Consider the following 72089-nt stretch of genomic DNA (forward strand, 5'->3'; position numbering starts at 1 on the left):
TTCTAACTTTCCCAATTTGGAATGGCTGTCAAATGCAAACAGCCCACGTACACAGGACCTGGGGGTGCAAGGTGACAGTGCTAACCACTAAGACACTGTGCCACCCCTACTCACACAACCATCCCTAAAAACCTTTTTTAGCCAACCTGGCTGTCCCACAGACAGGACAACTTGTTTTTTTTTTTCTTCTGATAACTGTGAAAAGAACTTAAAATACTTCGCAATTTTCAATCATACACATAAGTGTAGTATGTCATTTGAATCTGTAAAGGATATTGTTTTATTTATGTACAGTCACAATATCAAGAAAACATTGTGCTTTTGTAAAATAAAGAAAATAAACAGAGGCGTTTTTTAATCATCTCAGTCCCTGCAAATATCTTTTAAAAACATTACTAAAATAAACTAAAACTCAGCAAATAAAATATATCTATAAAAAAAAACATAAAGTTTACTTTTTAATGAAGCAACTTTTAAAAAATACAAATATTCTCAGGTTTATGTATACAATAAGAGCCACGGGCTTTCTGTTACACTTTATTATCTAATAATGACCTGAGACAGGACACACCCATACGCTATTTACAGCGGAAATAGGCTGGGTATGCCCCCAACGCACACTCTCTCTCTCTCAAATAAACACAAATTCATTGACTCTGATTTATAATGACACTGAGAGCTGCAAAGAAAGTTGCACAATATAGTAGGTGTTGCAGTTTTGACAGTTTGACAATAATTAAAAAAAATGGTGAAATCATTGGCAGTTGTGTTAAATCTTTATGCATACAGACAAAACTTATAGATGTGTGACTTGGCTGCATGACATTAGCCTAATCAGACTGCTCCAATCCCAACTGTTTCAAGCTCCAAATGTATAAATCTGTGCATGATCTGCATTACTGTAAGAGCAAAGTTTGATTTATTATTTCTGACATTGTCGGCTGTAGAACTGTTTCAAAGCTGCATCTTTGCAGCGTATGGTAGCAGCCACATGCGGAGACAGCATACATGTTCATTAATAAACCAGTTACTGTGTATATAAACAGTGCTGTGCTGTCTATATAGCCTCATTTATATATTTTATTTTCATCATAACTAGATATTCTGTGACATTTATCATCTTTGTCTTTATAATCTCAGATTCACATGTTGAGAAACAAACTCTTGTTACTATTGAGACTCTTTGACATTTTTTACACACTTTTTGCCACATTGGGAAAAAAAAGTTTTCAAAAGTCGAATATTTACTAATTTTTTAAAAACGGTTATAATATTGTAATAAAATTGATTCAGTAAAAAAATGATAAGCATTTTTTGTTATCTAGGTATTTTTCTAACTTTTGAGCAAAATAGATTCTGTATTCCACTGTTTTATGCAAATCACTGTTTTAACATTGACTTCTTTTTAAAGAATAATGTTTTTAGTAATGTTTGTGTGTTTTTATTGTTGGGGTATTTTTAGGCCAACTTGTTTTTATAGAAAAACAATCACTTGATCCAACTACATCAGTGGGCTACAATAAGAGAAAGCTTAACTTTTTTGAGTAGATGAAGTCAACCCTAGAGAAATATAATTGATTGAGCCCACAACCAATACTAGCTGAGCTGACAATATTTTAATTACAAGTTCAGTCCACCTACAATTTTTAACTGGGTACATGTTGTGTTAAGTAAACAGCAATGTGAAAGTCAGCAATGTAACTATTTTATTTTTTAGCCATTCTGATGTAGATTTACTGGTATACTACAGATTATTGGCCTACTGTGTTATGAATTTCGACCAAGCTTTAGCTGTTGGACAGGTGGCCTCACTTACAGAGAAGTGCAAGGTCAATTTATTGACTGCAAGGTGCCCAGGTCCTGTGGTTACAAAACAAGCCCAAATCCCCTCCACTGCCAACTTGCCAGTGGGTGTAAGGTGTTTCTGGTAAAATGTTCTTTGGTTTCCCAAAACATTGCGCTGGTTACTAAGGTCAAATAAATTCACTTTTTGGTCTCATCTGTCCGTGGGACATTGTTTCAGAAGTCTTGTGCTTTGTTCAGAGGCAGTTTTGCGGACCTCAGTCACGCTCCCATGTTCTTTTTAGAGTGTAGACCCCTTGTCCTGGCAACCCTTTCAAACAAATCATAATTGTTCAGTCTTTTTTTAATTGTGCTGTCATGGACTTTAACATTTACCATGCTCAGTGAGGCCTGTAGGTTCTAAGATGTAATTCTTGTTGTTGTTTTTTTTTTATTTCTCTGAGCATTGCATGGTCTGACTTTGGGTAAATGTGCTGGGACTTAGCAAGAAAGATTAGCAACTGCCTTGAATGCCTTCCACTTAATCCACTTAATAATTCTTCTCATTGTAGAACATTGAACTGCAAATCATTTGGAAGTGTCTCTCCTCCATGTGAATCTCTGCCTGAAGACCATTTTCTTGCTACTCCTAAACAATTAGGACACCTCCTGAGGTCTTTGAGTGATTTTCTATTTTAAGAATGTTGATTAATTGCTCTTACTCCTAATCCTAAAAGTAAGATCAACATTGTGTCACTTAAAGAATTTTTGACCACTTAGGACCAATTACCTACTCTGAGACACTGGGTCCAGGAAATTAACTACACTGTAAAAACTCCAACTAGATAAATGTTCAATGAATTAATATTGTATTATTGGCCCAATATTGTATTGTTGGCCAACTTCTTACAGTGGTATTTGCTAAGACAACAGGTAACATTGTGTTTGTGAAAAATTCAGAATCAAGCTGTGACAGCAGTTTACCTTCACTGAGATGCAATCATGTGACTGACATATATAACTGCACTAAAGAGGTGAAGATGGATGTTTTGTGGACTATTTATTCTAAGTAGGTTTACACACACACACACACACATATATATATATATATATATATATATATATATATATATATATATATATATGTGTGTATATATATGTATATATGTATATATACATATATATATATATATATATATATATATATATATATATGTGTGTATATATATGTATATATACATATATATATATATATATATATATATATAGAGAGAGAGAGAGAGAGAGATAGATAGATAGATAGATAGATAGATAGATAGATAGATAGATAGAGGTCAGCATCCCAATAAAGCTTGTCTGTGGAACAAGGCATAAAGTGCTTCAAAATCTCCTGGTAGACGGCTGAATTGACCCTGGACTTAATGAAGCACAGTGGGTCAACACGAGCAGGTGACATGGCTCCCCAAATCAACACATACTGTGGAAACTTCACACTGGATTTCAAGCATCTTGCAATGTGTGCCTCTCTATTCTTCCTCCAAATTCTGGGTCCTTTTTTGCCAAATGAGATGTAAAAGTTGCTCTCAACCAGAAAATGGACTTTTGACTCCTGAGCAACAGACCAGTTATTTTTTTCTTTAGTCTTTAGAATATTTGTTGTGCAGTAGAGAGCATCCTAACCAGCTGTATTACAGTCTGGTACGATAACTGCTCTGTTTCGGACCGTAAATTTGCTCAAAGGGTGGTGAAAACCGCCCAGCGCATCATTGGTACCCCTCTTTATGTCATTGAGGAGGTGTACAAGAAAAGGTGTCTGTGTAGGGCCCGTAGCATCGTGAAGGACACCTCTCACCCTGCACATAAACTGTTTTCTCTCCTTCCCTCTGGAAAAAGGTTCAGATGCCTAAAAGCCAAGAGCAGCAGGATGAGAAACAGTTTTTACCCCACAGTGGTTACCTTATTGAACACTTCACCAACCACCTAAGCCCTTTACAATGCACGGCATCATCATCACTGATAACCCAACATCCCTGTATAAAATCTCTGTAAATATTCCCTGTACATTCACTTGTATAACCTGCACACAGACAGTACACTAATATATGTATATAATATAGTTTTATAGATCTGTATATATGTTTATACCCCACTGCTAACTTACATTTCTGGTTAGATGCTAACTGCATTTCATTGCCTTGTAACTATGTGCAATGACAATAAAGTTGAATCTAATCTAATCTAATTTGAAGCCCATGTCTAGGATCCGTCTGTGTGTGGTGGCTCTTGATGCACTGACTCCAGCCTCAGTCCACTCCTTGTGAAAGTCCCCAACACTTTTGAATGGCCTTTTCCTAACAATCCTCTCCAGGCTGCGGTCATCCCTGCTGCTTGTGCACCTTTTTCTTCCACACTTTAAACTTCCACATAACTTTCTGTTAACGCGCTTTGATACAGCACTTTGGGAACATCCAACTTCTTTTGCAATTACCTTTAAAGGCTTTCCCTTTTTATGGATGGTCAATTATGGTTTTCTATAAAACTGTCAGGTCACCAGTCTTTCCCATGATTGTGCTTCCTACTGAACCAAACTGAAAGACCATTTAAAGACCCATGACCCGCTGCATGGTGGAGGGAAGTAAAAGACTGACAGATCAAGGGTTGGTGATCGTGGTGATACTAAACGCCCCTAGGGAATCAAGGAGGGAGTTTGTGTGAAGGGGTTCTCAGAGCGATGTCTCAGGCCATAATAATGCTATCTTATATCCCACCCTATAAGATCACCTATAATCGCCTAAGATCACCTATAATCTGCCTGTTTCTTATATGCATTGACAGATTGCAGCAAAATCTGTCTGGGTTGTGACCAATTCCTCTTGCAGACTACTGCACAAATAGTGTGTGTATCTATGTGTGTGCGAAGCCGGGAGGAGGAGGGGGTGGGAGGGGGATCAGTAAAGGCAAGAGAGAGTGTGTAAGAGTTCCTGCTTCGCACACACATAGACACACACTCTCTGCCTTACACAGAAACTCTGCTCTGTCGCAATTCTTTTCAAAGGTAAAGTTTTTTTTCTTAATTTACAGCAGTGATTCCGTTAGTAAGCACACACGCAGTATGTACAGTAAGTACAAACATGCGTATAAACACTAAATAAATATCTAAACTAAAATATCTTTCACACACACACATGGTCAAAGTGTTATAGTGAACAGTACACGTGTGCACGGATGTTGATTATACCAGTAAGAGACGAGCACTAAGACCCAGCAGGGGAGACAAATTATTCACAATTCAATTCAAGAAAGAGAAAAACTGTTGTCTCAGTTGACCGCTCAGCGTCAAAACAAGAAGCACATGTGTGACACATGACACTCGGTCCATGTCAATGCTCGTTTTTCAAGTCAAAGTTTTTTTTTTAATCTTTGCTCGTCTTGCAGAACACTTATAAACCGCATTACCCATAATCCGAGGTTCCCCTGTATAGTGTATGAGGTACAGAGAAGAGTTGTAAAATTTTATGGCCATTGGGGGAAAGGATCTCCTGTGGTGCTCTGTGGAAAACTTCATGTTAATCAGTCTCTGGTTAAAATTGCTCCTCTGGTCACTGAAAAAACACTGTATAGCGGGTGAGAAGGATTGTTCAAAATGGATTATACTTTAGACAGAAATATTCCTTTTCAGTACTATATCCACAGAGTCAAGCTCTATGCCTAGCACAGATCAGGCCTTTTTAATTGCCTTGTCCAGTCTGTTCCTATCAGACACCTTCATGTTACAGCCCCAACAGACCACAGCATAAAAAATTACACTCGCCACAACGGTTTCATAAAACATCCATAGAATGATGTTACAGACATTAAAAGATGTGAAACAACGGTTTCATTAAACATCCGTAGAATTGTGTTACAGATGTTAAAAGACGAGATTCTGAGTACAACCAGCTCTGTCCTTTCTTGTTCTGTGCCGTTGTGTTAAGTGACCAGACGAGAAGAAACCCTACACCCCCCTCCCCCAAGCACATGCAATTCACAGACACATGTCATAATTAATACTTTATGAACCTCCCTTTAAAAACTGTTCTTAAAAATATATTAAAACAAGTATAAACACTCAACCAGACAGGTCTTGATGGAAAAAAAAAACAATATTCAAACAAAAGTCCCACACATTCTCATTCTCACAGCCTTTATCTTGGGCAAGTTCACATGTCAACAAAAAGCAGGTTATATTAAAGCTCTTTTAACACTGAGTGTCAGGTTCTGCTATCAGCAAGAGTTTGCAGACTCAAAGAAGAAAATGAGGGATTGTATATCATTACTGTAAGAAGCATCTTACCTGTCATCTCTCTGCTTAATTTTATACAATTCAAGTGAAACTTTTTGTCCTGATAAGAGTCTTACATGCTAATTCCAAATTGGCGCATCAAGACTTAAGATCTGCGAGGAACAATTTGTTTCAGACACTGCTTAGGAAATGGAAAAATAGCAATCACAATCTTACAATCTTTAAAAACTTTTAAAAATTTAACTGCTGTTAAATTGTGATTTACACCGAATGCTGTTTCAATTCCAGTATTAGCCTACAGCTAAAATAGAAACCAGAAAGCTTATTTCCATTTCTGCTGCCCCAAGTAGATCCACTGGGAGATGTTTTAACATGTATAACTTAAAAAAAGAGCGAAGACTTTGAAACAATTCTTATGCTAAAATCCCTCCTAAATTTAACTTACAATAAAGTCTGCCTCTAATAAATGACCTAAAATCTAAATTTTAAATTTAAAGTAGAACAGTGTACAGTATATTAATAATAACTCATTAAATAAGGGGTTTAAGTGCAATACAAAATAAAATGCCAGTCATGCCAGCCTTTTATATTGGTGATATATCTGAATTTGTAAAGGTAAGAGTAAAAGAACCCTTTACACTTAAAACCTGTAAATTTACACTGATTTATTCATACATGTGATTCTTGTTTATGTGTGTATAAGGTTCAAATAAACTCAAGATTGGAAAGAAGTGGAATTAATATGTTAATAAAAATTTCATGACTAAAAAAATTCATGGAATGTTATGTGTTAATACATTTATGCATTTCAATAGAATTTTATTTAATTGCAAATATAATTTAAAATATGAATTAATAGATTTAGCAATTCACCCCTTAATAAGAAAGCCAAAGGGGATTGTGGCAAGGAAAAAATACCTGAGGTGACATGGAGAGTTAAGGCAACCAGATTCAAAAGGGACCCATTTTAATTTCTGTGATAGGCTGACCATAAATAAATCCTTTATAAAAATTTGTCCTATAGGGTCAAAAACGCATGTCATGATTCACGCCCTGTCTGCTGTCTTTTTTTTCCCCACGCTGTCACTTTCCCCACGTGCCCATGTCATTCATCCTTCCCACGCCCCCGGTTTTGACCTCATGCTTCCTCTTCTGGTTTTCGCATCCTCGTCTATGTTTTTTGGATTAAATGCCTCGCTCTTTGATTTCCCGGTGCTCGAATCTCTGCTCCCTCTTTTGACTACGCCTCCCACCTTACATTTTTGTTCCGACGTTTCGCCGCCTGACTTTTGGTTCTGACTCCGCTTCCACTCCTTGAGCACGCCCCTCTCTGTCTGCCGTCATCTTCCCGCGTTTGGATCCATTATGTTCCGCACCACCCGTGACAGAATAATCCACCGATGACATGGATTCAGCAGATTTTGACCACATGAGAGCAGCACTGGAGAGCCAGGGCGCTCTGCTCGGAGCACATCAGCAGGAGCTGCTCACTACTAAGCAGTCTCTCGCAAATGTCACAAGCCAGCTCCAAAGGCTCCGACTTTCTACAGCGCAAGGCGGAGTCTCTAGTGAGCAATAAACCCCCCCCCCCCCCCCCACCTACGAAGGACATCCAGGTACCTGTTGCTCTTTTCTCTCCCAGTGCTCACTGATCTTTGAGCTCCAGTCCTCCACTTTCACCACTGAATGCTCCAAAGTGGCATACGTCATCACACTTCTCACAGGACGAGCCCGGGAATGGAGTACTGCACTCTGGGATGCCCATGACCCTTGCTGCTCTAATTACGAAACCTTCGCCCAGGAGATAAACTACGCCATCGAATTCCAGACCCTGACGCTCTCCAGTGGGTGGAATGACCGAGCCCTGTGTGATGTGTTTTTGAAAGGCCTAGCAGAGGCTTTCAAAAATGAGCTGGTCTTCCAAGAGCTACCTTCATCTCTCCAGAGGCTTATAGACCTGGCCGGTCGAGTGGATTCACGTCTCCGCCTTCGTAGATCTACCCGGGGTTCTCCACCCAGATTTTTCCCTTGACCCTCTTTTCCACGAGCTGAACCCCAGGAGGAACCCATGCAACTGGGTAGAATCTGCATCATCCCAGAAGAGCGCCACCGCCTCGGGGGTGGAAGGAGCCTGCTTTTACTGTGGGAAACCAGGACACCTACTCAAGAACTGTCCAACAAAAGGGGGCACCCTCTAGTTCAGCTGGGAGCACTAGGGGGCGAGACTCCAAGAAGGCTTCCAGACCAACGTCACCTGCTTCCCATCCTTCTCATCTATGAGCAACAGACCCACCTAGTGCAGGCACTGGTTGACTCGGGTTCGGACCGCAAAGTGCTGAATGCGGCTTCAGCCAAAACCCTGGTAATCCCCGCGCTGCCCTTGGAGAACCACCTCAAGGTCCAGGCCCTCAACGGTAGTCCGCTTCCATCTATTACCCACAGAACCCCCTCCTTGGTCTAAAGGTCTCAGGCAACCACTTGGAACAGACATTGCTGTTCATCATGGATGGGTCACATGCCATGGTCGTCCTAGGCCTCCCCTGGCTAACCCAACACAACCCGCATATTGATTGGGTCAGGAACTCAATCATAGCCTGGAGCCCATCATGTTCCACGTCATGTCTACACGCCGCCACCACACCATGCCTCAACCCCGCCCCCACAGTGGAGCCTCTGGACCTCAACCATGTTCCTCCGGAGTACCACGACCTCAGGACTGTTTTTAGCAAATCATGTGCGGTCCCTCTTCCCCCCACAGACCATACGACTGTGCCATTGATCTGCTCCCAAGCAAAAAAGATGGTTCCCTTCGCCCATGCATTGATTCTAGGGGCCTTAACGACATCACAATAAAGAACCGGTACCCTTTTCCTCTAATGTCAACTGCCTTCGAACTTCTGCAGGGGGCCAGGATATTCACCAAGCTCGATCTGCGCAACGCCTATCACCTCGTCCGCATTCGGGAAGGGGACAAATAGAAAACAGCCTTCAATACGCCAACTGGACATTATGAATACCTCGTGGTCCCCTTTGGACTTGCCAATGCCCCCAGAGTCTTTCAGGCCTTGATTAATGATGTTCTCAGGGACTTCCTTAACTTCTCCGTATTCGTATATCTGGATGATATCCTGATCTTCTCTCAGAACCTAGAAGAACACCAACATCACGTCCGGCAGGTACTGCAGAGGCTGCTGGATAACAACTTGTTCATCAAGGCTGAAAAATGCGAGTTCCACACCACGTCTATCACGTTTCTTGGGTTCACTATCAGCCCCAAAAGCATCGAAATAGAACTTGCTAAGCTCCAAGCTGTCACTAGGGGGCCTACTCCTACCTCACTGCTCACTGCAAAAACTTCAGAGGTTCTTAGGTTCTCCAACTTCTATCGTTGGTTTATCCAAGGCTTCAGCTCTATCGCCGCCCCTCTAACAGCCCTCACCTCTACCAAGACCGACTTCCGCTGGAACCTGGAATCTGAGGAGACTTTCAGTGAGCTTAAGAAGCGGTTCACCTTTGCCCCTATCCTCACCATCCCAGTCAGTTCATTGTGGAGGTCGACGCCTCCAGCACTGGAGTAGGATGCATTCTGTCACAAAGATCCAACCTGGATAATAAGCTGCACCCTGCTCCTTTTTCTCCCACCACCTGACTCCTGCTGAGAGTAATTATGGCATCAGAGACCGTGAACTCTTAGCCATCAAGTTAGCCTTGGAAGCATGGAGACATTGGCTAAAGGAAACGGAGGTCCCATTCCTAGTATGAACCGGCCACAAGTACCTCGAGTATCTACGGAATGCCAAAAGGTTCAATTCTCGCCAGGCGCGGTGGTCCCTCTTCTTCGCGAACCTCACTACCGACCAGGTTTTAAGAACACCAAGCCGGACGCCCTTTTGGGACTATTCATGACTGCCAAAGACCCTGCCGCATGTGAAACTATCTTGCTGCCCCACTGCTTGCTCGCCGCGCCGAGCACAACATCAAAACCAGCGTCAAGCAAGCCCTCTCTCATGAACCAAGCCCACGCAATGTGCCCCCTATCCGCCTCTTCGTTCCTCTTGCTCTCAAGTCCTGGAATAGGCCCACAGCTCAAAACTCTGCTCACATCGCTGGTTTATTGTGTGTTTTCGTACCTTGATTTTCTCGCGTTTATTTTCTCTTCGGATTTCATGTTGCCAAGCTCGCTTTGTTTCTTGTTTTCGCTTTCGGTTTTTCGTCTCGGATTTGTTTGCCTCGTTTTTTGATCTCCTGGTTTTGACCTCACGCTTCCTTTTCTGGTTTTCGCCTCCTCGTCTAAGTTTTTTGGATTAAACGCCTTGCTCTTTGATCTCCCAGTTCTTGAATATCCGCTCCCTCTTTTGACTACGCCTTATGTTTTTGTTTCGATGCTTCACCTCCAGATTTTTGGTTCCGACTCCGCTTCAGCTCCTTAACCACGCCCCCCTCTGTCTGCTGTCATCTTCCAGCGTTTGGATCCATCACGTTCCGCTCCACCCCGTGACAGTGCCCTTGTATGAAATTCTTTTAAATAGACTTTTTTTTTTTACATCTTTCATTCGTTTGTTGACACTGTGTACACACAGAAAGTTAAGATACATTTTTAAAGAGTGCAAAAAAAAAACTAAGTTTCAAATTTTATTTTATGACTGCAACAACCTAGGTTGATCCATACTTGATGTAAAAGTCAATGAGAGAATTTCTTTGCAAAAAAAAACCTACCAAATTCTTGTGGATACCATACCAAATTATGAATATGTGTGTGTGTAGGTGTGAGTGTGTGTGTGTGTGTGTGTGTGTGTGTGTGTGTATATGTATATATATATATATATATATATATATACATACGTGTGTGTGTGTGTGTGAAGTTTAGTGCCTTTGAGTGCTTTCTAAGCTGCAGTTAGTGCTATCGTCCTTTCCCAGTGTGGCAGTTGCTAGGCAGCTTGTGTACACAGGGACCTGCTGCTGTTGGTGTCCTTAAATTGTGTTGAGAAAGAATGACTAGGAATAGGGGAGCTCCTTGAAGTTTAGGTCCTTTTCATACATATATATCATTTTCTTCATCCTTCATCAGCATTATATATATATATATATATATATATATATATATATATATATATGGTTGCTTGTCTCTTTTTGGTTTCTTTTTACTCCACTTTGGAAGATGAGCAAAAATTTTTGTAAATTTTGACTTGAAAAACAAGTCTTGGTTTAGGAGTACTGAGTATCATGTAGCATGCTTGTGCTTTTTCTCTCTCGCGTGCTGCAGAACTGTGAGGAATCATCTCCCCTGCTTGCTCTTAATCCATGTTTCTCACTGGTATAATCAACATCCGTGCACGTGTGTACTGTTTACTATTACACTGTGACCATGTGTGCATGTAAAGCATCTTTTATTTTATGTTTTTATGTGTGTGTACATGAAAGTCGTCCTTTTACGCAGGTGTGTACTGTTCATTATAACACACATGTGCGCGCAGGTAAAGCAAAATTAAGTAACAATAGAGAGGTTAATCTTCCATTTTTTCCTCTCTGTGTCAACCTGTACGGCACTTAGTGTGTGTGTGCGCAGGTGTCATTGAACAGCTTGCCCCTACCCTTCTCCTGTCGCCTTCTTAAACACACACACACACACACACACACAGAAACACTGCTCTATCGCGATTCTTTTTAAAGTAAAAGTTCAGGTTAATTTGTTTTACTTTTTACTTTACAGTAATGATTCCGTTAGTGTGCGAGTGTCATTAGATACAGTGGAACCTTGGATTACAAGCATAATTTGTTCTGGAAAAAGGCTAGTATTCCAAAAAATTTTCCATAAGAAATAATGGAAACTCAAATTATTCATTCTCCAGCCCCCCAAAAATAAAAACATAAAAATAATTAATACAAAATATAAAGTAAAAAAAAAAATCAAATTAACCTGCACTTTACCTTTTAAAAAAAGTTCAAATAAATCCAGACAGATGCGTGCAGGCATAAATGGAAACATATGTGTGTGTGTGTTTGTGTATGTGTGTGAAGCTAAAGTAATAGGAGACCATCTTACATCTTACACAGTAAACCTTTCTTCCCTCTTATTTGAATTTCACACATACACACACATTAACGGTAAGACTGTTTTGTTGCGAAATTAGCAAGGAACATCGCTAATCACACTCGTGTGAGCGCCATTACTGACATACTAACGGAATCACTGCTGTGAAGTAAAAATAAACAAACAAACAAACAAATGAACCTGCACTTTATCTTTGAAAAGAATTGCGACAGAGCAGTGTTTCTGTGTAGAGCAGAGAGTGTGTTTGTGTGTGTGAAGCAGAGGGGGGTGTGGGGAGTGTAAAGGCGAGAGAGAGAGAGAGAAAAAGAGATATATGTGTACATGTGTGAAGAAGCACAGTGTCAAATTACGTGCACGCACACACACATAACGACAGGCTAAACAAAGAGGGAGAAAATAGATTTTTAACCTCTCTAATGAGATTTTCCTTTGAAAAATTAGAGAAAAATCATTGGCTTCGTTGTGATCACATGACACTCTGCGTCAAAACAAGAAGCGCATGCATGATACATGATACTCGGTACTCATAAACCAAGACTTGCTTATTTTTTAAGTTTATTAAAAATCTTTGCTCGTCTTGCAAAACTGTGTTACTCGCAATCTGAGGTTCCACTGTATTCTTTAAGGCAGTGTTTCCGTTAATGTGTGTGTAAAAGTCGTACAACACAGTAGTCCTCCCCCTCAAATAAGAGAGAAGGAAAGGTAATTGTAAGATGAAATAAGGGAGAGAAGATGGTGCCATTTCTCCTTATCCTTACAAACTTTAGCTTCACACACACACACACACACACATACACAGCGTGTGCGCACACAAACACACACACACATACACAGCGTGTGCGTGCACAAACACACTCACATACACATGGCAGAGCAATTCAAAGTTTCATGAAAACGTGTTGGAGGCTTTTTTTCATAACATAGTGGCTTTGTGTAGACAAACATTGGCCAACTCCCACTTCTATTTAGCATACACATTAATGTAAACTGTAATAGGGGCTCTCACTAGAGTGGCAACTGATAGAAAAATAGATCAGAAAAACCCGGTGATGAAGAACACAGTTTACATGGAATATAGTGACTGCAGTATGAATGTTGTAAATTCAAATTTGTCACTAACAAGTTTAATAAAACTTCAAGAATAGTAAACGTTGAAACAAGGGATGGGGTTAGGACCATTTTTTTTATTTAGTAGGTCAGGAACAACTCTCATCCTCTTTTTTTATGAGTAAGGTTTTGTTATAGAAGATAATCTCTGTCTTCATTAGCTGGAACCCTATGAAGGCAAAAATATCAGCCGTTGGTTCAGTGCCTGTTTGGATTATTTAAGCCACCATAGGTACTGAACTCCACCTAGGTCCTAAAGTTGAAGGGGTTGCTTCACCATAGTTGAATTAGTTTAGAGGTTGTCCACTTGGTTTTTCCACATCTGTACATGGTCACAGGGGCCTAGAATCTACTTCAGAGGACTTGGGACACGGTGCTTACTCGTATCTTTGGATTATGGGAGGATCCTGCATTACCTGGAAAATACCCACCAAGCATGTGTGGGCCGGCATTTATTTCTCAGTGGTGGTTGCCAATTGTCTCAAAAAGTATGTAAGTAATTAAGCTGGTGAGTTTTGACATTAGAGAAAAAAAAAAAAAAAAACTCTTTAAAGCTACAGCTTGGAATGTTGGTTGAATTTTCCTAATTTAAAAATGTTTACAATTTAGATTCCATTTACAATAGTTTATCAGTAATTTTAGTTTCACAGTGTTTTATTATTGTTTTATTATTTTTGTCTGGTCTGTAGTAGGACAACACATGTAGGACAACAAATATTTTTTTTATAATATTGTAGCGTTTTTACCGCTAGAAGGATCTTGGAGAGACGAGTGAGCTTGATTGCTGCCCAATGCAAATGGCTGGGAGTACTTTAATTCTTTACGCAGTCACACATACAGCATGGGAAACACATTCACTCGAGAAACACACCATTCAGCCTTAAGCATAAAATAGAGCATGGTTAGCACACACTTAACAACCATGCCCGAAGCCACCAACCTAAATAAACTAATAAACTTCCCCAACACATAGAACACATACACAGTGAACACATAGAACCCCCCCCCACAAGGCATGATGGTCGTCAGCAGCCACCCGCCTGCCACACAATATAAATTAAACTCACCCCCCCCCCACCCCCACCCCCCCACAAGCATGCACAATTGGCGAGAATGCACTGCAATATAATATAAGCCACCCAGGTACCTCTGATCATTGTGCAAACAGTGCCGGCAAAAGATGCATTCATGCAAGCCAAGATAAAGACAAAGATAAAGGCAAAGACACAGCCAGATTCTACATAAGCAGCCAGGGATGTGGAGAAAGATTTGTAACTTGTTTCTTCTTTTTTAAAGCAGAACTTGAACTTGTAGCAATGCCTATTTTCTAGTTTAGTAAAGTCTCCTTTACTTTTGAAAGGTGTGAAAGCCAAATTGGGGACAACCCCTCTTCCCTTTTACCACCCATTTTTACCTATATTTTACATCAGGCTTCCCTTTTCATCCCCCTGGCTAAGTCATAAAGGAGGGGAGACATTGATCAGTAATAGTGAAAAAACAGTGGGTAGACTCTGAAACAAACATAAATGCTTTTACAGCAGAAGTCTATATGCACACAATTTTTGATTTATAATGTGAAATTTTGTAAAATGCAAATGAGCTGTGAGCAACATTTTATTATACAGTGGTGTGAAAAACTATTTGCCCTTTTCCTGATTTCTTATTCTTTTGCATGTTTGTCACACTTAAATGTTTCTGCAGATCAAAAACCGTTAACTATTAGTCAAAGATAACATAATTGAACACAAAATGCAGTTTTTAAATGAAGGTTTACGTTATTAAGGGAGAAAAAAAACTTCAAATCTACATGGCCCTGTGTGAAAATGTGATTGCCCCCTTGTTAAAAAAATAACTTAACTGTGGTTTATCACACTTGAGTTCAATTTCTGTAGTCACCCCCAGGCCTGATTACTGCCACACCTGTTTCAATCAAGAAATCACTTAAATAGGAGCTACCGGACACAGAGAAGTAGACCAAAGCACCTCAAAAGCTAGACATCATGCCAAGATCCAAAGAAATTCAGGAACAAATAAGAACAAAAGTAATTGAGATCTATCAGTCTGGTAAAGGTTATTTCTAAAGCCATTTCTAAAGCTTTGGGACTCCAGCAAACCACAGTAAGAGCCATTATCCACAAATGGCAAAAACATGGAACAGTGGTGAACCTTCCCAGGAGTGGCCGGCCGACCAAAATTACCCCAAGAGCGCAGAGACAACTCATCCGAGAGGCCACAAAAGACCCCAGGACAACATCTAAAGAACTGCAGGCCTCACTTGCCTCAATTAAGGTCAGTGTTCACGACTCCACCATAAGAAAGAGACTGGGCAAAAACGGCCTGCATGGCAGATTTCCAAGGCGCAAACCACTTTTAAGCAAAAAGAACATTAAGGCTCGTATCAATTTTGCCAAAAAACATCTCAATGATTGCCAAGACTTTTGGGAAAATACCTTGTGGACCGACGAGACAAAAGTTGAACTTTTTGGAAGGTGCGTGTCCCGTTACATCTGGCGTAAAAGTAACACAGCATTTTAGGAAAAAAACATCATACCAACAGTAAAATATGGTGGTGGTAGTGTGATGATCTGGGGTTGTTTTGCTGCTTCAGGACCTGGAAGGCTTGCTGTGATAGATGGAACCATGAATTCTACGGTCTACCAAAAAATTCTGATGGAGAATGTCTGGCCATCTGTTCATCAACTCAAGCTGAAGCGATCTTGGGTGCTGCAGCAGGACAATGACCCAAAACACACCAGCAAATCCACCTCTGAATGGCTGAAGAAAAACAAAATGAAGACTTTGGAGTGGCCTAGTCAAAGTCCTGACCTGAATCCTATTGAGATGTTGTGGCATGACCTTAAAAAGGCGGTTCATGCTAGAAAACCCTCAAATAAAGCTGAATTACAACAATTCTGCAAAGATGAGTGAGCCAAAATTCGTCCAGAGCGCTGTAAAAGACTTGTTGCAAGTTATCGCAAATGCTTGATTGCAGTTATTGCTGCTAAGGGTGGCCCAACCAGTTATTAGGTTCAGGGGGCAATTACTTTTTCACACAGGGCCATGTAGGTTTGGATTTTTTTTCTCCCTAATTAATAAAAAACATCATTTAAAAACTGCATTTTTGTGTTTACTTGCGTTATCTTTGACTAATAGTTAAATGTGTTTGATGATCAGAAACATTTTGTGTGACAAACATGCAAAAGAATAAGAAATTAGGAAGGGGGCAAACAGTTTTTCACACCACTGTATACTCATGATGAAGAAAAGATGAGTGTCAAATGAACAAGGGTTTCTTCTTTTACCCCCAGGACCAAGCTGAGACCAGACCAGGCTGACATCTACACATTTCAGGGCCCAGGCCAAAATCCTTATCAAAACTACTCACTGAAGAATATAATACAAAGTTTTTTATCCATGCTAATATACACTGCCTGGCCAATTGAAAAACGTTACACACTCTAAGATTTCATTCAATCACCTTTTGAATGATGCCCCCATAAAGACACTTTTCACATAATTGCACTTAGGAGCCCTGGAATATGACTTCGGATCATCAAATTATGTGGCTATATGATGATTCATCTTGTGGCCAGATAACTTTGTTGCACTTTCCATTCTTACCCTAACACACCCATCACTCTGGAATAGGGTCAATCTGAGCTCATCTGAACATATGACCTTTTCCATTGCTCCATAGTCCAAGTCCTTTATACTCCCTTGCAAATTGTATATATTTTTTCTGATTACTTTTATTAACTTTCTTATGGCCATACAGCTGTTTAGTCCCAGTCATGTGAGTTCTCTTCACAATGTGTGTGTGTGTGTGTGTGTGTGTGTGTGTGTGTGTGTGTGTGTGTGTGTAAGTGTGTGTACTACTAAAACACTGCTGTAATTAAAAAAGGAACAAAGAACTAAAGATTAAAACACATGAAAGGGAAAGAAAACATAAAGAAATCAAGGTGTTTGTAGACATTCCTCTTTATTCATGAACTCTTATTACAGATCTTCGAATACAGTATATTGTATGAATGTAAATGATCAGTATGCCTTGTTGGTGTGGAAACTCAAGAAGGAAATGAATAATAATAATAATAATAATAATAATAATAAAACAATGGTATGGGTATGCAAGGTTTCTGTAGCTGTAGCCCTTGACCCTATCTTTAACTGTATTTTTCTAAAAATGTTTAAAAGGAACAGCCAAAAGTGGTCCACCATCTATTTACCTCTATGTAGGCCTGACTTATCTTTCTATAGACATCTTTAGATGAAAGTGTAAAAAATGTAGCATACAATTATTAGATAAACAACATGTAGATTCACAGAATATGGACAGACATATAAACAGAAAGATAGACAGATTGTACTACTACTAACAATAAAGTATAGTAATAACTACTGTAATAATAAAGAATAAAATTAGGTAAAATGTATTGATATAAAATGACATAATTGTTTGTTTGTTTGTTTGGTTGGTTCCTTTCTCACGTGTTTCTCCATTCCCCATTTTTATTTATACATCAATGCATTTTTATCACCACATCAGAGCATCTGTCAGTCAACCTCATGTAACCAAGTGGCATTAAGAAAACTCAATCAGCCATGGGAGTCTCTTTTTGTCTGTCAATTCTGCAACTTTTATGCTCCTTATTTGTTAGGTCAGAGGTTAAATTGCTGACCCTCCCTTACCTTCTCTCTCTCTTCCCCATCCCCCTTGCTGCCTTGAAAGCTCTGTCTGCAGAGTCCCCATATTTACATGGATTAGACTTCTTTCTCTCTGAAGAAAGGAATTTGGTTCATAGTCAAAGCCTACAGAGCAGCCTACACTGGTAGTGTGGCCACGTTATTCATTGTCAGACAATGACCATATTGTTTGGATCTGAAGGTGGTAGTGGTGGTGGGGTTCTGTTCTCTTTTATTTCCCCAGTCTAAACTCAAAAAGCCCCCATTCCACAGCCTTTTTCGTCCAAGGCAGTGCTTGTGCTTGTACCATTCGCTTTGGAGAGCTGAGCCCCATCCGCTCCAGTGACAAGAACAAACAAAAGCCTGCCCATGGTGAATTAGATGAAGATGTCAAAAGCTTTGGGGGTTTTTAAAGAGTGGGGGCCTAGACAAGAATTAAGGTATAAACTAACAAAACCAAAGAAAAGATCCCTTTTCCCAAGGATAAATCCTACTAAGACTACATGTTCACATCAACTATACAGCCACTCTTATCTCAGTAAAAGCATATAAAATAAATTAATGTAATTTCAGTATACATGCCACTGGCTTTGCAAATTAAATATATATAACAATAATGTTGAGTGAAACTAAACAGCATTTTAAAATAAAATAAAGACACCACAAGCATAAGTAGGTCTAAGATCATAACATTTTTTCTAATTTGCATGATCTAAGGTTGTCCTCTGGAGGGTGCTGTGCACCCACTGAGCTCTGGCTTTGAAGATTCTGGTGTTGTTTTTTTTTTTTTTTTTTTGTTTCATAATTATTTTACAAGTTTAATTCTGATTCATTGTAATGTTTCTGTATACAGAGTCATTTTTTTGTGTTGCATCCATTTATTTCCCTGTTTATTTCACTTACATCTTTTATCTGATTGTTTCTCAAGGTTCTATTACATTTGTTTTGGTACATATTAAAATAAAGTATGTCTGTACTTATGTCCTGCCTCATCCCTCATCCATGACACATGGCACTGTGAAGAGAGACTGGCTGCAAGGAATGTGCAAGTTTAGCCAATAAAGGAGGTTTCTCACATGTTCAGGGTGAGAAAGCTCCCTGTACCATACAGTACTAAGAGCCAATGATGCAGATTGCCAAAGAGTGCAGAGTGAGGCTGAGAGGGTGGATCAGCATCACAGTCTGAAAAAAAAAAATCATAAGTAGGCAGTGCAACATGCTCTCCAGGTTAAACATTTGCTAAGCTCCCTTGATCCAGCTCCAAACAGAGATTGACCTGGCTATTGAATTATGCTTTCTTGAGCTAGAAGTGACAGGCTATACCAATACAAACTTGGGTATAATACCTTTAGGTTATGCCTAAATTGTGCCATGCTATGACTTCTCAAGCATGTACCCAAATCAAGCAAAGAGTTACTGGACATTTGCCCTGTTGCCTGAGATATGCACTGTTCTGCCCAAATCATGCTCTGTGGCACCTCTATCAGGCTACAAAGACCTCAGGTCTTCAGTGCATTCAAGCTGTGAAAAAGTTGTGCTGGCACCACTGACACTATCTGCTTTTAAAAGCATTGTCCCTGCAGCACAACCCAGCTTTTCAGATGTCTTCTTTGCAGCATCATTGACTTTGTGCTTGGAGTTCCTTTTACCACGCTTGTAATTTCTGAACAAAAACTCATGCTGAGCCTATTCCAAATTCTCTACCTTTTCTCTACCTCTTCCCAGCCCAGTTCTCAGTCCAAACTCATGCACCCATGTTGGGATCTGACCTATAAACCAAGTGGTGGTCCAGTTCCAGCTCTCTTGACCTCTTTAGGGCTCATGCAAAACCCCTGTGAGAGACTCCATGCCAAGCCTGACCCAGCCCTCATGCTCCATATGACAGCCTTGGCATCGAAGGAAGCAACCTAAGACAGTCCACTATTAGGTACCCAAAAGCAGTTTCTTGAAAGGGGATTCTAACATCTTTGTGTTTTTGTTTCATGCTGTTTCAAACCATATTCACAATTATGTTCACCAGCTTAATAAGCCATACACATTTTACAAATACATTTTAAGAATAAATGAATACTCATGCTCCCATGCTCTCAGCCCTCATGCTCCATATGACAGCCTTGGCATCGAAGGAAGCAACCTAAGACAGTCCACGATTAGGTACCCAAAAGCAGTGTCTTGGAGAGGGAATTCTGACATCTTTGTGTTTTTGTTTCCTGCTGTTTCACACCTGATTTACAATTATGTTCACCAGCTTAACAAGCCATGTACATTTTACAAATACATTTTAAGAATAAATGAATACTTATATTAGGATATCATAAATGTAAAGTTAGAACCAATTAATTTAAATTTCCCACATAATTATTTTTACACTCAAACTTCTATTCACATAATGCTAAGATCTAATTTAAGGTGTAATGTTAATTGGTACTCGTACACATGCACTAGTCCAGAGACCTAAAAGAAGAGGTAACCTTAACTGTGTAGCTGAGAATCAGTGACTGGAGAGAACTTATTGTCTTTTTCTGGCCTCATCTTAATACTGCTGTGAAGCAGAAGGCAGAGGGGGGTAAAATGGTCTCTCTCTCTCTCTTTCTCAGTGTTTTTCTCAGTGTGTGTGTGTGTGTGTACACATTAACACTAATATTGATTATCACATAAGTTTTATAACTTGATCATTCCATAATATGACTACAGTTCACCATTAGTCTATAAATCAGATAACAATTTGAATTTTGAAAAAAAGCGATTTATATGAGTATGAAATAAACTCTCCAATCTATAGAGAGAAGATTGTTTTGATAATGATTTAAGGATATGTTTTCAAACAAAGACTTTAACTTAAACAATGTATTTTTGTCATTAACATGACTGGACAAAAAAAAAAAAAAAAAAACATATTGGACAGGAAGCATTTTTGGTTATTGTTTACTTTCCACTGTTGCCTTCACCTGCAGGCTGGGGCAATAGTAGGAAATAGGAAGTATTTAAAGCCCAAAGCCTTGGTGTCAATTGAAAGGCCACTATATTAAGAAGACCAGAGAGAAGACCATGGCCCATTCAGATGGTAATATGCACACCAATGCGCTGACTCTGATTAACTCCATGTGAGTTAATAGTTGCTCTGTTAACAAAGATTTATCCTCCCATTCAAGTTGCCTGACCATGTAGGAGGAGAAAAGCAGGGGAGAACTTGTCTCGAGCCTATAAAATACAGCCTGTCGGTCCAAGATTTAATACATCCTCCAACCCCTTAGACTAATCCAGCATGCAGATGCTGCAAGATAATGTTGCTTATACAAGGACAACTAGACAGACAATGGGCAGAGTAAAAAAAAGAAAGACACAGCTTACACTGATTTTAATATTTTTGGCATCTTTCTAAACCTGCCTTTAAAAAAAAGAAGCAAAACCTTTGTCATTGCATACACTTTGGTAATGCAAAGATCACAGTTCAGAAGATGTCCATGCTTCATGTTTTTAAAATGAATCAGGATTAACAGACTTAATGCAATCAGGGTTTGAAAGATTTTTTCATCCAAAAGTGACATGGAAAACTTATAGCATGTAATAATTCATATTTTAATTACATTGCTACTTAATTACATAATTCATATTTTAATTACATTTTTTTTGTTCTTCTTTATGTCAAAAATAAACAAATGAAACATTAAATGTTATATATAAAGGTCTGACCACCCCCATTCTTTTAAATTGCTGTTAAATTACCCAGTGCACCACTGCTGTGGATGAAACTTAATTAATGAGGTTAACAGTGGAGAAATAAATCACACATATGCAATTAAACTGTAGTGATTGTTCTGCAAGTCGCATGTGGCTTAGGGGTTAGGACTGTCTGCTCACACCTTCAGGGTTGGGGGTTCAAATCTGGCCTATAGTCTATGTGTGTGTGTGTGTGTGTGTGTGTGTGCTTGTATGCTTGTTCACTGGGATTATTTGGCATCCATTTAAGGTGTTCCCTGCCTTTTGCTCACAGCCCCTCCAACCCCCCTACACTGACTGGAGAATAGATAACCTTTATTTATTTATTCATTTTGTTTTTACAGATTAGCGGCCTCTGTCTTTTTTGACGTAGAACTGCTACAAAGCTCCAAAATAAAGAAGTGTTCTGAAGTGGATTCAGTTTTGAAGTGTAATGATTACACTTCTACTGCTACTACTACTACTACTACTACTACTACTAATAATAATAATAATAATAACAATAATAATAATAATAATTATTATTATTATTATTAAGCAAAGTACTTAATGTTACGCTTCGGGAATCATTTCGGGAATCAATTTGGACAGTTCAAAATGACAGCAATTATTTCCACCTTGATTATAAATACAACCTTTGCTAATGGAAACAAAGGCTGGCATTGTAAAGAAACACAGAAAGTAAACCGCAAATACACGCACTATATTTGCGGCAATAAGAGAATGACTAGCATTTTTATGCTAATTATAAGTAACATTTCATGACTAAATAAAACGAGACAAATTTATAAACTGAAAGATTAATCCTCCAAGAGTAAACAACACATATGCTGAATATTAATACCTATGCGTAATTTGAAATGTGATCATGCTGCACTCTGATGATCATTAAGACTGCACTTAACCAAGATGTGAGTCTATATATATTTAAAAAAATGTTCCGAGTTTACTTACACTATTATATTCGTCTTTTCATTAACTAGTAATAAAAAATATTTTGCCATAAGCATTGTGTTAAGGCATCATTTATACCTCGGCTCTCCGAATATAAAGTAACATATCATCTCATCGCCTAACTCATCAAATTACTGCTGAGAGCATTGCACTTCCGCTTTTCTAAGAGCGTATATGATTAATCCCCAGCTCTCAAAAACAAATCAGATGCGCTTTATTTGAAAGTCAAGTGCAGTCAATTTACCGCTTATAAAATTTTGCACGATGTAAAATGAAAGCAGTAAATAATAGTGATTTCCTACTACTACTATTATTATTATTATTATTATTATTATTAATAATAATAATAATAATAATAATAATAATACTTTTACATGATATTTTTTAAAAATCTACTTTTTCTTGATATTAACTTTGCATCTGTAATAAAATAATGGTTGTCAAAATTAAACTGTCTGGATTAAACAATTATTATTGTTGTTATTATTATCATGTCTATTTCTAAAGCTTTGGCGGGTAAGAAAGTTTCCAAATTTTCAAACATAATACGGATTCGGAATGTGAAAGGACAAACATTTAACAGGTTGAAGAGCGGCGAACATGCCACCTTATCACGTAGGAGTCCAACCTTTAGTGTTAATGCGGCATAAGATCTGAGAATTTTCTCTATTTTAGTCTACCTACTTTTTCACCAAGCAAAACAGTTAAAACGTTACTAAACTCAGCAACCATGATCGGAGCGCAAAATAATATGTAGCGGCTCGTCTTTTGATCATAGCTTTCTCGAACGGTAACGAAGCAGAGAAGTGATGTTTTGTTATACAAAACCACCAAACAAAAAAAGCGCTTGCTCTCCCCGAGGTGTCCGTTTCAAACCACACGTCTCATTTATCACCTCCGGCAGAGAAATCGCGAAGAAATGAGAAACAGCCGTTTGTCAAATCAGAACGCATAATTGAAAATATCCATTCTCAAATCAGACAATAAAAATATTTGACCGAACAAAGTGACTCTTCAAAATCAGTCAAAAATCGTTGCTTTAATTACAGTTCCCTTTTTTACAATGATAGACGCTTTATATTTTCAAGATGGACTACTCAATGTTTTTTTTCTTTATTCGACTACTTCTCTAAAATACCATGATATCCACCACAGCCTATCTCTACAGTACTGGAATAAGCCAACATTACTCCAGACAAAGATTGCAGATGATAAATATGCATATATTCAATTAGGAGTACTACACATTATTTTAATTTGCATAGGGATGTTGGATCCTAACACGCTTATTCCCACATTAAGGTTTATTATGAAACCGGGTACATCCATTTTGGGTCATTGGTTACACAACAGGTTAGTAGAAGTACTGAAGTAGCCGGAACCCTCAGTTTATCAGGCAGTTTTCTCAATATTAGTATAAACTCACGTATTATTTGTTATGCAAAACCAGATTTTTTTTCTGGTATCACATATGACCTTGTTTTTTTTCATGGCTTAAAAAAATAACATTGCGACATGGCTTAGTTGACGTCTGTCTGTTAATTATTTTACTGAAGTTTTAGTAAAGAAATTGCTTCACTGACAAAAAAACAGGTCAACTGCAGAAAAACTGAATACATTTTCTCATGTTTTTTTTTGTCCACATGGCTCAAATATATAGGCAAAGCAAAGCCTTTTTATATTACACTTTAATTGTATACTAACCCTTTTCTAAATAATTCATTTGTGTGACTGTACCTTAGCCAGATTAACGCTAAGGATCTTAGCGAAGTTTCCTAAAAGTATCGCAGCGCAAAAAAACATCGTAGCAAGTATCACTATTCAATACTTAAGATAATCTTAGTCCTGTCCAATATTGTGTTCGAGTTTTCCTTTTTTTCACTAAAGTTTTTCTGTTAGTATATATCCATGTAGTTATTATTATTATTAGTAGTAGTAGTAGTAGTAATAGAAGTAGTAGTTGTTGTAGTAATAGGAGTAGTATTGTAGTTGTTCTTATAGTTAGATAAGAGAAATGGGAAAAAATGGCACCAACAAATTTCAAGCAACTTAGAAGGGCTACTAAGCAAGGTCACGTAAGTTTATGCATAATTCATGTCCAAGCCAACGATATATGACTGCATATATGTGTATTTTTAAAACAATTGCACAATTATATTATATTATATTATATTCATGCATTTTTGATTTATGGATCTAAAATATGTTTCTTTTAAAATGTATTATTTATACAATTATTAATTGTAATTGGCGTTACAAATTCTGTAATTTAGTATTCTGTAATTACAGACGTCCTAAAGAACTGGGCTTTGTAAACGTTAATTTGGATTGCCTCCAAAATGTAAGACGATGACGGATGGGGGTTTGTAAAACACAGGTCACGTTTTGTCTCTCATTGGCGTTTCCATGGCCTGAAATTAATCCTTTCTTACCAACTAAGCACTGGGTGCCAATTAAGAGTGTTAAAATGCTATCTTGGGTTAAAAAATAAATAATAGTTCTGTAGTATTGAGTACTGAAACTTTATGACAACAACAACAACAATAATAATAATAATAATAATAATAATAATAATTGTAATTATTATTAATTGTTATTATTCTAATAATTATAATTATAGTATAAAATGTAATATTAACTAAACATTTTTGTGTCGCAAGGTGTTTATCTAAATCTCTTCGTTTAGAGAAGAAAAGTATCTCCTGTAATAACCCACAGTAAATATGGCTCTGACGTTAATTGGGTTGTAAGGAGCGGCTCCTGTAGCGTTACAGTGTGTGGTGGTCGGATTCCATGCTGTCAGTACGGCATACGGTTCTTTTGACACTAAACGCGCTCTGTCTACTTTTGTTGGGACTCACGGGGGTGAGTCACGGGGGTCTGTGTCCGGCACTGGTTTTATTGTGCGGTATGTCAGCTCGTCCGGTGGGAAATAATTATAGCCACTATTGGATTAATGATTCGGTTCTGTTGCATAAAAATGGGTAAAATTCTTTGCATTTATGTTTTTAACAAAACATTACAATCTGAGAATTGTGCTAAAAATCTATCACCAGATAATAATCTTAAAATAAGGTATTGCGCGCTATGAACCTCATTTCACTCAAACACACACACTCTACTGTAACGAACAAACGTTATAGATTCTTCCAGATTCTTTGGTTAATTAGCTAGGTCTGTTATTTGAGTCAAATAAAACACCCATTCATTTGCACGTATGTTTACATTCATTGTAAAGTGTCCTTGAGCTTTGGAAAGGCGTTATATAAATAAAAATATTATAATTATTATTATTATTATTATTATTATTATTATTATTTAACCATCACATGGTTCATCTGGACAAACGTAAAACTAGCCGTAATGTTACATTTCGGTTTTATGAGGAATCTGAATGATGCACAGCGCAGCCAATGACGTGCGCGGTGGGCTGTGACGTCAAGGCCTCTGTTGAAAAGGCGCGGAGGGTCGCGCGGATTTAGATACCCGAGAACAGGGCTTGGGGGCTGGCAAAACAGGGATATAACACACATACGCACTCAACCCCCCCCCCCCCACACACACACACACACACACAAAGTGCATTCAACTCCTCCTCTTCAATTACTTACATTTGGCTCCTACACGGAGACACGTCGCTTGTGACTAGCAACAGTCAATTTTCTCAGAATTTGTGGCTACAAACAAGCACTTGGCATTAAACTAGACATCGTTAGAAGCGTTCGATATATTACTATTCATCATCCACTGGAGCCTTCTGCAGTGCTTAAGTTGGACATCGTTTGAAATGACAAATCGCCTCAAAGGAAATGAAAACACAATGAAGATGCAAACGCTTGAACAATCCCAGAGGTTGAAATTGTAGTAAAAATTTCCACAACGGTTCAGGTTACTCGGCAATGAGTAAAAATGGATTTTCGTTGAAGTGCTCCTGCAACCTCCCTCTTCCTCAGGTCGAAAAGAGAAAATGTCGTGTTCAGTTTAAACGTGTGGTGAAATACGTCTGTGGAGTTGAAACTGCCCTCAAACACTTCAAATGAGAGTTATCAGCATCTGTTGATCGTCCGTGTTCAGACTTCTAGAATGCACCGACATCCGAGTTTGCGCGTCCTGGGTGCCGTGGTGTAGCCCATGTGCTCTAATTCCATTTACCAACTTCAGAGAAAAAGCAGTACAAAGTGTTAGCTTTTGACTAGAATACCTATAACGTATATGAAACGCAAAAGAAAAGGACTATATTTTACGGAAGCAAACAAGTGCTTTTTGCTCACGTCCGCAATGCTTTTCCACGGCTTACCCGGAGGCGACATTCACAGCGTGATGGAAGAAATTGAGCGCAGAGGGAAGAATAACTCGGCTGCTATTAGCTCGGCCATAGATATGGGCGACAGAGAAACGGTAGGTGATAACATACACTGCAGGCACTTTGCATGGAAAAGCAATTAAGTTTCTAGTTTCCCATTGTTGGATGGGCAACAATACATTTAGAAGAATTTACGAACTTAAACTGATACTTTCGTTTATATATAATTTTACAAATTATATCAATCTAACAATACAAGCTCAAATGGTAATAAATATAATGGTGAAATTCTAACTGTAATTTATGTAACATTAAAATATTAAATTACAGTTACTAAATTACAATTTTATTCAAATTAGTTTTTATGACTGCACGTATTCTCATAACCCTTAAGTCTACTGAGTAATTTAACGTGGCATCCTGTTAAGGCCAAATGCAAGCTAGTTTAACAAAGTAAAAACAATTTTAGCCTACGTTTTTGTTTACACAGCCCATAAAGATGAGTCGCTGGCAAACGACTTTTTCCGGCGCCATATTACTATTATTATTATTATTATTATTACAAGAGCTACGATTTATTGTGTTAAAAAGTATGTGCATGGTTGTGTACTTAAAACCTGTTAAAATTATTATTATTATTATTATTATTATTATTATTAAATCTGTATCTGATGTTGTTGTGGCTATAAATTAAGCCCAGAATATTTAAATAAAATCTCACACTTGTGTGTTCAACAGGTTGTTGAACAAGTACACAACCATGCACATACTTTTTAACACAATAAATTGTAGCCCTTGTAATAATAATAATAACAATAATAATAAATCTTACTATATACTAATATATATTCGGTAAATACTAGTACTACTACTACCGTTGTTGTTTTTGCCGCTGTTTTCATGTTGTGAGTGATTGTGCGAGAGAGAGAGAGAGAGAGAGAGAAATTAAAATGCAGGAGTAGCCATGATCATGATTAAGTGCAAAACATAGTTATCGATAACAAGAAGAATATTTGTTTATATCGATTTTTATTTAAAAATTTAGAATCATAAACATTCATAAATAATCTATTGTAGTTTTTTTCATTGTCATGATTATCGGTTAAATTGTTATAAAACACCCATTCAGTACAGGTTGAACTTATACTTTGCTGAAAATTTATATGCTGTTTCTCCTTAGAGCATGCCATCTATGAGCGGCGAGCATGTGGCTCTGTGTGCGGGATGCGGAGGGAAAATATCCGACCGCTATTTCCTGCTTGCCGTAGACAAGCAGTGGCACATGCGATGTCTGAAATGTTGCGAATGCAAACTCAACCTGGAGTCCGAGCTCACCTGCTTCAGCAAGGATGGAAGCATCTACTGCAAAGAAGACTATTACAGGTAAGTTCGCATGGGTATCACTTTTGCAAGAAATCGATGTGACTTCCTACAGTTAAGGGCTTTTTTAAGGGCTGCAGTTTTTAAGGGCTGCATTAAAAAATAAATAGAGAATTAACAGATATTAGTTAACACAAGAAATATAGCAAACATGTTTTGCTGCGTAGAGTGATTATTTTATTTACGTCGCAACATAGGTTACATTTTAACGGGTGAATATGGGTTAAGCCTTCCAGTTAAACAAGACTTCACACAGGAGGTTTACAGCCGACACAAAATTTGGGTTAAATGCTAGTAATAATATTTAATGTCACTGTATCAAGCGACTTATAATTTAGCGTTAAAACTGCCACGTTATTCATGAGAAAATATTAGAAAATATTGGTAGTTGTGGATAAGCATTGTATTGCAACAAATAACTGCAATGCAACTGTGTGTAAAATATTTTATATTTATAGTAAAAACTAGGCTCCATCAGACTCAATACAGTGGTGTTAATTATGAAATAATGAGCCTTCCAATTTCGGTAGCAGACTAGGCCAACTAAAGCAACAAACAAACATATAAATAAATAAATAAATAAATAAATAAATAAACAAACCTATTTTATGTCGTTAGTTTATTCAGTCTAGGCTGATGTCTGTGTTTCTCTTGTGCAGAAGGTTTTCGGTGCAGAGGTGCGCGCGCTGCCATCTCGGGATTTCATCCTCGGAAATGGTAATGCGCGCCCGGGACTTGGTATATCACTTAAACTGTTTCACATGCACGACATGCAGCAAAATGCTGACCACGGGCGACCATTTCGGCATGAAGGACAGTCTCGTGTATTGCCGTTTACACTTCGAGACACTCGTGCAGGGGGACTACGGACACTTCAATCACACGGACGTAGCCTCAAATAAAGCACTGGGTACAGCGCTCGCAATCTCCTATTACAACGGAGTGGGCAGCGTACAGAAAGGACGTCCGAGGAAACGAAAAAGCCCTGGTCCAGGAGCAGATGTGGCCGCTTATAACGCAGGTGAGAGCTCTTTTTACTGCTAAGATGCAAATAGTTCTCCGGAAGAGAACTGATAGCAACGTTAGTGCTATGTCAAGCTATACGCTACGCACCGTGAATATGACAGTAAAGTAGTCCATCGCAAATGAAGTATTCTTTTTTAGGCGTTCAGTATTCAGGCAATGCAAAGGTAGGTTAACACAATAAAAACCAAACATTTTATAATTAAGTAATAATGAAATAACTCCTAATCGTAAGGTGAAACTTAGTAATTGATAACCAAAAAAGTATAACCAACAAAGTAGTACTAAGTCTTATTAATGATGACGTGTGGTAAAGAGCAGACCTGGCCCCCTTCTGGCCGCTGTTTTCGGACGCAATCAGTTACACGAAAAAGCACGGACATATCGGCTTCTATAAACAATATATACTTATTAGTTCTTATAGATTTAATTCTGCCGTGCGTAAATACAATAGCTTTACCAGCAGAAAATTTGATAATATATCAAAGTGAGCTATAAAAATAATCTTATTTGGTAAGTGAAAATGAAGGTTAAAAAAGGACTATAGAATGTACTATTAGTGTTAACACGAACTTCACCAGCAAGTAATATTGCCATGCTGTGCTTATTTATGGCTTTGAAATGTATATTTTGATATGTAAAATTAATAATAATAAAGCGTGTCGTTTATTCTTAACAAAAATAGCACACACTTGTGTGCTTGGTTAACAATTCTGATTTTGCCACATCATACTAACCATACAACTGTTTTTTTTAAAAAGAGTTTAAAACTTTCTAAGAGCGTATTTACTTTGCTTTTTTCAGAGACCAAGCTTTTCCAGCATTTTTGTTGTTTCATTTTTTTATTTTTCAATGTTTCAAAGATCGATTGTATATCTAATTGGATGTTGATGATCTGTGATATTTATAATTATAATTGGAAATATAATTTTATAAAATAAATAAATAAATAATAAATATAATAAACATAAGGCTTTGTTTAACACATTGGTGACAACTTAAATTTTCTTCCTTAATACAACGAATAATTACTAATACTGAAGAGCTGATAAAAAAGTAATGGGATGTTTTTACGTTTGATTACTGCTGCCCCCTTTAGGTTACAAATAAAACTACAAACACAACAAAGGGCTTATAAATGGATACAACTTTTGTTCACGAAAGTTCCCTGTAAAAAAAAAAAAAAAAAAAAGATAGTTTCAAAAAGTTTAAAAGTCATCACTAAAATATGAACTTTTCATGAATATGAGTTTTCATACAGCTGTAGACTGTGTTAAACACTGGTCAATATTATATAAATTCCATTTTAAGATCAACCTTACCATGGGAAAAAATAAGCATAATTCATAGGGTTCCTGCTGAACCATTTTGTTACACTAAAATCCTACATCTGCTTATATTGACTAAACCTTTACTTGTAAATTAAAGTCATATGTTGAGCTTTAAAAAAGTCACAAAAAAAGGGAGAGAAAAATGGCAACAATTTTATATGTAGTTTATCCACAAATCTATTGTGATATTATATTTTAATATTTTAATATTATTATATATAATATTATATATAATATAAATTTACTGCTCTTATGTATTTTTCATAAGTTAGCAGAGCACTAATTCAGACATGCCACATCCGTAACGTGAAAATGTCACATCCATAAGACCAGTTTATACTAAATTATTTATTTCAAAAATTAAAAACATTTTCAATTGTTTTTTACATAACATTGATATAATGCTTTATATTTTCAGGATGTTGATGATATGAGGATTTGTTTGGTTCTATCTGAAGATATTATATTAAATGTTTTGCAAATAAATTCACTGATACTAAGCATACTATGGAATAGCCTACTACTATAACAGAGAAAGAAACCTACATACTATTTATTTATAGGCTACTGTATCTTGATGAACAGTATTATTTATTAGCTGCACAATTTACATGATTTACAATCTATTTCACTCACCATTTGCAGTGTTGCACAAATTAAAGGTTAATTATCAAAAATGTGCTCGGCAGATAATAATATTTAAGTTGTCATAGAAAACAGAACTCCTGAACCGTCTCGCATCTTTCAAAATATCAACCCCTGCCAAGAATTACTGCCCACATATTTCTGTCAGTATGTTTAAAAATGCTTTTAATTAATTAAAATCTGAATTTCGAATTGCTGGGCCATTTGCATGTGGTAAACATGATAAACATGCATGGCTATGATATTTAAGTATGAAAATAAACAAAAGTTATTGGAAAAATCTTTGCATTTGGTTATTTCAAACCTTTTAGACAACAAAAGGAAAGAGTTAAAGACATTTACTGTTAAGATTTTTGATCCAAATATTATTTATGTTTCCTTTAAAACAAAATTGTATAAAATAAATTGATGTATTATCTATAAATGGTTTCCTCTAGTTCTGTGGGGAATTGAACTGCACCCTTTTTCATTGTAGACATTCATTGTAGAATATGTCCCTTTCGTGTCACAGTTTATCAGGAAAATTCTAACTATCATTAACTGAATTTAAATATAAAATTAGTAAAATAAAAAAAAATTAATTAAATAGTTTAAAATAATAATATTTTACAGTCTTGCTGACAAGCTAAACAATACAACTGATTCTAATATTATATAGGTCTATTTAGGTGGAATTTGCTGGGAAATAGTTCATTGTTGTGGCTCAGCATACCTAATGTAAATGAGGGCACCAAGTCAGCCTTATGTATCTTATATTTTGATTAAAGGCTCTAATTTAACTTTTTTCATCTTTCTATGGTTGCTACTCAGATAAAATGCACGTAAAAAAAAAGATTTGACTAAGAATAAGGTTAATGTAAAAGCAGCTACATCTACAGTCGGAGACTTTAACATTCATCATTTGAGGTTCTGAGTAATATTTCTTCTTTTTTTTTCTTCTTCCGAATTTTGGTACCAATAGATTGCCATGATTGTAAAATAGTACAATACTATAGTACTATAATACTATAGATGTATAAAAAATTGAAGGTTATTTGTAAACCAATGTATAAAACTGTATGTTGCATGTTAAGAAAAAAATTCTGTTTTGATGTTTTCTTTAAAACAGCACTAAGCTGCAATGAAAATGATGCGGACCTCATGGACAGAGACTCTCAGTACAGTTCTGGTCAGAAGACCAAGCGAATGAGGACTTCCTTCAAGCACCATCAGCTGAGAACAATGAAGTCATATTTTGCCATCAACCACAATCCTGATGCTAAGGATTTAAAACAGCTGGCACAGAAAACAGGTCTTACAAAGCGTGTACTTCAAGTAAGAAATTCTGTCTTTTTGTGTATATTAAATTGTAAACATAACTCATACACAGTAAACCATATTAAATTACAAAACTGGACATAAAAATGTAGAAAAAAACAAATATCAACATTGATGTAAATTATATGAAGAGGATACCAATCAAGAAAAAAATCAATAAACACAGGACATAATGAAGCAAGAGGGTTAGGGTTTTTAATGCGACCAGATCACACGGAGGTCCTTCTTGGCTGCATTGATCTGGTGGTTAATCATACTTACATGCTCCAGCAGCCAGAAAATATTTGAATACCTGCTTCCTATACAGCTGTGTCAGCATACCCATGCAAGTGGCCAGTCTATAACAAAATATTTTTGAGAAGATCTTACGGGGGGGGTGGCCCGTCATGTGGGATGACTATCTGCTCATGGATTTTTGTCTCATAGTGGACCTTTTCAAGAATTTCTTCCAGTTCCTGTATTTATGTGTCCAAAGGTTCAACTTTTTTCTTTTATGAAGAAGGTTTCTTTTAGTTTTCTGGTCATCGCAAAGTTGGCAGGCAGTTCTTGATGTCTGCTCAGAGTAGACATTTTAATTAGCCTCTTGATCTTTTGCTGCCTCCTGGATTTGGCTGGTCCACATGTAATCTTTCCACTTCTCCCTTTAATTACCTTTAAGTACTCTTCCCCATAGCTGTAGATTATTATTCTTATTCTTTCTAGCTTTTCCATTGCTGTTCCTGCTTTCTGCTCCAGGGTCATTGTTGATGGTTTCCCATTCTCTCATTTCAACAGATTTCACCAAATGCTTTGGAAGAAGTATTGGCCATTGTGACGCCCATGTCTCTGCTCTATCTTAGGCACCTATCCTGCTTTGGTGGATCTTCAATCCCACTCCTTATATTAATTTTTACAAACCACAAATGCATACCTGCAAGTGGTGTCCTGCAGTTGTGGTTGTCTTGAGAGCTGTGCTCTTCTTGTCCATAATATTTTCTGTTCCTGCATCTGTAGCTTATTATAAAGCAGTGAACTATCATGTGTCCTGCTCTTACAGGCTTTGAAGGTGTATTACTAAGTTTAGTCTTTGTAGAATTTAATGGGTGTCAATGGGTGCTGCCAATACAGGCCCAGCATGGTCTGTTCCCCTTCTGTCAGCTGTCTCTCCATGCTGTTAGACTTTCCCATGTTCCCAAATATGTTGCCAGCTGTCTTTTGTCCTAAAGATGCTGGAAAAGAAGACAATCAGGATCAATAAACACATGACATTATTTATTTGTTCCTAGTACCAAAGGAGGAAAAAAGATGGTGAGCAGTTTCATGAGCTTTCCTTGATGACAATTAGGAAGGGATTGTTTGAGTATAGATGGGATGGTATTGCCTGGCTTAGGTTGTAAAATTTCAGGACAGTTGGCACAGGACCCATCATCAGTGTAGCTTTAAATCATTGGTTGTTTTGGACTTTTAACAAACTATAAGATGAACTGTGAACATAAAATAGGAAACATACAAACAAAAATACTTGCAAAATAAAACAGAAATAGCAAGTGCAACAGACAGTGGAATACAATGCCAAAACAAAAGTCCTTAGCACCACCACACAGGTTACATGGTGGCACTGTGTCCTTGTACCTTCAGGATTGAGGGTTCTCCCAATTGATGAATTTCCCCTACAGTGCAAAGACATGCAGATTAAGCTAATTGGCATTCCTAAATTTCCCTTAGGGTATAAATAGGTAGCTGTGTGTATGTGTATCTGTCCAGGGTGCACCCCACCTTGTGCCTGAAGTCTTCTGTGATAGGCTCCAGGCTCTCCTGATATAGAAGTATATAACTCCCAGTATAGAAAATGAATAAATTAATACCCATACACAAAATATAAAAAAACATACTGATAAGATCCATGTATATGTGTGACATCTAATACTAATAAAAAATATTGAAATATTTCTCTTTACATGTAAAGTAAAAATTTTAGTTTTAATTTCAATTAATAAAGCTCATAAAAATCTAACATCTATTATCTCAAAATATAAAAAAATCTCCAATATCAATAAAAAAAGAAAAAAAAGATTTACAACACATAAATTCTGACAAATTATGCCAATTTTTCCACTGAGTACCACTCAGTACAGCATGTGGCATTGCTGAGGTGTTACTGACACCAGGGTCAGTGTTTACTAAGCGTCTCAGAATCTCCTAGGAATCACGCTCAAAGTTAATTTAGGACTAAAAATATGTCTAGGTCAGAGTAGGATATAAAAGTTATTTACAACACTTCCTACTCTTACTTTCAGTGCGGAGTAGGACTGCTCCTAGTAAACTATGTGATGTTGCTGTTTACAACACTGAGACACGAAATATGCTACATATATTAGTGGATGGGGAATTAGGACAGGGTTTTGCTTACCTGTGGATAGATGGCAATTCATGAAAACATAAATGCCACCTGTCAATTTGCTGCACATACCTCTGAGGAGTGTGAAAAATAGGTGCTAATAAATAGATGTTAATAAAGTGCTGCTTATAACAGGAAATCTAAAAAAAAAAAAACAGTTGTGCACACTCAAATAAGTTTATATAAATACAAAAATTTAATATAAATATATTTTTATATGTATATTCAATTTCAATTCATTTCAATTTTATTTGTTTAGTGCTTTTAACAATGGTCATTGTGACAAAGCAGCATTACAGAATCAGCTTTACAGTATATATTAACATGTTGCATGGAGTGGAAATCTGCGTATGAATCTGCGCATGATCTGTGGTGCAGTAAGAGCAAAGTTTGATTTATTATTTCCTGCATTGTATTATTTCCGACACCATGGTAATTCAAATCATTACTGTTTCAAAGCTGCATCTTTGCTGTTACAAAGAAGAAGTAAAGTAGCAGTCATCTACAGAGACAGCATATAAAATGTTTGTGAATGGGCCAGTTGCATACTGCACGTGATGTGTTTTTCATTTTCGTCTAAACGTATATTTTATGAGCTGCATGTTACTCAGTGTTACCAAAATGTCTCTCCTCCATCTCTGCCTGAATGTAATTCCCTCACTACTGGGGCAGGTATTACATTCTGCTGCAAAAGGAAATCAGCATCTCCTTGTCAGCAGGTAAAAGTATGAAAAAATCCTCTGGTAGATGGACTTGATTTCCAAACTAAATAAAAATATTACTTGCATCTAAATAGGACTCCAATTCTTTTGATGCTTAGCCTATAATATTGTTACAGTTAGTAAGGGCTGGATACTAGGAATGCAACAGTTGTAGTCCATTTCCTGAAGACATCTGTGTGTGGTGGCTTTTGATGAACTGACTCCAGCAAACATGTATTAAATGTCGGGATGAGATATCAAATAAAACATTAACTTACACTAAAACCAAAAACTTTATCACACATGGCAATGAATGAACAATAAATCAATGCATTTATTGTTGCCACTACTGAAAGTAGTAGTTTTTTAAATATATATATATATATATATATATATATATACAGAACTTTTTAATAACAATGATCCTTTGACCTCAGTTAACGGCATTGTTATCCTCCTTCTCTACCAGTTTTACTTTCACATTGGTCCATGATGACAGCTCCCTATCGTACCACAGGTACAATACCAGTCAAATGTTTGAACAAATGTTTTGAATTCAGTATCCCACATAGTTTTGTCAACCATATAACATGCTGTTTAAACTGAAATGATGTAACAATTGTAAGCATCCCTTTTCTTGACTTTAAATGGTATTTTCGCTGCAATGATCACATGACAGAAAGAAGCGATATGATTGGCTTGTGTTGGCTTTTGCCTGAAAATCTGGGCCCGTATTTACAAAGCTTTTTAAATTTTTCTCAGAGAGCTTTTATTTTAGCTTAAAAAGTCCTAGCTAGGAGTCCTAGACTAAAAGTGATACAGGAAACATCTCAGAGCAACTCTAAGTAAGGAAAGTACAAAAACCTTTATCTTATTGAGAAAGTGTGGTTGACCACATTGCTAGAGATGATGCAGCAATTCAAGGACAGTGATTATTTAATTAAAAAAAATAACCTCTGACCTCTGTACAGGTCTTAAAAAGCAATCTTTGTGAAAATAGGATACATGATAATAGAACAGACAGTAAAATCATAATGTTTGTATATGAACAAATTGTATAATTATGACTATAGGCTACTTTTATCCAAGGTTTTGTTGTAGCCTAAACATCTTAAAGATAATTAAACTGTCAAATGTTGAACCCGTTGAAATACAGCATTTTCCACACGCAAATAAGCAACCAAATTTCCATGCAGTAGTTGCTATATTAAGATTTTACATTTGTTTATCATACTGATTATATTACTTGTAATCCATGTCAGATTGACGGGAGCAAAATGGGTCAGCTTTTACCAATTTACATGATTGTATGACAGTCTATTTAAGTTGCACTTTTGGATGGTATGTATTCAACAATCGTCTGGAAGAAAGTAAAACAACTAGAAAGCCAAACTGGACAGAAGAGCAGTGTTTACTTTTAGGTTCATGTTCAGTGTTTGGAGAATATTTCTTCTTTCCACCATTTTGTCCTCTGCTATAGAAACTCTTAACAATTTTTACCGTAGGAGCTGTTTTTAGGGCTAAGATGTTTCATGAATCATTTTTATCTTTACTAAGATTGAGTCCTAAATTTAAGGTGAAATTACAAGAAAATGTCATGATTCTAAGAATTTTTTTAGAATTTCATCACTAGGAGCAACTTTTAGGCTTAAGAAGCTTTGTGAATACGGGCCGTGGTGTTGTGCTTTGCTCAAACATAGTTTAAATCTTCCAAAATAAGGTTATGTAGTGTGATTTATATTATTTTACTTTATTAAATGTTTTGTTTTAGACAACATTCTACATTATTTTCTGACACATAACATGACAAATGTTATGTCAGAAAATAATAATTTTCCAAACTGAGTAAAAGTCTGCAAATTGTGTGTATTGTGTTCTGTTATTAAACTATTCATATCATAAATATAATACAAGCCTCATGTAACAACAGATTTAAAACACAAGCCTTATCAATTTAACAAAGGAACATAAAAACCTAACATTATTACATACATTAACTGATAGTTTATTTTTGACAGACAAGCTTGTATGTAAAAGTAAAATAAATAAATAAATAAATAAATAAATAAAACCTTGCGTAAAACTGTGTGACATAGCACAAAGTGAACAGGGCCCGTATTGACTAAGTGTCTTAGAGTAATAATTTGCTCCTTAGTGGAAAATAATTCTCAGAGTGACACAACTTTAGTCTTACTTTTCGGAGTAGGAGTAAGAGCTATTCATCAACAATTGTAAAATATAAAATTACTTTTATCTCCACCAAAATGTAGGAGAGTTAAAGAGGTGTCCTAACTGATTGAATAGCAAGGGAATGGTGGTTTAGTAACATTGAGTGACATGGAGCTCATTAAAAGATTTGTTTGGACTACAATAGAATACTTTTTTTTAACATTGCGTGTGGTATTTAACTGGTTCATGAAGGAACATGTCAGGTCACTAGGTAATATGTATGCTGCGGGTAAGTTTTTTTTAGTAACAGCAAAGATGCAGCTTTGAAACAGCATTTTGATCAGATTATAACAGTCCTACACAGCTTTAAACAGTTGTGATTGGAGCACTCTGATAAGGAAAATGTCATGCAGAAAAGTCACTTATATTTAAGTTTTGTCTATGTGTATAAAGCTTTCACAAAACTGGCGCTGATTTTACCATCTCGCTTTGCCACTATTTAAAAACACAAAACCTGTCAAAACTACAACACCCACTTTAATGTGCAGTCTACTTTGTGGCTCTCAGTGTCATAAAAAGTGATGTCACATGCTTTCCGTGGTGCAGTCCAACTCCTTGCTGAAAAAAAAGAGTAGGAAGCTTTCTAAAGACTTTTTCCTATGCTGAGCTAAGAATATTTTTTTGTCCTAAATGAGCTATGAGCACGATTCGGAGAAGTGATTTTAAGATGCTGGTTGGGTATTGTCCTCTATTGCATTTTTTCAAAAATGAAATGACTGGAACTGGGTTAAGAACCTTTCAACACATTATTAAAATCTGAAAGTATAGTGCTGAACTGTCAATATTGTAAAAGAAATGTGGTCAGAGATAAATGATCACTTAAATACTTGGTGAATTTACATGGCATAAAAATAAATAGTAAAAATCTTAGCTATGTTTGACAAAAGGTGACAATGCAATTTTAAAGTGTGTGATTTTTTTTGTCACAGGAGTGTATATAAATATGCTACACCGCAGAACTAAACTGAAAGTTACTAAAAAAATTATTAGAAGAAGAGATAAATAAAGGATCTTTCAAAAACAAATCAAGACGAATTGCATCAAGACTATATGTTTAGTTAGCAGGCATTAAAAGTAGGGAAGATATCAGACTGAGCCCCAGATTGTAACGTTTACATTGTGGGAAGACTGGATGATATGTCCAGCTTACCTTGATATGGCTACCGTCTGCAGACAAACACACATGGACACACACAGCATACACAAACACAGCATGGACACTCACAAGTATTTAAATTTTGAGCCAAAAGTCTTGTGTCACATACATCTGTTACATCAAAGAACAAAATGACACACTGACTATAGGACGTTTTGCTATGTAAGGATTGAAGAAGCACTTGAAAGGATTATCATCTAGTGAAAATGTAAGTATGCACTAATAAAGAGGGGAATAACCTGTGAAATATAACACCATCTAGAGGAAATAAAAGAAAACAAAAATGTAACAAATTATAAAAAAAAAACCTAACTGATTAGGCATAATCTCTCAAAACCTGAATTATCCTATTTGAAAAACAATGCTGTTGCTTGGATAAGCGTTCTAACAGATTAATAAGTGCTTTTCCTTTTGTTTATTTGCCTTCTTTTTTAAATGTCTGTTTGTCTCATGACACTAATGGGTGGATTTCCATGTTGTCTTAGGTCTGGTTCCAGAATGCCAGGGCCAAATTCCGAAGAAATCTTCTGCGACAGGAGAATAATGTGACCGACAAAGCTTCAGATGGGTCAACTCTAGCTGGTGGAACCCCATCTGGTCCCGCATCAGAAATTTCAAATGCATCTATGAGCCCATCTACTACTCCCACCACACTGACAGACCTCACTAACCCTACCATGCCCACTGTCACCTCTGTACTGACCTCTTTGCCAGGCACCTTGGACATGCATGAGTGCCAGAGTCCTTCTCAGACAACACTTACCAGTCTCTTCTGATGCCTTACACTCAGTGATAATGAACACTGACTCAGAGTTGTGTAATTATAAAGTGCATCCTGATTCCTGATCCAAATTGTGAAAGCATCTACCACTGGTCCAATTTACTTGGACACCACATGATAAAGGTTTTATCACAAACACCACTTCTAGCTCTGATTCTCACAGGTGCTGTTTGGTATGACAATACAATACATAAAAGGTATGATTAATGGCACAATCTTTCACAACTGTAAAAGTCACATAAGTTCCAACAAGATACAACAATTTATCGATTCGAACTAGAACCAGAGGCAATTAAAATACTGTCAAAAAGAGGGAAAGACAAAAACAAACTTGAAATTGATTAAAAAGAAAAAAGATTTTGTTTGATTGTGAGCCTCTTTTATAGTATTGCATAGAGCCAGGCAAACCACAGTCAAGGGATGTTGATTTTTTTGTTGCTGTTTTTGTCTATGATGGTGATTCCTATGAAATTGAAGAGAAATTATTTGAATTTTTTTTTTCTTCTGACCCAAATATGTTTTCACAGGCCAAGGATAGAAGTACTCTCATTATTAGTGTTTGACTTCTTTCTTTAGTAATTTTTTGCAACTGCAGACAGGAGTCAATGTAAGAAAGTTGATTATAATGTGAATTAATAGTAAAATCTTAAATGCCATGTGCCTTAGATGCATTTTAGTAACCCTATACAAAGTCTATTTCTCATTGCTAAAATTAAATGAAATTTAATTTGTGCATGTGTATATCCATCAAGGTAACAAGGTTTGGTATACCTGCATAAGTCTCTTCCTCCCTTTCACCTTTTCTCTCTTTATTTCCCAAGAGAAGTTTAAATAATTATACCATATAAATTATGTTAAGTGAATAAACCACTAGCAATTTTAATGGGAAATTTTATATATATATATATATATATATATATATATATATATAGTGGAACCTTGGATTATGAGCATAAGTCGTTCCGGAAGCAGACTTGTATTCCAAAACACTCATAAGCCAAAGCACAGTTTCCCATAAAAATCATAGAAATTCAAATTATTCGTTCCACGGCCCCCAAAAATAGATACATAAAAATAATTAATTCAAAATATATAGTAAAAATAAAACAAATTAACCGCTACTTTACCTTTAAAAAAAAGTAAAAATAAATCCCGACAGATGTGTTCCGGTTTATGCACACAGGTGTGTCTTTTTTTTTCTCTTTCTCTCTTGCATTGTGAAGTGTGTGCATTATATGTGTGCGCACACGTAATTTAACACCGTCCCGGTTCACACACACACACACTCTCTCTCTCTTTAGTGTACACACACATAAACACACACACAAACACACACACACACAAAAGGAACATTAGAGAGAGAGAGAGTGTGTGAACTGGCACAACATACATGACAAAGAGGGAGGAAATGGATTTTTAACCTCTGATTAGACTTTCTTTTAATTTACACGCACGCACACGTATGTTATAAGAAACAGTACACGCACGCTGTACACTCGGACTTTCGAACACAAAATAAAATATGTTTTACACAGACACGTGGTCATAGTGTTATAATAAACAGTACATGCATGCACGGATGTTGATTATACCAGTAAGAGATGCACACTAAAACCTTAATACACTATCTTTGCAAATATAAATTCACTAAAAAAGATATATACTAGCTGCTTAGAATATGATAATATACTGTGTGTGTATATATATATATATATATATATATATATATATATAGTACGTGCATGTTATTCACAAGTTCTGACGCGTGTCTTTTGTTACACAGCGTCACTGACGACTCCAGACGTTTCGTTGATTTCTTTGTCTCTTGTTTATTTTCAACATCAAAGTACAACGGTTGTTACAGTTTCTTGCATAAATCCACTGTAGTCACGACAAGTCGCTTGCTGTGTTCTGTAGCTTCGATAGATTACAGTTACAACAACTCATTTTACTGTATTTCTTTTAGCTTACCGTCTCACGGTCAAAAGCTTGTGTGCTCCACACCTTTCTGTATCCTTCCGTGTCTCAACAACAATTTACAACTAACATGCGTGATAGACATGCAGCTACATAACTGTGAGATGATGTCACAGAACTTATGAAATTGATACTCAATGCTTAATGCTTAACTAATAGACTGAAATAAAAAAAAACACAACAACAAATCACAAGAATGAAATATGGCCCTTACATTTCCAGCCCCTAATTGACAGGCAGGAAGACTGACAATTACACAAATTTTTTTATTTTATTTTTTGATTTTACAATTGGGCTACAACATTTACTATTAGATTAAAATTTGAATTAACTTTCTTAACACTTTAAACATTTGTTACCGGTTTAACTTAAGGTATCCATATCGTTGCGTACCAAATGAAAGGAACATGACTACTTTATAAGGTAATTAACAGTCCATTTCACATATAAGGCACAGCTTATCGATGGGTCTTTTCAGGGTGTTTTGCATGCTCAGGCATTGCAGACCTACCAAGACATCCTCCAACTCTTAGCACTCCATCCTGCAGTACTGGATCTAGTTTGGAGAGACAACTGTTTCTTTTTACGGACAGATTACCCTTTTGTAACATGGAAATTTCGTCTTTGAATTTTTGGTTTTGAACGAACTTAATGACATCGTTTTCTGCCATTGTTAAGTCCTTAATTGTTAGAGACCTAGGGCTTTCTGTTATTGAGTTATTTGCCTGTCCCTTAATTCTTTTTGTTTTCTGCTTAAGCATATCCTTAACGCAAAGAATCCAGGCAACGGATCTTTTTAACTTGAACCAGTCAGAGTGATAGTTTTTTTTTTATTTTTTTATAAATTTAGTCCTGTCCAATTTATTTTTTTTTCCCCGATTTTCTCCCCAATCTAGTCGTGGCCAATTACTCCCCGTCGCTAGGAGGCTCCCACACACATCAAGGCTACTACAACCACTCAGTCGGGAGGACGAAAGCTATCCCGTGTTTCTTCCGAACCACGTGACGCGAGCCGACCGCATCTTTTCGAACTGCTCGCTCACGCACCGTTAGGGGCGGAGTAACACACTCGGAGGAAAGCGCTAGCCGCTCCTTCCGTGTGCGCGAGCTCACAGATGCCCCTGATTGGCTGTAGAGCCGTGATTAATGTGGGAGCACAAGTACCTCTCATCCCTCCCCCCTGAGAGAGCTCGGCCAATCAGCTCTCTCTGTGCCTCCGGCTGTGAGAGGAAAACAGCATCACGCGGGGTTCGAACCAGCGATCTCCGGATGATAGGGCAAGCGCTTTACCACTGCGCCACTCGGAGGCCCCTGTCAGAGTGATAGTTAATCAATTTACTCACGGCATCTTGAGATGCTCTCTGTAGTCTTTACGAGATTCACTGACGCTGAGTGTTTAATCTCAATGTCATCCTCTTTCGTCGACAGATCGTGAATGTTCTCAGGCCATTTACTCTCTGGGTTTTTAAGAATGGAGGGACCATGGATCCAATTGTTGTTTTTCATGAATTTTTCACAGGAAACTCCTCTGGAAGCAGCGTCAGCTGGGTTTTTTGAAGTGTTGACATACCTCCACTGCTGTGGCTTGGTTGACTCTCGTATGATGGAAATTCTGTTAGCGACAAATGTTTTAAAGCGAAGTTTTTCATTGACAATATATCTCAAGACAGTTGTGCTGTCGGTCCAAAACACAGAGTCCAGCAGTTCTATTTCCAGTTAACCTTCCAACATTTTGTCGTTGTTTACAGCAACCACTGCCGCTGTCAATTCCATTTGGGGGATAGTAGTTTGTTTCAAGGGCGCTACACGAGAATTCCCTAACATAAATGCACAGTGTGTGAGTCCATCAGCATTTACTAACCTAATATATGAGATAACTCCATATCCCATTTCACTTGCATCTGAGAAGTGGTGAAGTTGTGCTATAGTCGTAACTCCAAAGTCAACTGGTTTTACGCATCTTGCTACACTAAACTCAGACAGTTGATGCAACTCGTGTAGCCAGGCCCTCCATTTTTTTTATAAATTGTTCGGGAATGTCATCGTCCCAAGCAAGTCTCTCTTTACACAACTGCTGCATTGAGATCTTAGCTGGCAGTATGACTGGTGCAAGGAAGCCTAAGGGGTCATAAATTGAAGTAGTGACTGACAAGATTTCTCTTCTGGTCGCAGGCCGCTCTTTTAAACTAATCTTAAACTTGAGCGTGTCTGAATTAATACACCACAACACCCCTAGAGCTCTCTCAACAGGGAGTGCGTCTTTACTCAAATCTAAGTCCCTCATGTCTTTGATTCTTTCACTCTCAGGGATGGAAGTTAGTAATGTACGACTATTACTTGTCCACCTGGTGACGTGAAACCCTCCACTTGCGCACAGTTTGGTGAGATTACTATATAGCGCAACTGCTTGATTGTGAAACATACTTCAAGCAGTCATCTACATAAAAGTTTTTAAGTACTGTGTTGACTGCCTCGGCAGATGCATTGCTGAGGTTTTCCTCTGCTGTTTTCCTAAGGGTGAAGTTAGCTACAATTGGAGATGATTTTGCACCAAACAAATGAACGACCATTTTATACTCGACCAAGTCCTGACTCACGTCTCCATTCGACCACCATAGGAAATGCAACAAGTCTGTGTCCTTTTCCGGAACTCTAACCTGGTAGTACATGGCTTCCACATCTGCCATCATGGCAACTTCCTCTTGTCTAAAGCGTGTGAGCACCCCAATGAGTGAGTTTGTCAGGTCGGGTTCCTGCAGAAGCTCGCTATTTAATGATATTCCCTGATAGCTGGCAGCACAGTCAAAGACTACCCTTAGCTTTTTCTTTTGAGGATGGTATACATCATGGTGAGGTATATACCACACTTGCCCATCTTGTCAACTTAGGTGAGGTGTGGGGACCTTGACTGCATGACTTTTTCAAACATGTCGTTCATGAAGTTTAAATACTCTTCTGAAAGAAGCGGTGATGCTTAAACTTCCGTTTGAGGTTCAGTGCGCGCTGCATGGCTGCGCTTCGGTTGTTGGGCATCTGAATAGCTGCTTTCTTAAATGGTAGGCCAATGTAGAAGGGATTGTCAGTGAACTGCAGGGAGTTAGTTACATAGTCTAAAAACCTGATAGTCCTCTTGTGACAACTCAGCCTTGTCATCACAGTTCCGTTCAGGAAAATCGTGGTTGAACTGTTGTATCAGCATTTGTTCTACACTTTCGATGGAAACTCTGTTGACTGCAACGCTCACTTGCTCATTGTTACACGTGCCTTCCTCGACCGACTCTCGAAGAGGTCCATTTATGGTCCATCCAAGAGCGGTCTTTACTGCATATGGCCCATTGTGCCTGCTGTTAATTACTCGCCATGGTTCTAAGAGCCTATGCTCTTTGTTACCTATGAGAATTTCAACTCTAGCATTAATCTGAGGCAATTTTCGCTGAGGTATGGCCACTTATCAATGGCCTGCTGTTGTGGAATGTTTTCCACTGAGACTGGGATACTCTTTTGTGTGAACACTTTGAGGAGTTCAACAAAAGTGTTTTCTTCCAGACTACTAACCTCTAGGTCAGTAAGCACTTAACGTTCTACTTGTTTCCTCGCGTTCATGGTGCTTAACACAATTTTTTTACCTTGTACGTTTAATCGCCATGCTAATGACTGTACAAAAGGTAGCAGAGCTGCCTGGGTCCATAAAGGCGTATACCTCTACTGTCTTGTTACCTTTCTTGGACTTTATTTTAACAGGTACTATGGAGAGAATCCATCTCCAGCCCCAGTACACGTGCTCGTTTCATGACTCACTGTAACAGGCAGTGTTTTAACTGGTTCAGTTTCGTCAGCTTTTACGATCGCTTGAGCTGTGTCTTGTGCTGCAATGTGTAGCATGCGAGGATGTTTCTTTGAGCACAACTGACATGTAATTTTCTTTGTGCAGTCTTTGCTTAAGTGTCCTTTTACTAAACAACCAAAGCAGAATCCATTCTTTTTAAAAAAAAAAAAACAATTTGTCCTTATATGTCTTATCGTTAAACTGGTGGCATTCATCTATGATTTTTCGCACAGAATGCACAAGGTTTTGCATGTTTTACGCCGGTTGCAAAGCTGCTACCTCTTTTTTCTTCCATTTTGAGCCCTGGAGGAGGTTTGTTGCAGTTTTTTTTATCACTAGTTGAAACGTTCAGGTTGCTGAAAAGTGGGTTGGACATTACAGTTGCTTCTTGCTCTACAAATTCCATCAGCTGCACAAACTTGGCTCTTTTCTGGGTGTGCCTTTCGTGCATGTATGCATGGTTCCTTCATCTTTCACGCAATTTGTAGGCCAGTTTTGAGACTGTAGTCCTCAAATTAATAGCATTGTCTAGCTCATCCATGTAATCGATGCTTGACATGGTATTGTAACATTTTACCAGAAACAGGGAGAAAGTTGTCAGCGACTTTCCGTCCTCTGACTTTATTTCCAGCCAGTTGAGTGCCTTTTGCATCAGCGTTGTAGCGATTATTTGTCTATTTCCAAACTTGTCATGTAACAGTCTCATAGCTTCAGCGTAACCGCGATGTTCTGGCATGAGCTGGCAGCTTATCACAAGGTCCCTAGGCTGTCCTCTAGTATACTGCTCAAGAAAGAACAGCCTATCCAGATTGCTATCAGTTTTGGTTTCGATGACATGTTTAAAGGCTCTTACCAAGGACGTGAACTCAGGAGGGTCACCATCGAATGGAGGAACGTCGCGCGGAGGTAAGAAAAGTTGCCTCTGACTCTTCGCAACATTTCTGTAAGATCTGCCTGAAGTGGCATCCTACCCTGAGGCTCCACTATGTCAGTGTTGTAAAGTGAGTGTTCGTTACCTTGGGTAGGCCGTTCCATTAGGGTGCTTGACATTATGGGTTTGGCACTCACGGGCATGCTTAAGTGGGTTGCTCGGAGGCGTGATGGCAGTTCGAGGTATTCCGTCGCCGAACGCTCCGTCTCGCAGGATGTTGTTTTTTACAGTCCTGGTAAGAATTTAGTTCAGCATCGGCTATTGCAAGCGCCGTTTCCATTTCCAGCCTTTCCTTTTGTGCCTTCAATTGTGCTTGTTTAGCCTTTAGTTGTGCTTTCAATTGCTCTTCCTCAGCCTTTAATTGTGCTTCCTCCAGTTCCAGCGCCTGCCGATCTCTTAGGGTGGTGCTTTAGCCAGCAAAGCTGCTCTGTTGGTTTCTGCCCTTTTTAGTCTAGCTTCGGATGCTGCTGACGTTACGCTTCCGTGCCTTTGGGGGGCGGGTGTCTTGCGCTCCACCATTGACACACTGTCATTTGGCGAAACTCCATCGTCAACTGTTTGGGGCAACTTAAAGCGATTACTAGTTTCCGTGATCCACGACTTTACTCTTACCATGAATTCTGAGCAGCGCGTCAATCTAGGGTGAAACCAGTGGTGCTGATCGGTTTCACGCTCTTCATTCTTTGCGCAAAATCGCACTTTTACATTGCTTTCAATAAAGTCATTTAGCAGCGCTTTGTATTGGCGGCGCTTGGCTTTAACGTTGTGCAAATTACAAGCATTGTCCATAAGCGCCTCTAGTTCGTTGTACTGTATAATACAATCAACTGACTCCACTTGCCTTCTCTGGCATTCTTCAGTTCGTGAAGCTTCTACATGCTCAGGTTCGAAGACAGCAGCGTTGTCCTCACCGTCTGACATAGTGAAATTTAAAGCAGGCAAGTCCTCTTGTCGCTTTCGGTTTCGGTTGCTCGTTGGCAGTCGATGCACGTTTTTAAACCACTTATCTTCATTTTTGCAGCAGAGCAAGCTTTTGACTTTACGTGAATGTTATTCACAAGTTCTGACGCGTGTCTTTTGTTACACAGCATCACTGACGACTCCAGACGTTTCGTTAATTTCTTTGTCTCTTGTTTATTTTCAACATCAAAATACAACGGTTGTTACAGTTTCTTGCATAAATCCACTGTAGTCACGACAAGTCGCTTGCTGTGTTCTGTAGCTTTGATAGATTACAGTTACAACAATTCATTTTACTGTATTCCTTTTAGCTTACTGTCTCACGGTCAAAAGCTTGTGTGCTCCACACCTTTCTGTATCCTTCCGTGTCTCAACAACAACTAACGTGCGTGATAGACGTGCAGCTACATAACTGTGAGATGATGTGACAGAACAACTCATGAAATGGTGTCACAATACAAATTATGAGTATGATACTTGATGCTTAATGCTTAACTAATAGACTAAAATAAAATAAACACAACAACAAATCACAAGAATGAAATATGGCCCTTACATATATATATAATGCGCTGTGTGTGTGTCTGTGTTTTTTTTCTCTCTCTTGAAAAAGAAATCATTGTTCTTCCATTGTTAACCATGGTGACCTGCATTAAAATGGCTTCACAGGCAAGGATATTGTGGCTACTTAGATTTCACCGAAATCAACAATTTATGGGATTATATATATATATATATATATATATATATATAATATGCACGCTGTACATATTGTATATAATATATAATTACAATATGTACAGCGTGCATATTTTATTTTATATATATATATATATATATATATATATATATATACATACACACACATAGGGCTGCAACTAACGATTATTTTGATAATCGATTAGTTGGGCGATTATGTTTTCGATTAATCGATTAATCGGATAAAACCTAACCGCTTCTTTAATTTGATATTTTGCTTATAACTATTAAAAAAAAAACGTAAATCAGGGTATTATTTATGTATAAAAATAAACTTTTAAAAATGCAAAAGCCACATATAGAGTTTAATAATCTCTAATTTTGACATTTTAAACCTTAAATGAAATGTAGTATATAATATATACAGTATATATATATATATATACACACACACACTAGTGCTGCACGATTAATCATATCGCAATCGCAATCGCAATGTCAGCCTATGCGATTACATTACAGCAAATGTTGCGATTATATTAAATAAACAAATGCGTTCGCGGACGTAACAAGACATTCATTCTAAGAGCTGTATGGCCATTTCTTATGTCAAAAATAAAAAATAACCAGTCAGTCTTGTGTAGCGTGCATGCTGGTGGTCACGTGACTTTCCGCAGCACAGTGTGGAGACAGAAGAAAATGGATACAGAAGTGACTGACGCTGAACTTGTGCCCAGAAAAAATGCAAGCTCTGTTATTTGGCGATATTTTGGTTTCAGGATATCGGACACTAAGCAGAAAGAGGTACTGCGCAAAATTGGCAAAACTAAAGTCGCTACATCAGGTGGCAACACGACAAATTTATATCAGCACCTGAAGCAACACAGAAAAGTATGATAAATGCATGGCGGTAAAAGCCAAGAGTAGTAAAAAGACCAAACAAAGCACAACCCAGTGTGAGCAGAACAAAACAACACATTTTTACAGATGTGTTTGTAAGTCTCAGTAAGTGACGTAGCGACGTTCAACTTAAAATAACTGCAGTGAAATTCTTTTTACCTCCTACGGACCTTTGGTCAAGCAGGACGACCGAGACATATATTAGCCTAACCGCGCACAATGAGTTTGAACTGAAAAGCCGTTGCCTGCAAACATGGTATTTCCCTGACGATCACACCGGAAAGAACATACTGTAGCCGCGGGTTTAAGAGAGGCCCTGACTGCATGGGACCTCTGTAAATATGGTTTGGTCGCAGTCGCAACAGACAACGGCACGAACATCGCCAAAGCGGGGGGGTTAATCACTGGACTAGGTTACAGTGCTTTGGGCATAGACTTCATTTGGCCATCGGTAAGTTAAATTAATTTAATCTTTTCATATTTCAAGCTACTTAACTGTACGTTACAGAGGACAGCTATTAACAGATTTATTTAAGAATAAATGGAAATACAGTGTAGAAATCTGTGTCACAAAGAACACTAGAAATGTCTCATTTAAATTATTTTCATGATTATTAGCATGACTCTAAAATTAATATGTTTAAAGGACACTTTTCTTTCCTTTAATCTCTTTTTCATCATTAGATTAAAAATGGTGAGTGATTTGATAAGAATACCAATAAAGTATGTTACATCCTCCTTAAATGTCCCTGTTTTGGGACAAAATGTAAAAATATTTTTTTAAATAGGTATTTGTTTTATTTATCTGTACTTTTGACTTTCTAATTTAATTTAAAAGTTAATTTAATGTAATTTAATTCAATAATGTAAAGATGTTACTGTTATTTAAATTTGTACAATTTTGTTTTAATTAGAAAACATTGTTCATTTCTAGTTGCTAGATTGCACTGTACACTATATCTCAGTTGAGAAATTAAAATTTCAGCATTATTAGTAATGTAAGTGCATTTTCCTTGATAACAAGCAAGTTGAGTCATACCACTTGTTTATCGTATCGCAATCGTAAATCGCAATTTTGACCTTAATAATCGCAATGTGACATTTCTCCCAAATCGTGCAGCCCTAATACACACATACACATACACACACAGTATATATATATATATATAAGTTTAAAAAATACCCTGATATATTCAGTTGTTAAGATATAAACAGTTAAAATAATGTAATTTCGTATAATAAAAGGATGTATGCATAAGTAAAACCACAGTAAATTACAAGTTAACTTTGTAGTGGACTATTAAAAAAACTGTAGAAATGCAAAAAGCTAATAGTCACAAATATACTGTTATTTGCATTCGCTGAAAACCACAACAATCACTAAATGTAATATTCTACTGTTATTCGCACCGTGTGATTTAAGATAATCTAAAATAGCGCCATTTAACTAATCACTATTGCTCATGAGGTGATCGCAATGTGATGCTAGCGAGTAGCGCGTGAACAGATCTAGCGCAACTGTCCCGAAGTTAGCAAACAGTGTAAACAAAAGCACTTAATACTATACAACTTTTACACGATGGAGATACAGTTTTTACTGACCCTGCTGACGTTTCGCCATCCGTAACACCAACACATTTTCTGTTTAAGTGTTTGTGCATGACATGCCGTGAAAGCTCAGTCTTGCATAGCGTGCAGGTTACCGTCTTCTTAGAGGCGATTAATGTAAATTGGTATCAAACCTTGGAGGACTCGGGGCGGCGGCTGTGTATCTGTGTGTATTTGTGCATCTTGTGGTCGCGTGCCTCAGTGACGTGAGCAGCCCAACTAATCGATAACGCCATTATATATATACACACAAACACACACTTATATATATATATATATATATATATATACCTTATAATATGCGCTGTGTGTTTGTGTTTTTTTTCTCTCTCTCTTGCGTGCACACATAAGCAACAGTACACGCATGCTGTACACATGCACTTTCAAACACAATAAAATATGTTTTACACACCCCCGTGGTCACAGTGGTATAGTAAACAGTACATGCATGCACAGATATTAATTATACCAGTAAGAGATGCGCACTAAGACCCAGCAGGGAAGACGATTACCCACAATTCTGCAGCAAAAGTAAGAGAAAAACTGTTGGCTCGGTAGTGCGTGATACATGATACACGGTACTCGTAAACCAAGACTTGTTGATTTTTCTAGTCAAAAGTTCTTCAAAATCTTTGCTCATCTTACAAGGTATATTGTACAGATAATTGTATTTGTGAATTACTGATTTTATCAATAACCGAGAAAAAAGAGGGATTTTCATATTACTATTGCATTAGTTATAATGGCATTGTTTATTCCATGTGTTTTTAGAAAACATAGAATTTAGAATTAGTGGGTTTTTGTCTGTCCACCTGCCTCTTGAGGATTGACCACAAGTTCTCTATGGGATTAATATCTGGGAAGTTTCCAGGCCATGAACCCAAAATTTCAACGTTTTGGTCCGCAAGCCACTTAGTTATCTAGTGCTCCATCGTGCTGGAAAATGCATTGTCCTTCACCAAACTGTTGTTGTATTGTTGGAAGAAGTTGCTGTTGGAGGGTGTTTTGGTACAGTACCATTCTTTATTCATGGCTGTGTTTTGGGGCAAAATTGTAAGTGAGCCCACTCCCTTGGATGAGAACCAACCCCACACATAAATGGTCTCAGGATGCTTTACTGTTGGCATGACACAGGACTGATGGTAGCGCTCACCTTTTCTTCTCAGGACAAGCCTTTTTCCAGATGCCCCAAACATCGGAGAATATGACTTTGCCCCCCTTAGTCCATTCACCATACCTACTGCAGAAGATCAATCTGTCCCTGATGTTTTTTTTTGAGAGAAGTGGCTTCTTTGCTGCCCTTCTTGACACCAAGCCATCTTCCAAAAGTCTTCGCCTCACTGTGCATGCAGATGCACTTCCACCTGCCTGATGCCATTCCTGAGCAAGCTCTGCACTGGTGGCACTCAGATCCTGCAGCTGAATCCTCTTTAGAAGATGATCCTGGAGCTTGCTGGACTTTCTTGGATGCCCTGAAGCCTTCTTAACAAGAATTGAAACTCTTTCCTTTAAGTTCTTGATGATCCCATAAATTGTTGATTTAGGTGCAATCCCAGTAGCCACAATATCCTTGCCTGTGAAGCCATTTTTATGCAACGCAATGATGGCTGCACGCATTTCTTTGCAGGTCACCATGGTTAACAATGGAAGAACAATGATTTCAAGCATCACCCTCCTTTTAACATGTCAAGTCTGCCATTCTAACCCAATCAGCCTGACATAATGATCTCCAGCCTTGTGCTCGTCAACATTCTCACCTGAGTTAACAAGACGATTACTAAAATAATCTCAGCAGGTCCTTTAATGACAGCAATGAAATGCAGGGGAAAGGTCTTTTGGGATTAAGTTAATTTTCATGGCAAATAAGCACTATGCAATTCATCTGATCACTCTTCATAACATTCTGGAGTATATGCAAATTGCTATTATAAAAACTTAAGCAGCAACTTTTTCAATTTCCAATATTTATGTAATTTTCAAAACTTTTGGCCATCACTGTAGAACAAAACTAGAGATTTTAAAACTATGAAATAACACATTTGGAATTAATTAAAAAAAGTAAAACTAAAATAAGCAGCTGTTATTTTAAGAAATGCAGATAAGTTGTTGTGGAACAGTTCTTGCAAGAACAGTGTTGTCAAATACCCATTTGCAAGACCCATCATCTGGCTGTCATAAAAACCATCTCAGGAATGCAAGACAAAACTTACCTTTGCTGCAGAAAAATTAATTTAGTGTTACCAACCTCAAAAATCACCTATTAACAGCACCTCAAATTAGAGCTGTTATAAAGTCATTACAGAGCATAAGTATCAGATACATCTAAATATCAACTGTTCAAAGAAGATTATTGCATATTTTGATGTCTTCTGTGTTGTTTTTTAATGTATAAAAAAAAAATCAGGAAAGAACATAGAATTAGAAGATATGTCAAAACATTTGACCAATAGCGCATTTCAGTTTTAAATATTATGTTGTTTGATACTTCATGACCTGAAATTAGAACAGCAACAGCCATCGTAAAAGACAACCATAGTTCCCTTTCAGGGGAACTTCGAGCCGCGTCACGAAGTGACAGCTATGGGGATTGCTTCCAGAAATCGCGTCTTGAAGACATATCTAATCAATTTCATATATATACGACGTCATCGCCTTAGCGACGCAGCCGCGTCTGACGTCGGCACGCGGAAGAGTATAAATAGGTGTCAGACAAACCTACTACAGCTTCCTTCGCTTCACAAGCAAAGACAGAACTCTGATCTTTCAAAAAAAAAAAAAAGAGAGAATAAAACACGTAGACTCATGTTTACTAAAACAGGCACTGTGTGTGCGGCTAAGCGCTGCATTTATCCATGCTCCAGGCTCATCGAGCCAGGTGATACACACGCTCTGTGTGTGATGTGCCTAGGCGCAGAGCACGCTGAAGCGGCTCTGACCGGGGAGGAATGCGAAAGTTGTGCTACCCTCTCCGGCGGAGCCCTTCGCGCTCGCCTGCGTTTGTTTACCTTGAAAGCCGGCGACGCGGCGCCTCTCAGGCGGAGCGTGCGTTCGTGGGGCTCCCGCGTCGAGCTGGAGGAGGCGGCTAACGATAGCTTAGTTTCCACCTTCTCCGGTTCGGACAGCGGGTCCTCAGAGGTTTTAGATCCCGTGGGGTTTACTCCTTGCACCGCTAGCGTGCCGCTAGCGGCTAGCTCACCTCGGCATCTCCGAGTGTCTGATTCAGACATGGAGGAGGGGGCGGGGCCAGCGCGGCATGTAGTGCGCAAGTCAGTGAAACATGACCCCCCTATAGGCGATACAGACCTGCTTGAGTGCTTAGTTCAGGCTACAGAGAAATTAGATATTTCCTGGCCAGTTCAGCAGGAAGCACGAGTTCAGGGAAAATGGGGCGAACGCATCCTAGAACCAAGGATTAAACCTTCAAGGAAGGGTCTGCCTTTTTTCCAGGAAGTGCATAATGAACTAACACGTTCCTGGAAAAAGCCATATTCTTCTCGCGTTCACGGCCCTTTCACATATGATTATTCTAACCTGATTCAGGGCCAGGAGAGAGGTTATGGGGCGATGCCGGAGATCGAGGGTGATCTTGCGAGACATTTGTCTCCGACTTCGGCGTCGTCACTCAGGCCCCCAGTGCTTCCGTCCAGACCATGCCGTACATCTGCTAAGATCATTAGTACAGCTTATACGGCAGGGGGTCAGTCTGCAGCCTGCATGCACACTATGAGTCTGCTGCAAGCATACCAGGCTCACCTTCTGCAGGAGCTGGACGAAGAAGAGGGAGTTGGCCCGGATGCAATTAAGCAGCTGCGCCGCGCCACCGATCTCTCCATTAGGGCGGCTAAGGAGGCAGCACGGTGCCTGGGTAGATCAATGGCGGCCAATGTGGTTGCCTACAGGCATCTGTGGCTCAACCTGGCGTCCTTTGGGGAAAAGGATCGGAAGCTTCTGCTAGACGCGCCGATCTCGCCTTCCGGGCTTTTTGGCGGTGCCATCCACGACGTTGCCGCCACTATCCGGAAATCTCAGAAGAACGAGGCAGCGTTCTCCAGCATATTCCCTCTCCGAGCTGATTATGTGCAGGCCGCCACTGATCAGCCCAGCACCAGCTCAAGGTCCTCCCATCGTCTGACTCAGAAACAGAGTGTCGCTGCTCGTCAGCCCCCGCAGAAGCATAAAGGCTCAGGCAGACGCAGTAGGCAGCCCTCTTATGGCCAAGATCTACGCCAAGTTATCAGGGCCAGGAGCGCTGCCACAAAAGGCCCATTACCCTGATGGGTCCAGGTTGCGGCGGCTCCCCCGAGGGGTTCAGCGTTCATCGGCCCATGGGGCCGTTACTGCTTCTTCTCGGCGACCGCAACCAGGAGCCACGAGCTTGGCTCCACTCAGCTCTTCGGGGCCCCCATCACCAGGAAACAGTCCCGTCAGGCTGGTTCCTCTGGTAGAACACATGAACGAGTGGAAAGCTCTTCCAGGTGTGTCTCAGTGGGTTCTGCGTACAGTGGGAGAGGGCTACAGGATTCAGTTCAGAAGCCCCCCACCACGGTTCAACGGTGTACTAGGTACACTAGTGAAACCGGAGCAGTCCCAGGTGATGGAAGAGGAGGTGAAGGCTCTCCTGGCAAAGGGGGCTATCGAAAAGATCCCTCAGTCCCAAAGAGAGTGCGGCTTTTACTGCCGCTACTTCATCGTCCCCAAGAAAGGTGGGGGACTGCGGCCAATTCTGGACCTCCGAGTTCTGAACCGCAGTTTGAGGAAGTACAGGTTCAAAATGTTAACGCTCAAGCACGTTGTGACCCAGATCCGACCAGGCGACTGGTTCGTCACGATAGACTTGAAGGACGCGTACTTCCACGTCTCCATCTTTCCTCAACATCAGAAGTTCCTGAGGTTCGCCTTGGGGAGCGAGGCGTACCAGTATCGGGTGCTTCCATTCGGCCTAGCTCTGTCACCCCGCACTTTCACAAAAGTGGTGGATGCGGCCTTAGCCCCACTTCGTCTGTCAGGTATCAGAGTCCTGAATTATATCGACGATTGGCTGATTCTTGCCCACTCTGCAGAAATGGTGGCCCGTCATCGAGACTTAGTTCTCGGTCACATCAGAGTGCTGGGGTTACGGCTAAACGTCAAGAAGAGTGTGCTTACCCCGTCATGCATCACCTCTTATCTGGGCGTTATATGGGACTCCACTCGGATGTCAGCCCGCCTCACGCCGGCTCGCATTCAGTCACTCCTTCTAGCCGTCAGGGGCATCAGACTAGGCCGTGCTGTCACTGTGAGGAGCTTCCAGCGGCTGCTGGGCCTTATGGCAGCAGCATCAAGCATAATACCGCTTGGCCTGCTGCACATGAGGCCGCTCCAGTGGTGGCTCAAATCCAAGGGTTTCTCCCCCAAAGGAAGTCCGTTCCGCGTAATTCGGGCTTCATCCCGTTGTATTCGGGCGCTAGGGGTATGGAAGAAGCCTGGGTTTCTGTCCCAAGGCCCTGTTCTGGGCGCCACGTGCCACCGTGTGACACTGACAACAGACGCCTCACGAACAGGATGGGGAGCGATCTACAGGGGCCGCTCCGCACAGGACCTATGAAAGGAACATCAGCGCGACTGGCACATAAATGCTCTCGAAATGATGGCAGTCTGGTTAGCGTTGAAATACTTCCTTTCAGATGTCAGGGGCCAGCATGTGTTGGTTCGCACCGACAACACAGCGGTGGTCGCCTACATCAATCATCAGGGGGGTCTGCGTTCACGCTCACTGTGCAAGTTGGCGTCCCAGATCCTCCTGTGGGGCCGGGGCAAGCTCCTCTCGTTACGGGCAATGTTCGTCCCAGGGTGCCTCAATCAGGGGGCAGACCTTCTGTCCAGACAGAGGTTGTCAGCGACGGAGTGGCGTCTACATCCAGAGGTGGTCGAGATGATCTGGAGGGAGTTCAGGCGAGCAGAGGTCGATCTGTTCGCGTCTCGCGACACGACCCATTGTCCACTCTGGTTTTCCCTTATACAACCAGCGCCTCTAGGCCTGGATGCCCTAGTGCATCAGTGGCCACGCAGACGCCTGTACGCTTTTCCCCCGGTCGCACTGCTCCCGGCGGTTCTAGAGCGGGTCCGCCAGCGGAAAGTTCGGCTCCTTCTAGTGGCCCCTCGCTGGCCCACCCGGATATGGTTCTCAGACATAGTGTCTCTCCTGGACGGACAGCCTCTCCAGTTGCCGATCAGGAGGAATCTATTGTCCCAAGCTCACGGATCGATTCTCCATCCAAGACCCGAGCTGTGGAATCTATGGGCGTGGCCTCTGAAGGGGCGCACCTCATAGACGCTGGCTTTTCCCAGGAAGTAGTCAGCACCATACTTAGCTCTAGAGCCCCGTCCACGAGAAAATTGTACACTGCCAAATGGGGGGTTTTCACCTCATGGTGCAGGAACCGGCTGCTGGATCCCGCTCAGTGCCCTGTCGGGACCGTACTGGACTTCCTGCAGGAGCGGTTCTCTGCTGGGTCAGCCCCGTCCACTTTAAAGGTTTATGTGGCCGCCATTTCCGCATTCCGTTCCCCTGCGGGGAAAAGATCTCTGGGCCGTGACCCACTTGTGTACCGTTTTCTCCGTGGCGCGTGGAGGTTGAGACCTTCAGTTCACTCCAGGGTACCCTCGTGGGACCTCACCATGGTGTTGGAGGGTCTGTCTCGGGCTCCGTTTGAACCACTCGCAGACAGTAACGAGAAGTGTGCAACACTGAAGACCCTCCTCCTCCTGGCCATCTCGTCTCTCCGGAGGGTAGGTGATCTGGAGGCGCTCTCGGTAGCACCATCCTGTCTTGACTTTGCCCCTGGGCTAGTCAAGGCGTTTCTACATCCAAGACCTGGATATATTCCCAAGGTCCCTACTAAAGTGACCAGGCCAGTGGTGCTCAAGGCCTTCAGTCCTCCACCCTTCCTGATGCCGGAACAGGAGAGGCTAAACCTTATCTGCCCGGTTAGAGCTCTTCGTCACTTTGTCCACGTCTCCTCGGCGTGGAGACGGTCTGACCAGCTATTCGTGTGCTTCGGCCCCCAAAAGCGGGGTTTACCAGCGACCAAGCATACGCTCAGTAGGTGGATTGTGGAGGCCATCTCCATGGCTTATGGTGCAGTTGGTGAAGCCTCTCCGCTCTCAGTCCGGGCGCACTCCACCAGAGGTATGGCGGCCTCCAAGGCTCTGGCTGCGGGGGCGACACCTCAAGAGGTCTGCGACGCCGCCGGGTGGTCCACCCCGCACACATTTGTTAAATTTTACGCCGTCGACCTCGACCCAACTCCGTCCTCTCAGGTGCTCTCGGCTCAGGCCAGGCACCTATAAGCATGGCGGAGTGGGCATTCTCGTCCCCATAGCTGTCACTTCGTGACGCGGCTCGAAGTTCCCCTGAAAGGGAACGTCTCTAGGGTTACGTCCGTAACCCCAGTTCCCTGAAGGGGAACGAGACGCCGCGTCACGTTGCCATACTTATATGCGCCTGGGCGCTTGTGAGCTTTCGGAAGCTGTAGTAGGTTTGTCTGACACCTATTTATACTCTTCCGCGTGCCGACGTCAGACGCGGCTGCGTCGCTAAGGCGATGACGTCGTATATATATGAAATTGATTAGATATGTCTTCAAGACGCGATTTCTGGAAGCAATCCCCATAGCTGTCACTTCGTGACGCGGCGTCTCGTTCCCCATCAGGGAACTGGGGTTACGGACGTAACCCTAGAGACGTTATCTTATATATATATTTTTAAGATAAAAAAAAATATTAATAAATAAATATATCCTGCAAGGATAGTGGTGATGATAGTTATGATTGAAGATTTATTAAACAATTGAACGGTTGGAGAGGCTGCCTTGTAAAAATTCAACAGTATATTTAAAAGTGAAGGGAAAACGATTTGCACATTTATAATGCAATAAAATAAACGCTGTGTGAATGTACTGAATGACCAGGGTATTCCATCTATGGATTTTTCTTTCCCACTGAAACAGGGATATTATAGGACTCAAACTATGAAATAGCTCAATCAAGGCTAAAGGTATTTCAATTAAAATTAATGTACAAATTTACAACCCAAATTCCGGTAAAGTTGGAACATTTTTTAAACTCGAATAAAATAATAATTTAAAGACTTTTAAATTACTTAATTTATTCACCAGAGAGCACAGAGAACATACATGTTTAAATGAAGTAATTTTTACACTTTTATCCATTAAATGAGCTGATTTTAACAAAAGACTGAAAAAGCAAGAAGATTTGAAAAAGATTCACCTAGGAGAAAATCTAGAATCAGTTCTGTAACATAATTAGCTATAAGAGGAAAGTCTTAGATAGGCAGAGTCTCTCAGAACTAAAGATGGGCAGAGGCTCTTCATTCTATGAAAGAGTGCTTAAAAAGATTGTGGAATACTTTAAAAACACTTCTCAATGTCAAATTACAAAGGCTTTGCAAATTTTATCATCTACAGTGCATAACATCAAAAGATTAATGGAAACTGGAAAAATCTCAGTGTGTAAAGGACAGAGGCTTCCAACAAAAGTTGGAAGCCTCTGCACATGATCCTGGCAAACTCCACAACATCACTACTCAACCCACCGACTCCTTCTGCCCCTTCCTCTCTGACTGCTGACGATTTTGCCACATTCTACGATGGGAAGATTGCAGCAATCCGCCAGTCCTTCGCTCTCAACCAAGCTCCTACGGCAGAACCTCAGGACCTTTCCTTCCCTCCTTTAGCAGAATTTTCCAACCTGTCATCTGATGAGATTCAACAGATCATCTCGTCATCTAACCCCACCACCTGTTCATTAGACCCAATCCCTTCCACAATGCTCCAGGCCATCTCACAGGACCTCCTTCCCTTCACCACAGCCATCATCAACCAATCCATATCATCTGGTCATTTTCCTGCCGCTTTTAAGAAGGCGAGGGTTATTCCCATCCTCAAGAAACCTTGCCTGGACCCATCAGAAGTTAACAACTATCGCCCGGTATCACTGCTCTCTTTTATTTCCAAAATTCTTGAAAGAGCCGTTTATAATCAAATGTCACTTTATCTCTCACAGAACAACCTTAATGACCCAAACCAATCTGGATTCAAAGTGGCACATTCCACAGAGACTGCCCTTCTGTCAGTCACTGAGAAGCTCCATGCTGCTAGATCTGCTAAACTGTCATCTGTCCTCATCCTCCTGGACCTGTCAGCTGCATTTGACACGGTGAACCACAAGATTCTATTATCTATTCTTACAAGCCTTGGAATTTGTGGAACAGCGTGGCAATGGTTTGCTTCTTACCTAAAAGATAGGTCATATGAGGCAACATGGAGGGGATCTACATCTGCCCCACGTAGACTCTCTACTGGTGTCCCGCAGGGCTCAGTACTTGGTCCTCTTCTGTTCTCCCTCTATACCCGGTCTCTTGGTAAGGTCATATCATCGCATGGATTCTCATACCACTGTTATGCAGAGGACACCCAACTTGTTCTCTCCTTTCCTCCCTCTGACACTCAGGTTTCCACCCGGATCTCAGCATGTCTGGCAGACATCTCATTCTGGATGGCTTCTCATCAGCTGAACCTCAATCTCAGTAAAACCGAACTGTTGTTTATCCCTTGTGACTCATCTCCAGATCAAGACCTTGTGATATCCATGGACAACAACCAAATCACTCCTTCAGCCACCGCCCGCAATCTTGGGGTAACCGTGGACAATCATTTGTCATTTTCCCCACACATCGCTAACCTTACTTGCTCTTGACGATTTCTTCTTTACAATATCAGAAGAATTCGCCCTTTCTTCACAGGCTACTCAGGTGCTTGTTCAGTCCCTTGTTATTTCAAGACTGGACTACTGCAACTCACTCCTGGCAGGCCTGCCTCTGTCCACGATTCGTCCTCTGCAACTGATCCAGAATGCAGCAGCACGTCTCGTTTTTAACCTCCCGAAGTTCTCCCACACCACCCCACTCCTCCGCTCCCTGCACTGGCTTCCTGTAGCTACCCGCATCAAATTCAAAACACTGATGCTTGCCTACAAAGCTAAAAATGGCCCAGCACCCACTTACCTCTCTGCGCTAATTACACCACGCACTGCACCACGTTCCCTCCGATTCTCCAGCACTGCTCGTCTCATCCCACCATCTCTCAGGGATCGAGGGCGGCATTCATCCAGGTTCTTTTCTGTTCTGGCACCTAGGTGGTGTAATGAACTTCCTCTAGATGTCCGTACATCAGAGACTTTGACTATCTTTAAACGACGACTCAAAACTCATCTGTTCAGTACTTGGACTAACCTAACCTCCCCCCTGGGGGAAAAAAAAAAAAAACTCTTCTTAGTTGTGTTGGCCTAATGGCACTTAGTTATTAACCTAGTTAACCCAGTGTAAGTATGTATCCAATTATGTAAACATTAAAGCACTTTTTGTAAGTCGCTCGGGATAAGAGCGTCTGCCAAATGCCTAAATGTAAATGTAAACAAGGCCAAAGACCTTTGTTGGATAACTGTGGTCTTTGGCTTTCCCGACAACAACTTTGTTTAAACCCACACTGACGGATTTCATGGCTTGGATCAATTGCTGGCGTAACGCCTCCCAGAAAAAGCGGGAACGAGGTGCTGCGTGAAAATGCTAAGGGAACATCTTCTTGTGTTACCGGTTGTGAAGCATTTGTGTATCAAACACAGCAAATTTTGGCTATATATAACCTCGGTCAGGTGACGACATCTGATAAAGTGTTCCTGCAGGTTATAAATAGGAGTGAACCGGAAACGTCTTCAGGTCAGTTTTGTCTGAAAGGACGTCCAGGCATGCAAGCAGTGCAGAATTGTAGCGCAGCATCTCGTTCCCTGCTTTTTCAGGAAACAAAGTAACTCGAGATGTTCCCTTTCAAAAGCTACACTCGATGCTGCGTGAAAACACTATTGGAAGGAGAATACCAACTCCGCTGCACTGCAAGTGCCTTGGCCTCGGTCGTTGCATGTGTTGCGTGAAAAAGGTCTAAGACTGACTCGAGGACCCGTGAGCCCGGAGTAGCATGAACAAATGTGTTCGGAGAGGACCAACCTGGTGCATCACACACTAGCTGCAAAGTCTAGGAAGGATGGGGAGACTGACAAATCCTGCAGATCTCCAATTCTCTTCAAAAAAGTAACCATAAGAAAAAACATCTTAACGGTCAGAAGCCGAAAGGCGCTGACTCTAGTGGTTCGAAAGAGGTGTCAATCAGAGCTTCGAGCACAATTGCTAAGTCCCGAGAGGGGACCGTCGCTCTAGTGGGGCGTCGCCCTCAGTCATTTAGCTCCACGAATAAACGGGTAACTAAAGGGTGCTTTCCCACAGAAACCCGATTAGTAAGAACATGACAAGCTGAAATCGTGGCTATGCACGTTCTAAGGGTACTAGGGCATAGGCCCAAAGACAACTTTTCTTGCAGAAACTTCAGCACTGAGACAATTCGGCACTGGACTGGGTCTACATCAACTTATTAGACTAACTATGGGCCCTTTTTTAAGGTTAAACTAAGCCGGCATCCCATTTCAGTTAAACTCTTAAAGACAGTTTTAGTTGCAGGCCTGAATCGTCGCTCGTGAGCGGTGAGGCCTTCAAAACGCTTCACGCCAGTGGCGCAGCACAAAATAAAATGGTGACTCACCACATTTCGTAGAACTCAAACGAAATGGTCAATTCTCTGTCTCTATTCCATGCACTCACTCCTTATGCTCCTCGGGGCAATTCTCCTCGCTGCTTTACAGTCCATACGAAACGGTCGGCGCACAACGCTTTGTCCTCGCGCCGTCGGTCATTCGAGAAATTCACGAACTGCAGCATGCGAGTCTTGCTAGCACAATCTGTTCAGCTTACCGTGGCGCTAACCGTGAGCCGTCAAACACGCCGCAAACTAGGTAGTTCACGCGGGGAAAAATTCTCGCGACTCCGTTTCCGGATATCCGCGCTTTTACTCAGTAAACTTTTGGTTATCGTTCTGACGACCAGTCACTATCAATCTCACAGAAAACGCGCGTTACGCTTTCTTCTCAGTAAAGTTCTGTGTCACTCCATTAGCGCAGGAGGAAAAACTCTTTTCGAGAGAATTCAGCAGCTTCCGGTTCGCGCGCTGTCTTTCTCAGTCTTTTTTTCTTGCTCGCCTCCGATTGGCCAACTCCAGGTGCATGCACAACACTCTCACTTTCACTTCTAACTGTGACCATTCATGTGAAACATAAAATAACAATCTGTATAACAGAATAACATAACTATATAAACACATCAATGTCATACAGTATATATAAATACATGTCGATTACATTGAACATTATACTCCTAAGAATTTTAACCCCTTCATTCCTTAGCGCGTTACACTACGCTTGTGTTACTCGACCTCAGTGCAACTTTTGATACTATGATATGATTGATCGTAGTATTCTCCTTCACAGATTAGAAATGTAGTAGGAATTAAAGGGACGGCCCTTTTCTGGCTCAGACCCTATTTGACTAATCGTTAACAGTTTGTATATTTAAATTGTGACTATTCTGTATGTTCTCATGTGCAGTTTGGTGTTCCACAGAGTTCAGTTTTGGGCCCACTGTTTTTTTCTCTTTTCATGCTTCTTCTGGGCAACATAATGCGTAAGCATGAAATTAGTTTTTATTGTTATGCTGATGACACACAGTTATACATATTAGCAAAACCAGTTGAGAAAAAACAGTTTACTAAAGTTGAGCAATGTGTGCATGACATAAGAGACTGGATGTTAATTAACTTTCTTCTGCTTAATCCCTGATAAGACAGAAGTTCTAGTCATAGGACCACAAGCAGTTAGAAGCAAGCTATTTGTTCACACGGTAACTTTAAATAGCCTTTCTGTTCCATCTAGTGCAACAGTAAAAGACTTCGGTGTGATTATAGATTCCAGTCTTATAGACTACTCATAGAGAAGATTACTTCAGAACTTTACAATAAAATTCAAAACTCAAAACTGTTTTTTGGCAGATGTTGTACAGGTACATCCAGTGAGTAAACAAGAATAAAATCAGTGCTTGCCCCTAATTATCCATTCAGTATAGACTGCCGATACTTAAACTAACAATTTGTTTTTGATGGACTGGACTCTTGCTGAACACTGGTGATCAAGGCCAATAAACACTTTCTGAATTGTTTCAAAAGTGTATTTCAGTTCTTTAGGCTAGTTTATGTTGAGGGCATAAATCTCATTCAATAGGAGAGCAACAGCTGTAAGAAGGTCTTGCACATTATCCAGCACAACATGCTCCTCTAGAACTACAGAAAGACACATTACATTTAAGTTTGAATGGGTGGTGGCAACGTCATCTTCAACAATAGTTTAGATCCCCATTTTCATCCCTTTTGTGCAAGATTCTTCTGGTTCTGTGTCCTGCAGTAAAAAGCAGCATAAATACAGGATCAATAACCATTTTTCATCGATTGAATTCTGCTGGTCCCATAAAGAATGAAACATCTTCCTAAACATACACTCTTTAAAAAGTAAAGCTAGTGATGTTTTTTTTTTTCTTTACAGGATCTGGTTAGTACATTAGGTATGAGTGTATATGCTAATGACAGCCTAATGGAAATTAGTACTGTTTGGAGTATCATTAGCATTACTCTATCTAGTGAAAGCTCTGTTATATTGGTTAATTTCCAAACTCAGGATCCTCAAACTGAATCAGAAAATCTTCCTTGATTTCAAGCCTTTCTTAAAGAATTCCTTTTAAGTGTTCAACTGAAGTGAGATGTTCCAAAACATCTACCCTCCTAATATTACCAGGGGCCAACACATCACAAAGCTGCATATCTGTAAGGCAAAATTTTCTGAAAAAAAATTTTAAAAAAATAAATTAAATTATGTATATGACAAAGCTTAATATGGGGTAACACATAAAATTATCTGTAGGGATAATTCAAAATGAATACTATCATTTTATTTCATTTGGGTCATTATTTCAAATTAGTGACTTTTTTAATGCAGAAGTAACCAAGGATTTTTTTTTAAAATGAATAAACAACAGCTGTGTATACTTGCTTAAAAGGTAGAAAGTTAATGCACAAGTAAAATTTACTACTTTTGAGATCTTATTGTCTTTTTCAATCTCTGAAATTAGATATATGGCCAACATTAAAAAAGTAGACAGTTAAATTCTTTAAAACACTTGCTTTGTCTTCTGAATTAGGAAGTCATAAAGGTATAAAATGTCATTTACTTTCTGTGTAGCCGTTCCTTTAACCTGTGACATACTTTCACACGTAAAAATTTAAATCATAATGCAATGACCCACTTTTTATGTACACTGTGTGTCTATATGAAGAACAATAAATGGAGAAGGAATCTTTTTAGCACAATCATGTTCCTTCCCTGAACTGTATACAGTGTGAGAGGATGAGGAACATTAAGGTCCACTGGCTCAAGTATTTCTATTGCACTTGTTTCAGAAACCTCATAACACCAATAGTGTTCAATGTATCATGACGAAAGCCTTTTGCAAAGAATTGTCACCTTGTTAGCATTCACAAGTACACTGACTATTCTGAAAAATCCAGCCTATCAAACCACTGCATTAACCTGGGGACAAAATCATGCCTTCACTGAAGTGAATTCCATGCAAATGCACATCAGATGCAAGTGACAAAACATCTTTGTGTGGGTAGTCTTCTGTAGTTTTTCCACTTACATGTTCTTAAAGTTTTTGCCTTCTGCACAAAGGTGATAAAAAGAGACTTGGTCCATTGAGATAATGGGCCATCATAAGCTTATGCTTAGTTGCCAAGGTGACTGGGATGTTTTTAAAATCGTTGACATCACGCACTACACTTTTAAAATACCTATGCACTAGTTGTGCTGTGTTCTAGAATTTTTCGTTCTAAAAAGCTCAGGGTTGCTTCTGAAAACTTGTCCCACATGACCAACTAAACTATCTGTCTCAAATCCACCAAAATTTTCCAAGCAGGCTCAGAATTGGGTACAAGATTAACAATAATTAATGGTAATAAGCAAAGTAACACCCAGTTCTCATGCCCATTCCCACCTATGTTTTTTTTTGAGAAACTGGACTGGGAAATTACTTGTGGTCTGTTTAATCTGTCCAGGTGTCACACACACCCATTCTGCGACCGGCACTAGGACCCGGAAGTTGTACGGTTGCAAAACAGGAAGCATAAAAGGAGACAAGATGGCGCTTCACATCGTTTGGTCATTGAGCTCACCCATGTCGGTTCAGATCGTCCGTCTGCCATTTTGTAAGTACTCACTTTTCTTGGGTCTACTTTCTGATTCGAGTGTGTGTTTATAGGACGCGGGTTAAATTTGTGTTTTTCCCTTGCTCCCCTTCTGTGAGAGTCCTTAGACTAAATCGCGTGGTTATCCTGCCTACTCGCTTGCTTCCACATTTGGGTTTACCATCCATGCTACAAAGGGCTAACTGCTAAGTGTGCTAAATCTTCTGATTATCCCGGTTAATATCATGACAAGGTCTTTGTAAGAAAAGGACTTAGAGCAACTGTTCAGAGTAAAAAGAGTAAAATAACTTAATTGGAACAATTCCCTCCAAAGTGTCATGTAGAACATCTGATGGGAACCCATCGGGTGAAAGAAAGAGAGGTGCTTACTGAGGACACATTCTTTTTTTACACCGAGGCTGGTCTCTTAGTTCATTTGTAATCGAGTTGTGCTTTTCAACAAAATCTACATGTTTTCAGCTTGGAAGCTTTCTTGAAAGCCAGCAAGACTGTGAGCCTTAAGATTGTCAGCACATACACAGTTCTCCTGAGATGTGCATTCAGTGCTTCAACAAACACACCTTTCTGCTCTAGGTCTTTCAAATCTTTTAACAGTGAATCAAAAAAATTGGCATAGCCAAATTTGGCATAGCCAAATTTTTTTTTTATATCACTGCTTTTTCTGTGTAGAGCAAATTGTACTAAGGAAAGTGTAAAATGGAAGGTGGATATACCGTGTGTCCAGGAGACCAGATGGAAAGGTAGCAAGGCCAGAAGCTTATGAGCAGGGTTCAAATTGTTTTACCATGGTGTGGATAGGAAAAGAAATGGAGTAGGAGTTATTCTGAAAGAGGAGTTTAAAAGGAATGTTCTAGAGGTGAAGAGAGTATCAGATAGGGTGATGAGTCTGAAGCTGGAAATTGAAGGGGTGATGTTCAATGTTGTTAGTGGTTATGCCTCACAGGTAGGATGTGAGTTAGAAGAGAAGGAGAAATTCTGGAGTGAGTTAGATGAAGTGATGCAGAGCATCCCCAGAGGTGAGAGAGTGGTAATTGGTGCAGACTTCAATGGACATGTTGGGGAAGGGAACAGAGGTGATGAAAATGTGATGGGAAGGTTTGGTCCCCAGGACAGGAATATAGAAGGACAGATGATGGTAGACTCTGCAAAGAGGATGGAAATGGCAGTAATAAATACTTTAATTCAGAAGAGGCAGGAACATAGGGTGACACATAAGAGTGGAGGCAGAAGAACTACATCTTGTGTTGACGTTGTAAACTGAAAGAGATCAGTGACTGCAAAATGTTGGTAGGGGAGAGTGTAGCCAGACAACACAGAATAGTGGTGTATAAAATAACCCTTTTGGTGAGGAAGGTGAGGAGGACAAAGGCAGAGCAGAGGACAAAGCTGAGAAAGGAAGCTGAGAAAGGAAGCTGAGAAAGGAAGCTGAGAAAGGAAGAATGTTGTGTAGTCTTTAGAGAGGAGTTGAGGCTATAGGTGGTCAGGAGGTGCTTTTAGTTGACTGGACAACTACAGCCAATGTGATCAGGGAGACAGGTAGGAGAGTACTTGGTGTATCATCAGGTAAGGGAAAAGGACAAGGAGACTTGGTGGTGGAATGAGGAAGTCCAGGGATGTATGAAGGGAAAAAGGCTAGCTAAGAAAAAGTGGGACACTGGGAGGACTGAAGAGAGTAGACAGGAGTACAGGGAGATGCAGCGTAAGGTAAAGGTAGAGGTGGCAAAGGCCAAACAAAAGCATATGAGGACTTGTATGCTAGGCTGGACAGTAAGAAGAAAGAGGTGGATCATTACAGGTTGGCGAGGCAGAGAGACTTTTTTGAAGTGCCTAAGGAAATGCAAACCTCAAATTCATCAATGTAGATACCCACTGGGTGGCATGGTGGTATAGTGGTTAGCATTGTAGCCTTGCACTTCCAGGGCCTGGCTTCAGTTCCCGGCCAGGGTTGATTCCCATCTCTGTGTGCATAGAGTTTGCATGTTCTGCCCATGCTTGGTGGGTTTTTTTTTTAAGGTACTTCGGTTTCCTCCCACAGTCCAAAGACATGTAGGTTAGGTTAATTGGTGTTTCCAAAATTGCCCGTAGTGTGTGAATGAGTGTGTGTATTTGTGTATGCCCTTCGATGGATTGGCACCCTGTCCAGGGTGTACCCCGCCTTGTGCCCGAAGTCTCCTGAAATAGGCTCCAGGTCCCCGCGACCCTGAACACAGGATAAAGAGGATGAGTGAGTGAGTGAAATGCCCACTGAAATACAATCACTTTGAACCCCTAAAAGTTGGTTTTCTTTGTAAAACTGACCACTACGAGTTGATGTGTACTCTCCTGGTGAGTTCTGCTCAATTAAAACTGTTTTTTTTTTTCAAAAACGGTTTAAAAACGTTCAACGCTGGGACGTACACAAAGATATTTTTGTGTAGTCTATCAAATTTGTACTCCACAGGATCAATTACTTGAAAATGCTTTTTAAAATAAGCAATTCTGTTTACTTTTTATTCTGTTGAGAGAGTACCCTTCTTTGAAGTGGCTGTAAAAGTAGGATTTGTTTTAAGCACTTCTGCTGATATCAATTGAGCAAACTTCTCAGCTAATGACTCACTAAAATGGCTTTCATATTTTCCTTAATATTTCTCATTGACTGTTCGACTGTAAACCTAGAGAGCGAAACAATGTCACACATCCAACTTAATATCTCCTGAGTTGCACTTTTTACAACATGCAAAACTGTCTGCATATAAAGGACCAATGATGCGAGTTTATTCTCTAGACCTGTATTATCTACATTCTCTACAGGGGCATGTAGAACATTTGACTGTGGATTCTGCACACGATCTCCTGACTCTTTTAGCTCTTCATTGCTTTCCATTGCTTTATGCTTTAGAGATATGTGACTACTAAAAGTTGTAAGGACATCGGTTGTCAGCTCACAATCTTTAAAAGGACATTTGACTGTGTCATAGCTCCTCAAATGATTTCTGAGATGGCTTAAAAACTGGGCTGACTGACAAACATCTTTAAAATCACATAATTCACATTAAAAACAAAGTAGTCTGTAACTGCAACAGGCTGTTTGTGTGCTCTTGTCAAATGTGATTTTACCGCATCTACCATTTAAAAGTACAAACGCAGTCAGTGTACAAGCAAGGCTGCTGCCAGGATCGCCCTAGATAGTGCTGAAGCCTGTAGCATTTTAAGAGGACCTCTCGGCTACTGTGGACAAACTTGCAAAGCTTACACTGCATTCAAAACCTATGAAAAGAGAAGCAAAAACAGTTTGATGTGTCAATTAAATTGACATTCGTTGTTTAAAATACAACATAAATATTATATACAGAAAAAAAAAATTTAAATAAACGAATATATACAATTTCCTCCATACATACTGGGAAAGCAAACATAAAATTTTTTTTTTTTGCTGTAGACTCACAGATGAATTAATGTAATTAAAAGATGAATGAGGCAAAAGTACAGAATGACAAATTTTAATGTTGGCTATTTCAACACAGATGTTTTTTTGATAACAATGGTTTATATGTAGACATTATGCAGAAGCAATAAATAAAACTAAAAAGGTAATGGTAAACAGGACACAACTGATGACATAGAAACACCTGTGAGCCAACTGTCCTAATATTTATATGGTCACATTAGAAAGGGGAATGAAACTTTATATACAGTGCATCCAGAAAGTATTCACAGCGCATCACTTTTTCCACATTTTGTTATGTCACAGTCTTATTCTTAAATAGACTTATTTCATTTTTCCTCAGAAATCTACACACAACATGAAAAAAACATGACAACATGAAAAAAGTTTACTTGAGATTTTTACAAATTTATAAAAAAAAAAAAAAAAGAGAAAACACATGTACATAAGTAATCACAACCTTTGCAATAAAGCTCAAATTTGAGCTCAGGCGCATCCTGTTTTCCCAGATCATCCTTAAGATGTTTCTTCAGCTTAATTGGAGTCCACCTGTGGTAAATTCAGTTGATTGGACATGATTTGGAAAGGCACATCTGTCTATATAAGGTCCCACAGTTGACAGTTCATGTCAAAGCTCAAACTAAGCATGAAGTCAAAGAAATTGTCTGTAGACCTCCGAGACAGGATTGTCTCAAGGCACAAATTTGGGGAAGGTTACAAAAAAATTTCCAGAGATCCTCTGTGGAGAGAGGAGAACCTTTCAGAAGGACAACCATCTCTAAAGCAATCCTCCATTCACGCTCATCAATCAGTCAGCTAGAAGTAAGCTTGCTGACCACACAGCTATTGCTAAAGCTGCTATGAAATCCTTGTGCTGCCATCATGCTGTACTAATGTGATCAAGGGTCCAACACATGTAAAAAGGCAAAAATGTTGCATGAATTCTGATCTCTCCGTTCTCATTCAATTTAATTCAATTTTATTTGTATACTGCTTTTAACAATCGTCATTGTCACAAAGCAACTTTACACAATCAAAAGAATTATGGATGAATGAATCATTCAAGTCGTATGACCACATATCAGATATGCATGCAATCTTGTACCAGATACAAAGTCCTAGAAATATCTTTGTCACATTAGGCAAAAATATGGTAACTGAGTAACTTCAGGCTGTTAATGTGAGCCTAGCCTTTGTGTGTAGTCAGAGCCTTATGTTATGTGGTGTTTTAAAAAACTTTCCATCATGTTTTCTTAATAATTCTTATTATACCGTTAAATCCAGTTGTGCTTCTGAATTTCTCAGTGTGGGCAATGTAAGGTAAAGTTTTTTAGCATTTTCTTTTATTATTACATCTTTCTCAACCAAATACACTTTGTTCATGTGTTAAAGATAATTTGTTTCTGTATTTTATAACTTAGTTAAATTAATTTGTTCTTGTTTATGAGAAGCCTTTGAATCTGTGGCACGGCATGGCAATAGTTTGCTTCCTATTTAGAAGTTAGGTTGTATGAGGTGACATGGAGGTAATCGCAGTGAAAGACAAAAATTAAATCTCTCCTTTAGTCACTGTCTGCAATCTTGGGGTAATTCTGGATTAGGAACTGTAATTTTATTTACAAATTGCTAACCTTATGATTTCCATGAGGGACTACTTCTTAGCCTTGCTGCCTCCTCCTGCGCACCTTGTTTAATGCCCAAGACTGGCTGCTGCTATTCCTGGAGGCTTTCAGGCTAATTTCTAAACTGCTCCTCAATGGGTGATTGAGGAGCAGTTTAGAAACCCCCTAACCATTGCAATTTAAAATTTTATTTGTCACGTACACAGTCATACACAGTACAATATGCAGTGAAATGCTTTTTTGACTACCAGTGACCAGCTTTTAAAATAAAAGCTTAAACATTCAATTCAATTCAATTTTATTTCTATAGTGCTTTTAGCAATTTTCATTGCCGCAAAGCAGCTTTACACAGTCAAAAGAATTATTTAAGTTAGTATGAAATGTGAATTTGTATAACAAAATGGTCAGTTTGTCCCAGGTGAGCAAGCCGAGGGCGACAGTGGCAAGGAAAAACTCCCTGAGATGGTCCTCTCCCTTGAGAGGAACCAGACTCAACAGGGAACCCATCCTCATTTGGGTGAAACAGAAAGCAGTAAATGATCTGCATTTATACAGTGTGTAGGGTGGGAGGCAGTTCAGCTATAATAGCTGATGTTAATTGATGTTAATATGGAGTCCAGGTAGTTATTGAAGACCCAGGTAGACTTGTAAGAAGTTCCAGTCCTGAACTATCGAACTGTCAAGTCCCCAGAGAAACAGTTGCCAACACCAGTCTAGGCCAGAACCATTTTCTAGGTAGAGAGAACCATCCCCAGACACCAGACGCATCCCAGAGAGACACACGGGGCATCCATGTGACGAGATCTTCAGCCAGAAGCGGGGCACCAGGATGGGTCAGACAGGTCCGGAGGGCAGAGGGAGTCTGGATCTCTGGCAGCTCAGGAACGACATGTGTAGCTCGACAGAGAGAGAGAAAGAGTGAAAGGGGGAGACAGGAGGAGGGAGGAAGAGAAAGAGGGGGGGGGGAAGAGAAGAAGAGGAGAGATGGCAGTTAGGTATGGTCACACAATGTATAATGTGAATGTATATTAACTGTAGAGTGCTAGCAGAGACTCCGGCAGGACTAACTAT

General features: G+C 39.4%; 1 protein-coding gene across 2 annotated transcripts; it reads left to right on the forward strand.

The window, feature by feature from the left end:
* The first annotated feature begins 26220 nt into the window (after positions 1–26220).
* Positions 26221–40704, forward strand: lhx2b (LIM homeobox 2b). 2 transcript variants are annotated; one of them, XM_053504954.1, is made up of 5 exons: positions 26221–26978; positions 28064–28266; positions 28923–29284; positions 32371–32576; positions 39528–40704. In XM_053504954.1, exons 1-5 carry the CDS (start codon positions 26793–26795, stop codon positions 39816–39818), a joined length of 1248 nt encoding a protein of 415 aa, XP_053360929.1. In that variant the 5' UTR covers positions 26221–26792; the 3' UTR covers positions 39819–40704. The 2 variants fall into 2 exon arrangements, with proteins under 2 accessions (XP_053360929.1, XP_053360930.1); XM_053504955.1 differs by lacking the exon at positions 39528–40704 and adding an exon at positions 33354–33658.
* The last annotated feature ends 31385 nt before the right edge of the window (positions 40705–72089 follow it).

This window comes from Clarias gariepinus, chromosome 9 (assembly GCF_024256425.1).
Source record: "Clarias gariepinus isolate MV-2021 ecotype Netherlands chromosome 9, CGAR_prim_01v2, whole genome shotgun sequence".
NCBI lineage: Eukaryota > Metazoa > Chordata > Actinopteri > Siluriformes > Clariidae > Clarias > Clarias gariepinus.

Coding starts and splice junctions, on each gene's coding strand:
- lhx2b (XM_053504954.1), top strand. CDS start 26,793: ATGAAACGCAAAAGAAAAGGACTATATTTTACGGAAGCAAACAAGTGC. Junction 28,267..28,922: donor TGCAAAGAAGACTATTACAG/GTAAGTTCGCAT, acceptor TCTCTTGTGCAG/AAGGTTTTCGGTGCAGAGGT. Junction 29,285..32,370: donor TGTGGCCGCTTATAACGCAG/GTGAGAGCTCTT, acceptor TCTTTAAAACAG/CACTAAGCTGCAATGAAAAT.